The 72,089-nt window shown below is 41.5% G+C and overlaps 2 protein-coding genes across 4 annotated transcripts in view; both read right to left on the bottom strand.

The window, feature by feature from the left end:
* The window catches only part of PHYH (phytanoyl-CoA 2-hydroxylase), a 14,208-nt gene extending 2,946 nt beyond the window's left edge, over nucleotides 1-11,262 (bottom strand). The window contains exons 1-7 of the mRNA XM_087823603.1: nucleotides 11,174-11,262; nucleotides 9,089-9,147; nucleotides 7,544-7,654; nucleotides 6,741-6,909; nucleotides 4,180-4,261; nucleotides 2,240-2,421; nucleotides 214-363 (exon numbers count right to left, since the gene is read on the bottom strand). Of these exons, the coding sequence (XP_087679729.1) occupies nucleotides 214-363; nucleotides 2,240-2,421; nucleotides 4,180-4,261; nucleotides 6,741-6,909; nucleotides 7,544-7,654; nucleotides 9,089-9,147; nucleotides 11,174-11,248 (828 nt within the window). The 5' untranslated portion in view covers nucleotides 11,249-11,262. The remainder of the gene's footprint in view (nucleotides 1-213; nucleotides 364-2,239; nucleotides 2,422-4,179; nucleotides 4,262-6,740; nucleotides 6,910-7,543; nucleotides 7,655-9,088; nucleotides 9,148-11,173) is intronic.
* A 7,018-nt stretch (nucleotides 11,263-18,280) lies between these two features.
* SEPHS1 (selenophosphate synthetase 1) lies at nucleotides 18,281-46,306 on the bottom strand. Of its 3 annotated transcripts, none has more exons than XM_087823594.1 (9): nucleotides 46,220-46,306; nucleotides 43,218-43,483; nucleotides 37,453-37,556; nucleotides 34,973-35,080; nucleotides 33,899-34,053; nucleotides 31,959-32,049; nucleotides 29,889-29,988; nucleotides 23,462-23,674; nucleotides 18,281-20,259 (listed from the first exon to the last, which is right to left on the bottom strand). In XM_087823594.1, exons 2-9 carry the CDS (start codon nucleotides 43,408-43,410, stop codon nucleotides 20,045-20,047), a joined length of 1,179 nt encoding a protein of 392 aa, XP_087679720.1. In that variant the 5' UTR covers nucleotides 43,411-43,483; nucleotides 46,220-46,306; the 3' UTR covers nucleotides 18,281-20,044. The 3 variants fall into 3 exon arrangements, with proteins under 3 accessions (XP_087679720.1, XP_016059401.1, XP_016059402.1); XM_016203915.2 differs by lacking the exon at nucleotides 46,220-46,306 and adding an exon at nucleotides 45,418-45,617; XM_016203916.2 differs by lacking the exon at nucleotides 46,220-46,306 and adding an exon at nucleotides 45,418-45,616 and having other exon boundaries at nucleotides 33,899-34,020.
* Between the last annotated feature and the right edge of the window lie 25,783 nt (nucleotides 46,307-72,089).

Here is a 72,089-nt window from a genome sequence, read left to right as displayed (position 1 = left end):
ATTCGATAGCATCAGGGTTGGGATCCTGAGGTCACCTGGCTTCTTACTGATACGAGTAAAAACAGCATGAGGTAGGCAAATATATTTCCTGGTAATTAAATTGGACTAAAGGCTAGTTTAATTCAAAGTCACAAATCTTTTAAATTTCAATAGAACTTGGCCTTTTTGTGTCTAACATTTAACTCTGGACAGTGCAGTGATGCTAATGCAAACCTTCCGGAATCCTGCAGTTCTGTTCTGACCAGATCCATGGATGAGCAAAGGGTGAAAGAAAACGGTGTCTCCCTTCTCCATCACTAGATGCACCCGGGAGTTATTTTCATCATAGTCCTGGATCCCGTGGAACATTATGTTTACTCCCCCCTAGAACACATAAGAGAAGCCAAGTCTGTATTTGAGGAAGCCAGTAATTACAAATATTATTGATCATCAGGAAAAGCAAAGGTCCTCTAAGTTCTTCTAAAAAAAGGAGATAAATAAATCAGATTCTTTTAAAAAACTATAAATATACAAAAGCTTCTCAGATGTCTGGTTTTAAAAAGTCACCTGTTGATATTAAAATCACACTTTTTTTTTTGACCAAACGAAAACTTTGTAATTTCCACCTACCCTTCTTTACTGAATAATAAATGAAGATCTAGATCAGCTTTGAATTTTTTGCTTAAAGCAGAACTCCTTTCTAGCTCGAATCTTGATCATTCTTTCCTAGCATGATAGTCTCCTCTACAATTTTGCATACTTCACTCTTCTATTACTCAGGAGTATCTCTGGGAAGCTACTCTCCCAAACTAGGGGACAAAAAATACTCAATTTTTCTGAGCTCAGAAACCACTCATGTCACATCCAGAGTAAAGAAGGAAGAACTGCAAATTAAAACATTGCATTTGTTTATAACTATTTCCAAAGTTAGTTATTGCTTTAGGTAATGGTTACGTCTTTATTTAAAACTACAGTGAGAAGTGATTTAAAGTTGACAAGCCTTTATGAGGGGATGGGGATCGGGGTTGCTGTTCTAGGGCAGAGGCAGTGCAGTAACCCCTTCCCCTTCCAAGACTGTCCCAAACCCCTTTTGAGGAATAACTGCTTCCCTGCTGGACTGTGTTAGGACTTCGATCCAGCGCACTTCCTTCCTGGCCAGGGTGGGTATGTGACACAAACTAAGCCAATCTGACCTCCCACTGCTGCCACTCGGTTTCAAATCAGAACAGAGGATGGAAGAGACCAGACACAGTCAGGGTTCAACTGCCCCAACCCCACTCTTCCCACCGAGCAACAACGCGACTTCCTGCCCACCCATCAGGCCTTACCAGCCTTCCAGAGGCTCAGCGTGACCCTGTGGCTCTCCAAAACACTCCCTTTTGCTTGCACCAAACCTTCCCTAAACCTCACCTAAACAGGCAAACCTCATAATTTCAGATTTTATATCAGATTCTAGACTCAGTTTTTTTTTTTACTTAGAGCTAATCATCAGCACAAGAATTCTCACTGAGACAGAAGTCCTTAAAGCCATATCCTCTTTCCTTCCTACAGAATCACATTCATTCTTCCTGCCTCAACAGTTGCTCTTCTCTTTCTGACCATCATCATGTGGTTTCAAGATGTTATTGCCTTATACCTAAAACACTAAAGCCTCCTCTCTGGTTTCTCTGCCTCCGGACCCCTACATCTCCAAGACATCCTGTGCACACCCCAAGATTATCATTCTTGAGGAACCAATCTGATCTCATCACTCATGAGCTCAAATGTATTTAACAGTCCTCCTGTATCAACAGTTGAATCCATAAACAGTAGAACCGCAGGGCAGCCATACAGAGGAATACTGCTCCGTCCTACCCAGAGCCTCCACTGGCCTCTCCAGCTGGAAGGAGATGATCCCTCCCTCTTTTTCACTCCGAGAGCCATCAATCACTGTGTTAAGACTTACTTGCCACTTGGCACAGGCATCTGGTCTTGCAATGTTTATGTCTCACCTTTGCAATTATGCTCTATAATCTGGGATCCTAAAACACCTACCAAAGTTCCCCATGTTGATTGGCTTTCAAACCCTTGTATAAAGTGTAAAAATGAGTATTTTATCTAACATCCTTGAATTTTCCCTGATCCTGTAATTCCAAATCCTAGACCAATGTTTTGCTACGAAAGGAAATGCCATCTCGTTGGTAAAGCTCTTTATGTATACCGATGGGAAATCAAAACAAGGAAAGATTGTGATCAAGACTCAGCTGCTAGGCAGACCTACCTCCCACTGAGGGTAATCATGAGGCTTCAGGGTGCCTTTGTGTGTGCCTGGGAGCACCACCAGGCAGCCATTGTTCCGGTCAATGTGCTCCATGGCTGTCCAAGCACAAACAATGCTATCGCTGGGCCTGAAGGGGAAGTAGTGCAGATCCTGGTGCAGAGGATGGCGGGATGTCTTCTTGCCTGAAATGGAACTTGCTGTTAGAAGATGCTTGAGTCTCAAAATTCTTCTCTTTTGCCTGAAAAACCAGGATAATGACCCACCCCTGCAAAAACCAAACAAATGAAGCAATATTCTAGAAAATCTGCCTCAAGAGATAAGCATCAAAGTGGAATATCGAATCACTACAGGGACTCTAGATCCTATACTTCCTTCTGAGTTTCTGGTAGCCGAGTACTTACACACACTATTTTCTAGCAAGTCATACATATGTCATCATCTCTATTGTGCTTTCTTCCTTTCTAACTCTGGTTTCGGCACAGAGCCTAGTATTCAAAAAAAGGGTTTTTTTTAATAAATATATCTTTATTGATTTCAGAGAGAGGAAAGGAGAGGGAGAGAGAGATAGAAACATCAATGATGAGAGAGTCACTGATCCCGCAACCCAGGCATGTAACCTAACCGGGAATCGAACCCTGATCACCTGGATCCTAGGCTGATGCTCAACCACTGAGCCACGCCCGGCCGGGCAAAAAAAAAGTTTGATTAATTACCCTGAAGAGAGTGGTCAACTTTGAGGTCCTCTGATAGTCTGCAAAAATAATTTAGCTACTAAATAAAAAGGCCTCTAAGAGGTTTTGCTACCAAACTAGAAGCATTTGGTGTGTAATCACTGTGTAGAATCAGAGATACCAGGACCACATTCACATTTCCCCTGGCTTTGCTCTCTGAATCTGATTGCCCAGGCCACCTGATCTCTCCAGGCTAGACAGGGAGAGAGAGACTTGGTGATGTTAAGCTACAGGCCTATCACATAAACCTTTCCTGGCCATTGGGAGGAAGAAAAAGTAGAAAACATTGAAGTGTCTCTAATGGCCAATTTATTACTGCTGGTAGAGCAGAATTTCTCAGCATGGCCCAATAGCCATCTGCATAAGAATACCTAGGGATGGTTAATAAAATACAGATTCCTGGGTTCTACCTTCCAAATCAGTTTCTCATGGAGTGAGGTTTCAGAAGCTATATTTTAGCAAGCACAAGACATTTTAAGAACTGTAGTATGTGATTTATAAAAAGTTTTAATTTTGTTCATAATAATAATGTCTTCAGATCAGGAAGGCAGAATCCACACTATCACGAGTGAGAATGGTTAATAAAGCTTAGAGATGCTGAATAACAGGAGCTTATGTTATATAAACAGTTGTTTATTAACCTGAATTTTTAAGAATCCTGTCATCTGAAAAATCCAGAAATAATAATCCTACAGTTAACATCTGAAATGTAAAAAACAAAATTCAACTGAGTAAATTTAAAGATCTAATTGGCTTTAGTGAATGATTTATGAATTGAGCAGCATCCAATGTAGCAGATAGAAAGCAGTTCTGAGGAGCTGTACCAAATGGAAGGCAGATGGTGGAGGGACAAGAACGATGCTAGAGAAGAGGACTGTTTCAGGCAGGGTCACCTTCATTTAGGGGAAGGCAGGGGGTCTATCAGGCAGATTACCTCACTAGTGCTGACCAGGAAATCCCAGACTGACTGGTTAAGATTTTATTCCTGGGGGGAACTGAAACTGCAATTAGGTTAGGTATTAAGTCTCAGTTTACTTACATGAAGAGCACAGGTGACTCCATTTTAGGCCTATTGTCTCTTTTTTAACAGTACACATTTTTATTTATGCAAAGTTTAGCACTTATACACATGGCTATAATTAGAACATCAACGTTATGTATTTTAATGAAACATTTTTTTCTTCTCCTTAACAAATAAGAGCCTTTTACCAGTATCAGGAGGCTTGTTTATCAGCATGGTATGCATGGCCATAATGTTGGGTCCAGTGAAACACTCCACATATTTCAGAATCTAAAGGAAAGAGGGGGAAAGTTCATGAGACATCAGATGCACAGGCAAGTGGCACAAAGTACAACTATCTTTATGAGAACCAAGATGACAACAGTTTAAAAAAGCCAGTTGGTATCTTACAACATTGCAAACAAAGCCTAAAAAAGTCAGCACTTGGAAATCACTGGAAATTTCTAACAGGCTTTTGGGAGCCTGTTGGAAACTTAACCACTTTTTCTACAAGAGAGAGGGGTGTCTATGAGAGATCGACTAGGAAAGACGAATATGCCCTTCCTTCGGTCAAAGCTGACCACGGCTGCCTGTGAGAAGCCCGCTTCCTCTTCCTTCATGGAGACTGTTCATAGGAAGGGACCATCGCAGGGCCCAGCCCACTTGCAGCTGCTGGGAGGAGCCCAGAGGAAAGGGGAACAGCAGCTCAGAAGGCCCTTCAAAGTCAGGGTGACCATTCACTTAGCTCTTTACTGAGGTCTGTGAACTGGGCAGAGTGACGGGAAACCGAGACACGACAGGGAACTCATAGAATTTATATTATAGTCTGGTGGGGAGAAAGATGCTAAACAAATAGTGACATGGGCGGTTGTGACTGAGACATATGCTCTGAGGAATAACCTGGGAGGAGAGCATGTGACAAGGAGGGCTGAACTAGTCACAGGTTCCGGCAGTGGCGGACGGGCGCTGCCTCCAGCACCTAACCCTCCTTGGGAGGGGGGAAAAGCAGAAAGAACTCCACTACCTGCCTGAACGCCTACTACCTGCAGGGGCTTTATCCATTAGCGCAATTAAGCCTTACAGTAATCCCTGAAAATTAATGTTCCCGTTAATGCATAATCCTTTAAAATGAATGTCTCACATGAGTAAGCCTGAGGCTAATAAGGTGCCCAAGTTGGCAAAGCCAGTTACATGAAAAAGTTGATATTCAAACTCCAATTCTGTCTGACTCCAAAAAATGGTTTCTCACTATTTGATCTCTTGTGTATAAGGAATATTGGTAATATGTGTGTGAAACACTTGAAATGATACAAAAATCCTAGGAGTCAGGCCCAATACTTGATTTTTATAAAGACTGTCATTTTTTCATTTGTTTTTCACTTAGGTCACTATTTTCTAAACCTCAGTCATTTAAGAGCCATCCTCAGCATTTCTGCCATACTTCACAGAATTTTCCAATATAGTTAGCTAATAATTTCTTTGAATCCCTTTACTTAGTCTTATCCTGATTAATAATATTCTTGAAATCATGGTTTAGATGTGCTGGTTATTTTTTCAATACACGTTAAACTAGATAGCTATTAAAATACTGCATACCTTCTAAGATTATTGCACGAAGCACCAGATGCATGGTTCGTACTTTAGAGATGTAGGGAACTTGAAAATCCTGACAATGCCTCACTTACCACAAGCTGTCTCCAAAGTTGAGCTTTTCATCCTTGACCCACCCACACAGCTTCCACGCCCATCACACAACATGAAGTTGAGGTGAATGGATGGTTCTGAAGGGCCACCTCCCTGACAGTCACCACCGCAGGGGGCTGGGCATCATAAACCTGTACAGCCTTTCTTCATGAATCAAATTCTCTAACAGCTCTTGGGTTATAACTTCTAATAAGTACTATATGTAATGTCTTCTTTGAAACCATTCTAAATGAATGGTTCATGAACTGTGCTACGTGTGTGCAACGGAATAATGCGCAGCAGTTTCAAAGTGTAAGTAGATCCAGAGATACTAAGGGAAAGATGTCTAAGACCTACCAGAAATGGAAAAAACAAGGTAACCAGTATGTTCCCATGTTACAAGGTGGGAGTATACAAATATGCTTGCACATACACAAAATAATTCTAGATGAATACATAAAAAAGCTGAGCAGTAAGGCTATGCGTGGGAGACTTTACATTTCATTGTATGCCCCTCTGCACTACTTGGATATTTTCATAAGTATGAATTGCTTTTAAAGAGTAGTGATTTTTTAAAACTAGTTTAAAATTAAAATCGAACTCACAACTCTGCTGCCCAGATTCATAAAACAAAAAGAAAAAAAGAAATGGACTTACAGCAATTTCACCCTTTGATATGCCTGTATCAAGTATAAGAAAGACTCTCTCCTTAACACAGAATTCCTGCCCTTTTCAACCAAAGATAATTAGCAAGTCTAGAGTGGGGTTTCTCGATCTGGGTACTACTGACATTTAGGGCTGAATAACCATTTGTTTTAGGGGGGCTATTCTGTGTATTATAGAATCCTAGACCCCATTAGCAATATCCCTGGCTTCTTTGCCTTAGAAGCCAATAGCACACCATCCCTCCTTGTCCATGTGTGACAACCAAGCATGTCTCCAGGCACTGCAAATGCCATCTCCCATTGAGAACCACTGCTCTAGGGCCACAGCAGAAAGGCGCTAGGTAAAGTAAAAAGAACAGATTTCAGAGGCAAGCGTGCAGATGGGCTATTAGCTTAGAGAGAAAAAATGCAAGGTCTTGAACCTCAGGGAGAGTGCAGTATCTGAAGAGTTCTTCATCTTCTTGGAAATCTTGGACCTTGGTAATCACTTTTTCATTTGGAGCACATTTGGATTGTGCAATGGTCACATCTCTCATTAACATTAATCCAGCTGGTTTTACCTCCTGTCTGCAGATTCTTTCAAACTCAGCCCTAGAAAATTTAAATTAGCAAATGATGTCATTACTGCTGTCTCCAAGTACTTGTCTGGCCCTCTTCTGGGAAAAATACACAGATGGGGGAGAGGGGAAGGGGAGTGTTCTCTCTGCACTAAGTTGGCCTCCAGCCCCAGGTTGAATAATTCTGATGGAAAGGAGAAAATGCCAACTCAGAAGTCCTTGCCTAATGGTGAGGCTGGAATTCACCACCAGGATTCAAATATTTCTTAGCTTAGACCATTTGGAGAAATATACTATGATTTGGTTACATCTGAAGAATAACAGCAAAGACTTCCACAGCACTTACCACATGCCTGGCCTGTTCGAAGTCTTGTCTCAATATTTTTATCTTATTTAGTCCTAATAACAACTCTAGGACATAAATATTGTTATTATCCCCATTTCACAGAGACATGGAAAGGTTCAGTAAATTGCCCCAGGACACACAATTGTTAAGTGTTGGGGCTAAGATAAGGGCAGCCAGTCTGGCTCCAGAGCCCACGTGCCTGACCACTTCCTAAGGAACCAAATCACTGAGCAACGTCTAAAAGTGCACAAGCTAATCTTACTATATTCCCATCACAGGCATAAAACACATATTTCTGTAAAATAACAAATAGTTACTATACCTAAAGCGTTCAATATCAGCATCAGATACCAAATTTTTAATGACAAGAAACCCATTTTCTTCATAAAATTTTCTCTGTTCTAGGCTTAGAACGTTATTATCCCGAGTATACCTAAAGGAGAAAATAAAGCTCAAATAAGTCCAATTTAAAAATCACAATCTAACAGTATGTATCAAGAACCCAAGAAATGGTGATACTCTTTTGCCCAGCATTTCTATTTCAAAGACTTTAAGGAAATAATCTGAAAAAATAAATAAAATTAAAGCTTTAAATCTAAAGCATTAACTACTGTCATGAAGAAATGGAAGAATCAACTAATTATATCATCGCCACTCAATGGGATGTGACTCAGGCATTAAAAATGAACAGTACAACCTGGATGGTGTGGCTCAACAGCTGAGCATCAACCTATGATCCAGGAGATCGTGGTTCGATTTCCGGTCAGGGCACATGCCTGGGTTGTGGGCTGGATCCCCAGCAGGGGGCATGCAGGAGGCAGCTGATCAATGACTCTCTCTCATCATTGATGTTTCTATCTCTCTCTCTCCCTCTTCCTTCCTCCCTCCCTCTGAAATCAATAAAGACATATTTTTTAAAAAATGAACAGCATATAATAGCAGGGACAATGCTTATTATAATAAAATATGATTATACTTATAAAGCTCAGGCACTATTTTTTTAAAAAAAGACTGCAGCCTGGCCAGGTGTGGCTCAGCGGCTGAGCGTCAACCTAGGATCCAGGCGGTCGGGGTTCGATTCCCGGGCAGGGCACATGCCCCGGTTGTGGGCTCGATCAATGACTCTCTCATCATTCATGTTTCTATCCCTCTCTCTCCCCCTTCCTTTCCTCTCTGCGAAATCAATAAAGATATATTAAAAAAAAAGACTGCAAAAATTACAAAAAATTTTTTAACAGTGATTTCCTTTATGTAATGAAATTAGATATGATTTTGAAAGGTTCCTTCTATTTCTCTGATTTTAAATTTTGTTTTGTAATGAATAGGTATGGTTTTGCAGATTGGAAACAAATTCAGTAGATTTTATATTTTTAATTGTCTAGTTCATGCATTCTCCGAAGAACCAAAGTAACAAAATTCAAATAAGTATACAGCAGACATACAAACTCCAATCACCCAGTCCATTCCTCTAGTTGGAATTGTGGCTTTGTAAGAATACTCGAAGGAGATCAAATGTCCTCCTCTTTAATGGTAATTTAAGATAAACCAAAAAATGCTAGCTGATATATCCTATGACCATATGACAGGTGAATTTAAATAAGATATACCATGCCTGAATTTTAAAAACCAGATTGTGCTCTTCCTGATATTTTTCCTCCTTTCTGAATTTTAAAATACAAATAGAAAATTAAAGTCAGTATCTTCAAAGTTTTCCATAATTGTTCTAATTAGAACAAGTCCTAGAAATGGAGGCTTTGCATAATGAATTCTTACCAGGCAACAGGATATATTGTTTTATATCCTAGTTACCACTAGAAAAGCCTATTTATACATTGTATGGTTAAAAATTAAAATTACATCTACTTACTGGAATTGTTGAGGATGGAAACTGGCAGAAGAAATCAGCCCTGAAGTGGGCTGAGCTATCTAGGATGTGAATTAAGGTGAATAAAAATTTAGGTGTCAACCTTTTCTAGAAACAAGTCTGCGCTGGATTAGCTCTCACAAGGGAAGACAGGTCCTAAATGGGTATCAACAAACTGGTTACACACATAACCTCTGACAGTTACATACTGCTGCACTTCATTTCATTTCCAGTCACCCGAGGAGAGGGCTGGAAGCCTCATGAGTTTTGTTATTGGTCCTGCCACTCAGAGCAGGAAAACTAGGCCTAGAGGGCTCAGTAACTGGTCCAAGGTCACTCAACAGAAAAAGGCTGAGCCAAGACTTCACCCACAACCTTTATTTCATAACTTCCATCTATTTTAGTCCACATTACTATTCCTTCCACTTAAACTGCTGAATAAAAATTTAAAGGTTCAATTCTAGAAGTAAGGAGAAACATGCTATTCAAAAGAGGTATTTAATTCCATTGAAGTCCAGTCCAAAATATTAGAAACAGTTTGGATGGTCATTTAAAAACCCTATAAAATAAGCAACGACTTGAAGAAAATTATGATCCACACAGTCAAATATAATTTTAAATATCTTAAAGAACTAGTCATTCTTTCTAATTTTCTTTTTTCTCCAGTAACCACAGATTGATTTAGCATCTATTGTTTCTTTCCTTAATTTTTTTCATATCTTTAGTTTAAAGAATTATTTTCAGAATGTCACCTCTCGTAAACATGTTCTTTTTTAAATGACATCTTATGTCATGGGAACAATGTTATAGTCCAAAGGAAAGGCAGGCCAAAGGTCAGTATTCCAGCGCAAAACAAAACAAAAAAACCAAGATGAAAACATGAAGCTCTGACCTTGACATTATTATAACAAGAACCAGCAGGATCAGAATATCAAATTTTAAAAGTACTAACAGACTGGATGAGGAACCTTAATTCTAGCAATGTCTAGTTTTAATATAGTGGTGGTTCTCTTAATTGAGCATAGGTCAGAAACAGCAAGTGGACCCATCTCCAGGTATTTTGATTTCCTAGGTCTGAGCTGAGCTTGAAAATCTACATTTCTAACAAGCTTCCACGTGGTGTTGACGGTCTGGGGACCGCATTTTGAAAATCACTGCTTTAATTAAATGACCTTGGTCCGGTTTTAATCTCTCCTAGCCTCAAATTTCTCACCTATAAAATGAGATTATGTAATCCCTGGGTTCCCTTCACCATTCTATGGACGAAATTTTAAATTTACAGTGGTTCTGATACATCGCTGCTTGGAACTCAGCTGGAGAGCAATTACTGAAAGTAAAAGAAACAGCTAGATAGTCATTTTATGAGATTTTAGGATCCTATGTACAGCCGGACAGGGGTTAATCAGGTCGTTTAAGGAGCAATCCCAGGCAGAATTTGTAGGGAGCTTCCAAAAGTGCGTCCTGAAAGAGAACACTTAATCTGAGCAGCAGCACAAGTCCAGGAAACAATTTGATTTACGTGTCATGTGCGGTAGTGACATCCTTCTGGACCCGACCCCGCACACACCCATTCCCTCCCGGGCTAACTTCTGACGCCGAAGCCGGAGGCGGACCCAGGGCGCCAGGCCCTTCTCCGGCAGAGTGCCCACTCGCAGGGGTCGCGACGCCGAGCTCTCCAGGGCGCGCGCGGGGCGAGCTCGCGAAGGGCGCGGGCGCGCGGTGTCCCCCGAGGCCCTGCCGCCGCCCCCGCCCCTCCGGCTGCTCCGCGCCCCGCTCCCCGGCGACTGCGCGGTGACGTTTCTAGGTCACGCGCGGCCCAGTTCAGGAAATGACCATGCCTCTGAGAGCAGGCAGCCTGGGTGACAAGTAGGGAAACCGAGGCCTGCGGGGGCCGGTACCGGAGTGACGCCACGTCGCCCACTGCAGCCAGCACTGGCGCCCGAGGATGCGCCGTCTTCCCCTGCCCTGCGCCGGGAGCATCGAAGGGCTGTGACCATCCCCGGGCCCCGGCGCGGAGGAAGGGGACGAACCGACCGCCCTGGAGACCACCACCCTTCCAGCCTGAGCCCCGCGCAGCCCAAAGGATACGACAGCCCCGGCCGAGCGGCAGCCGAGGTGGCCCAGCACGACGCGCAGACGAGCGGCGGCGCGCGTACAATCCATGGCCGCAGCGGGAGGCAGCTGGGCCGGCAGCTGGGCCCCGCCTCTACTTGACTTCTGCGGGCGGCCCCGCCTCCGGCCCTGGGCGGGGCGCGGCGACGCCCCTCGGCCCGGCGAGCGCGCGGGCCTGCGCGGGGCGGCGGCGGGGCGACCGCCTTCCGCGTGCGTAAGGGCTGCGCGGCCGGGTTAAGGTCACCCAACAAGAGCTGGAACCAGGGCGTGGCCCACACTCTTAACTGCACGGTTTCGGATAGTTTATTCCCCGTGGCCATTCCTTCCACTGAGCTTCTGAAAGATTAACAATGCAGATGTTCAGCTCTACACGTAACATGTGCTGTTAAAAGGCATTTAATTTCGGGGGAGTCCAGTCAGAAATATTCGAAACAGTTTGGCTGGTCCTTTTAAAAGAAGGGTGTGAAATAAATGACTCACTGAAATGTCTGATCCACACAGTCCAGGATAATTTTAAATTTCCTAAAGAATTAGAATTTTTAAAAATTTGTTTTTATTCATTTCAGAGAGAGGAAGGGAAAGGGAGAAATAGAAACATCAATTGAGAGACACTGATTAGCTGCCTCCGCACGCCCCCTGCCGGGAGCGAGCTGTGACCTCCTGGTTCATGGGACCAGGCGCAACCAACAGGACCATACAAGCCCGGCTAGAATTCCCCCCCCCCCCCCCCCCCCCCCCGATTCTGCACCGGTGACACCACCACTACCATCAAGACCATGAATGCTTTATCATTATTTTTTGTGTTTATGCTATGAACACAAAATCTCTCTCAGCAAATTTTTGGTATACAATGCGGCATTGTTAGCTGTATTATAGATCTCCAGAACTATTCATCTTGTGTAACTGAAACTTTGTACCCTTGGACCAACACCTCTCTATCTTCTCCTCCCCACAGCCCCTAGCAAACACCATTCCACTCTGCTTCATTGAGTTTGACTCTTAGATTCCATATGTAAGTGGGATCATGTAGTTTTTGTCCTTCTGTGACTAGCTTTTCTCACTTAGCATATACCCCTCAAGGTCCATCCATGTTGTGGCAATTGCAGGATTTCCCTCTTTATTATTATTATTATTATTATTATTATTAATTATTATTATTGATTTTAGAGAGAGAGAAAGGGAGGGGAAAGAGACAGAAAGAGAAACATCGATTTGTTGTTCCACTTATTTATGCATTCATTGGTTGATTCCTGTATGTGTCCTGACCAGGGATCGAATCTGGGGTATTAGGATGATGTTCTAACCACTTACATACCCTGCCAGGGCCCTCTCTCTTTATTAAAGCTGAATAACATTCCATTGTGTGCATATACCACATTTTCTTTACTCATTCATTTGTGGGTAGACATTTAGGTTATTTCCATATCTTGGCTATTATAATAATGCTGTAATGAGCATGAAAGTACAGATATCTCTTTGAGATCCTGATTTCAATTTCTTTGAATAAATACTCAGAAGTAGGATTACTGTGTCATATGGTAGTTCTATATTTAATTTTTTGAGGAACCTTCATACTGTTTTCCATAGTAGCTGTTAGAACTAGAAATTCTTTCTGTAAGATCTCTTTTCCTCCACTGTCTACAGATGATGGACCCAGTATCTCATTGTTTCTTTTTTCTCTCATTTTTTTCATTGTTTCTTTAAAGAGTTACTTCCAGAATGTTCCTCCTCATAAATGTAATCATTTCTTAAATGATGACTTTATACAATATGATGAAACTGCCATAGTCAAGGAGAGAAGCAGTCCAGGACATTGAATTTTTAGCTACTGCCTGTTTTCCAAGGCAGGAAGGAGAAAGGCCCTGAGCAAGGCCTGCCCTGTGGCCTTCACCTCTGGGTTCTTGATTTTTTTTCCATAATTCCTCCCTACCCAGGCTCCCAGATTCCTGTAGGCAAACAGAAGTGCCCTGGGCCTTCTCTCATTAGCTCCTAACCTCATGCCCCCAGACTGGTCATCCCATGGTTGAACCTGACCCTGAACTTGTCTTGGATAAGGAAAAGCACTTAGGTTTATCATAGTGCAAAATGAAGTATCTGTCCTTTGGCAGGTACAGAAAATAGAATCTGCATCTTTCTGCTTCTGAGGAAAACCCTAAAGGTGCTGAGAACAAATAGGCATCTCCTTACTGCCCCCGCCTGATGAAAAGTAGGGACTGCTGGGAGGAGAAAAATAAAGCTAAAAATGTAAATTCAATTTATACCTACCTGAATTATTTAAAGATCCAGACTTTTATCCTCACAGGCCCTGAAAGTTTTGGCCTTCCTGACCAATGAGAAATACAAGCTACCTACACATGTAATTTTAATGCTCCCTTAAAATACTCTCATTTTAGAAGTGTGTGAAAATCCCTGCCCTCCCTACCATAAAGCATTTATACAAAGGATGTGTTTAAGTTTATGATTATTTAAAGAGATGAAGGAAATCCTTGAATACTTCCAATTGTTATCTGCCTTTTTTTAAATTAGAAGGATGTTGGGTTTAAGATTTTTCATTTATGATCCCATGGGGAATTAAAACAGTAATTTCTCCTTAGGTAAAGAGGTAATTTGATGGATTTTGCTAGTTTCTTAAAATAGCAATTTGGATTATTTGGAAATGCCTTAAGTAGTCATCTTTAGTAATAGTGTTAATATAAAATATTTTTAGAATGATTGAAACAGAACATTAGTGGAATGCAAACATTATCACAAGAATGATCTTTTCTTTCTCCTTTAGAATTTGGTATTTATTCATTTCTTACTAAACTTGAAATTTTGAATATTATTTCAAATTTACCTCCTCCCTTCAAGTATTGTGCTTAGTTTGCCTAAATATTGAAAGTAACCTTGAAGACAAATGTTGAAACAATTTTCAAAATCATTTAAGAAGCAGTTTCCTCCAAATATATAAGAAGTTAAAGAAAATGATATTTTTTTAAAGTTTTTTTTTTTTAAATATATCTTTACTGATTTCAGAGAAAGGAAAGGAGAGGGAGAGAGAGGGATAGAAACATCAATGATGAGAGGGCCATTGATCGAGCCCGCAACCGGGCATGTGCCCTGACCGGGAGTCGAACCCCTATTGCCTGGATCCTAGGTCCACGCTCAACCGCTGAGCCACGCCCGGCCGGGCGAAAATGATACTTTAAAATAATAGCCATATTTGAGCAGCTAAGAAAAAGGAGTATGACCTAAGAAAACCTTGGAGGAAATTGCTCAACTGTGGTTCACACTTAAGAAAATGTCATCATGTGAATGAGAAATTATAGTCAATTTCAGATTAAAAAAATGCCATTTCCCACTCTGTCCCATCCCCCTGCAAAATGCCATTCATTTCCTCCTAAGGAGATATGACTGTATGCCAGGTAAGTCCGTAGCAGGTTTAACGTTCATTTAATTCATTCATGCACACTTGCCATCTTCCTGCAACTCTGCCCATTCTCAGCTTTCTCTTCAACTATAGGACCATTCAGCACTCCTCGGAGACCCAGCCCTCCCCTTGGGCATTAACTCCCATCCCCGTCTGGACTGTTCTAGAACCTTGTTCCAGCAATTCTTCTGCCTTTGTTGGTTATCCCCTCCGCCCAATCAACATACAAGCATGCTGTTATTTCCCCTATCTTATACAAGCCCCTTAGCGATTCCACTTCTTCCAATTATCACTCACACATTTTCCATCCTTTTGCAGCAAAACTTGAAAAACAATGTATAAATTCACTATCTCCATTTCTTCTCATTTTCTTTGTAAGTCAGTCAATATTTTACCCTCATCATTTCACTGAAATTGCTCTCCTCAAGTTCACCAGTGGTCACCATGTCACGCATCCAATGGGCCGATTCTCATTTCAAAACTTACTGGACCCAGGGCAGCACGGAAGCCACTTCACTCCGTTTCTTCTCAGCCTCATTTGCTGGTTCTCCCTCATTCACTGGGCTCCTAATTTAGTCCTTTGACATCTCTTTCTACAAACACTACTACTTTCCTCAGAAATCTCCTCTGCTCTCATGACTTTAAGTTTCTTCTGCAAACTGATGATCCCCAAATCTGTACCTGCCCTGTACTAGCCAACACTCCAGATGGTGTGCATCCAGCTGCCTACTTCACATCGTCACTAGGATATCTAACAGACACCTCAAAACAGAATTCCTGATCTTCCCCCCTTAAGATCATGCCCTCCCGTAAAAAAACATTATGTCCACTTCCTAACCCCTGGGAAGGTCACCTTGTTTGGAAAAATGGTCTTGGTAGATATGATTAAATAAGTTAGGGATCTATAGATGAGTTCATCCTGGATTAACTGGGTGAAACAACCCCAATGAAAAGTCTCACGAGGTGACTTTTGACATATCACTAACCCCATTGCCATCCTGTGAAGGAAACAAGAAAAAAACACACACACACACATGCTCTACTCACTACCATTTCTGTAGATCTGAATTAGAATTTCAGAATCTGTCCCACAAAGATCATGGTCTCTTATGAAAATAATTTAAGAAAAACAGGATATAAAAACACATATAATTGAGCTGTATGTTGTAGCTATAAGACAGACTTTCTATAAATTACTTCCAGACAAAGAGATGTACGCTTATTTTCTCCAAGCCCATATCTGGTTGTCAGCCATAATTAAAACAAGTGTGAAGCATCGAGATGATGTATGGTGCAGAGATTTTTATCTTTCAGCCTGAACTAGACATTGAAAGATAGATATGTATGAATCTGAGAGAAGACAAAAGGATAAAATGATCACTTACGAAACTGTCTGGATTGAGAGATGCCAAGAGGACTCGGGTAAATTACCTAGCACCGCATGAAGTCAACCAACAAACCTTAGACACTTAAGGACCTAATTGTGCAGGGCTGTCTACAAAGTACAAGGCAAAATAGAAGGGGGTGCAGGCAAGCATTCGTGGCAGCAGAGGGTTCACAGCTCGTCGGAAAGAGAGGCAGCAAGTAGCTGGCAAGGGCTTAACAATCTACACAAGAATTTTCTCCACAGCCAGAGGAGGGGAGAGAGGTGGAACTAGGGACTCCGCTGGGAAAAGAGGGGTTTCTGCTCTTAAGCTAAATTGCCCAAGAGTGAAGGAAGGGACCTGTCTCCCAGGAAAATTGTGTCCATGGCCCTTCACGTATATCTCAATTTTTCTATTAATCGTATTAACATATTTAAATATATAACAAATATTTAAATTGTTCAATGTTTTGTGGTCAAATATAATACACAAGCATTGTAGAAAAAATTGAAAAAGTAGAAGGAATTTTAACAAATTCACTCATGTTCTTGCTCTCCAGCAGAAAACCATTGTTAAACTTTTGTGTTTTTCTCCATTCATATATAGTTGGAACATACACACATATATATTTTACTAAATTGGTATTTTTTTCACCTTGTATTACAGCATGAGCATTTTACCATCAACAAATATACTCAAACAATTTCCTGGGATTAGTTACAAATTATTTTTCTCCCCACTTTATTGAGGTATAATTGGCAAAATTATGTATATTTAAAGTGTACAAGGGGATAATTTGATATCTGTATATACTGTAAAATGATGACCACAAATTAACTGACACATCATCTCTGTTATCTTTGTTATCTGTGTGTATGTGGTGAGAATGGTTAAGATCCACTCTCTTAGCAAATTTCAAGTGTATGTTATTAGTCACCATGCTGTACCTTCAATCTTCAGAATTTACTTTTACATGAAAGTTTATAGCCTTTGACCAACATTTGCTCATTTCCCCCTCCCCCAGCCCATGGCAACAACCACTCTACTTTCTGGAGTTACAGTAATTTAAAATGTTTTAGTTTTTTCCAACCATTTGACAGTAATCATGAGTACTGATAAGAAAACTCTAGACTTTATCTATTTTAAAGTCCTTGCCGATTAGGCAGGGTTAAAAAGAAAATAATTCCACCCTGGCTGGTGTGGCTCCATTGGTTGGAGAGTATTCCTGTACACCAAGAGGCGGCACAGGTTTGACCCCTGATCAGGGCACATACGCAGGTTGCAGGTTCGAGTACAGGAGGCAACTAATCAAATGGTTTCTCAATCTCTCTCCCCCCCAAAAAGAAAATCAATAAACATATCCTCGCCCAAGGATAAAACATTAAAAAAAAATACTGAGCCAAAAGAAAAGTCCATATTGCTTGCATCATATTTCAGTTTCTTTTCCTGGACTGAATCACAATAAATGCTCAACACAGCAAATAAGCTTAACTTTGATGTTTCTTGGCAAATAACGCCTGTTGTCTGAAGGAATTAACCTACCTCTTCAGGCTGTATTCACTAATTCTGTGCATTCTAACAAACTGTATTTTTGGATGCAACTATCATAGGGTTTAAAGAAAATAAATCACTATACCAAGATGAACACACCTCAATGTGAAGGTTTAAAGTGCTTCCAGGAAGCCAAATAATTGTCTATTAATAGCTCACTTAAAGATATTCTGCATAGGTTTTGCCAAGAACACAAATACTCAGTGGCAATCACCTGATTCTTCAAGGATCTTTCAAGACACTTGGGCTTTTTTGCTTTGCTGGGCCAGATGTCGGTAAACAGAATGGTCAAGATATAAAAGAAAAATTCCTGGAAAAGTGTATTTTAAGAGCAAGTTCACTTTCCTTCCCTCCCTTGCCTCTGCACCACTCCTTTAGTCCTATGGTTCTAACTAGCGCACGGAGCCACTTAGGGTGCTTGAGATTCCCTAGTCCCATGCCCCCCATACTGACTGCCAGTATGGGGTGCGGCCCAAAATTTTGCCTTTGACAAGAATCCCCAAGTGATTCTGGACGTGGAACGCTGAGAAACATCCCTTGAAGACCAGCTCTTCCTCCTTGGATCACATAGCATGGACCTCTTAAGTACCCAACATTTGACCTTTATATATATATATATATATATATATATATATATATGAATATTCACAATGATTTCCTCAAGTACATAATCCTTAGGCCTTGCTCTAGCAGGCCTGCCACCAAGGAAATCATCAGCCTTCAAAACCTGATCTACATTGGAAGTCATTCAGAAAGTCATTCAGATTTACTCATCACTAGTGTATTAAAAAAAAAAAGTTCAACAGTATGTTCATCTCAGAGGTTTCCAACACATTTTATTTTGCAGACCACTGGTTTGTAGCTTTTGAGGACCAACATCTGTATAAATCCCTATAAATGTCCAATTAATTTCAGTCCTGTAGCAGCCTCTCAGGTACCGCACATCATCCTTAAATGGCTTGAGCTTCAGTGACACAGGCCAGACAGGCTGCCCTTGGGCTCCTGAAGCAGGGAAGTGTCCACAGTAAAGCCTCTTCCAGGGCTTTCTTTCCCCAGTGGCGGTTTCCTTTGGCAAGAAGTTGATCGGTTCACATGGTTTTGGGGCCTGTAAGCGGGAAGCATTCAGAAACTTGCAGCGATGTGATGCTTTTTCTCTTATGTAGACACTTGAGGGGTCAGTGTACTTGTGCTTAATGATAGGAATCCCTCCAGATTGCTTAGTAGGTTAAAATATAAGGAAGCCTCTGCTTCTAAGTAACACAGATAAACACCTTTTAGATTGCCTATTTTTTCTAGAACTACAAAATTTAATTCAAGAAAATATAGGTCCCATGAAAGACTTAAAAGTTTTATAAAACTAAAATCTAGTTTCCCCAATAAATTGTACTTTAGCCAAAACCCTCCCAATGCTTCTAAAATAATACTAAAAGGGGCATCTGATTATACAAGAGCAATAAAAAAAATTAAATATTTACTTGAATAACAAGTTTAAGTTCGAGCTGCAATGTTGGCAATGCAGATTTTTAACACATCACAAAAAGCGTGCACAAAAAAGTACTGGCGCAAAGGACAAAGTAATGCTTAGAATTAGGTTAAATAGCTGCTGACTTTAAGAAAACAAGAGGCCTGAAATCACTATACAAAATATAAAATGTATTAAGCACTACCATCCACAGAACAGTCTTTATTATTGATTCTATTTAAAAATTATTTGTGTAATTATATATTGAATTGTAAATGAGTATTATACATGACCCCCAACCCCTTTTAGAAGGCAATTCCTTGCTGCACTATAGAACATCTAATTACATTGCAAAAAGTATCCCATTTTTGCTATTGATAAAAGTTAATGATATTACTGTAAATATTAGGAAGACTACAAAAAAGAAAAAAGAAAGAAAATTTCCTTTTTGCCTTCCAAGTGCTTTCCATGCAGTTAAGCACCTGCCTTGTTTAACTGAATGCATACTGGGAAACATCCTGGGTCAAAGAGATGCTCTTGAATTAGACGACTAGGCTTTACAAATCACTCAAAGGAATCATGCAACCCTCTTCCTACTGGGATACCACTGTGTCACTTACCAATTCCATCTTTCCAGAATACCTTTCAAGACACTTAAAAAAGATCAGACTGATGATAAATATACATGAAATGAAAGACACAAACTGCAATTTGACACTACAACTGGTAATGCCTGTGCTATGTGAAAGCACCTTTAAAAAGAGCCTATGCGGCAAGAGATAAGTGTCTAAAGATTCAAAATGAATCAACAGTATTGGATAACAATGTAATTCTCAACTCAGAAGCTGCCTCAAGATTAGGTGCATCTTCAGTTAATGTAACAGGAAAAAAAGGCAATGGATTTTATCTTATTAACTGCATCCATTAACAAATAAACCTCAGGTCACCAGATGTGTAGACACAATGAGAATTTTGTTGTTGTTTATAGTCTTTAATTGAAATGATGATAAAGGAAATAAATCTATTTAAAAAACAAAACCAAATAGCTATTTCGGTCTAGATTAAGAGGTGGCACCAGGTGTGGGATTCACATTTTGAGTGGCCACCTGTGGTGCGACTTCGATGATCCGGGGTTTGTCTATGATTCTGGCTGTACGGTTGCCCTTCTCTACGATCCCAATAATCCATGCTTGGTGACCTTCACCATATTTGGGAGACTTTATCTCTGCACAGAACCGAGCCGCTTGCTCACGTGGTAAACAGATTAGAAGGCCTCCTGGCAAAGAAAAAATTATCATTAGTTGTGATGCCATGTGAGCAGTTTCTCTGTCACTACCTAAAAAATTCTTGCACAGATCTAAGCTCAACCAAGAACTTCTATCTTCAAGCTGTCCTTTCCATTCAACTAAGAAGCCTGCTCCATTTTGCCTTCACCTATTCCAGATTAAAGTGTAGTTAAGCCATTTCTTGCAAAACTCCTACTATAGTAAAAAACACATATACAGTAACAAACTTTAAACTGTGAAGATGACCTACTTGTGAACCACTGAATGCTGTGTCGAAGTAGGTGTTTGAGGCCTCAATAACATACATGGTATTTTTTCCATACTACTTTGAAAACAAAAGTTCCCCCCACTTCTTCTTTTTTTTTTTTTTTAAATCAATCAAGCACACTTTGTTAGCTAAATCTAAATTTCTCTTGGGACAGGATTCTTTATTTTTGTTAATCCTCACCTGATGATATTTTTTCCATTGCTTTTTCAGAGAGAGGAAGGGAGGGAAGCGGAGAGAGAGATAGAGAGGGAAACATTGATGTGAGAGCGCCACATCCACTGGTTGCCTCCTGCCCGCTCCCGACAAGGGACACAGAGTGAACCCACGACCCAGGTATGTGACCTTGATCAGGAATCTAACCTGACATTTTGGTGCTCAGGCCAACTCTAACCACTGAGATACAGGGCAAGTTTCTTCTTTTCTTTTAATCCTCACCTGAGTATGTTTTTATTGACTTTGAGAGAGAAAGGAATAGAGAGAAACATCGACCAGTTGCCTCCTGTATGCACCCTGACTGGAGATGGAACCTGAAATGTAGGTATGTGCTCTGACCAGGAATTGAACCCACCACCTTTTGGTGTATGGGATGATGCTCCGACCAACTGAGCCACCAAGCCAGGACTGGGCCTTTTTGTTTCTTCAGTTTATTCTGGGTTATCTTTTTCTCCTATGGAACCTCTTCTTCTGGTTTAGGAACAACCTGCTCTTTTTCAGAAAGGTTCACCTCAATGTGGCAGGGAGAGCTCCTGTGTGGGTTAATTCGCCCTTGAGCTCTAAGTTCTGTGCCACATCTTGGGAATTTTGTTTATCTGGATGTTCTCAATGACCAGAGCATCTACACCTAAACCCTTCCGTTCAGCATTACTCTCTGCATTTTTAAGCACATGGAGGAAATATTCAGCACTCTTTTGGGGCCACTGACCCGGTGTCCAGCCCCATTGCTTGGCCTGGCACACCTACCAACTTCACCACTGTAACGATGGAATGGCACATGTTCCTTCTGTAGTGACATCCTCAGATACCTGGCGGCTTTTCAAATACATAAAGCCTTGATGGCCTGGGCAGTTTCACAAGTGTTCTTAAACTGAACATGAAGATTTAAACCTCTTGATCTGCATGATTTTGTGGGGTTTTCTGGAAGAAGTGAATAGTGAACCATTTTCAGAGGTCATCTTAGGCTGCTTATGGGATTTTGCTTCTTTCTTAAAGACAGGATCCTCTACTAAACTGAGAGACCTACCAGAGAACCAGAGCCCTTCTACAGGGCTGAACCACGGCCCTTCTACAGGGCTTTATGGTCATTGCCTCTGGCTGCATCCCAGAACCTTTTGGGGAGCTGGTGTAATTACTGATGACCAGGCCCACCCCAGTCTGACTGAATTGGGTGTCCTAGGGATTGGGTCTAGGTATGCATATTTATTTATTTTTTTAATTTTTAAAAATTGATTTTAAGGAGGAGAGATATAAGAAACATTGATTGGCTGCCTCCCACATCTGCCCTAACCTGGGATCGAACCCACAACCTGAGTATGTGCCCTGACCAGGAATCAAACCTGCCACCTTTTGGTGTAAGGAATGATGCTCCAACCACCTGAGCCACACTGGCAATGGCTAGATATGCATATTTCTTAAATCCCTAGATAACTGGACTCTTTTGCCAGGGCAAGGACATTACCGAGGTATAGTAAGTCCTCGATTTTGTGGACCTCAATTTAAGACTTTGGATTTAATGGACAAAATTTCCGATTTGTATATCATATGTGAAAATTAACACCCTGTTAATTTTAAAATGCTTTTAACCAAGATTTGCTTATAATTAACAGATTTTTTTTTTTGCTATTAATTCACTGTTATTTTTAACAAATTTTAGCAATTAGGTTACGTGTTGGAAAAAACACATTGTAGTAATTTCATCAACATAAAAAACTATTACATATCTGCAACTATAGTCTACATATTGAAATCCAAGAGTCACCACTTGTTGAATGATTACCATGTGATCACACCTCATCCCGAGAGGTAATTGGTTCTGTTGTCATGTGGTGTGACTTTACGCAGTTTTATCGTGTGCCAGGAGATGTTCCCATGTGCGCTAAGCCATGCCCCAGCCATGTGCACTTGTTTACTCTCAGTGACTGGTGAATGCACGCATTCACTAGACCTATATTCAGTATAAATTTAAAATTACTGCAATACGTGTAGAAAACTTTTCTGTTAAACTTTTCGGGCATGATAATTTCAATTACACAAACATGTCTACATAAGTAAAAACAGGTAAAGTAACTAATTTGTCAATTTTTTAACACACACATTTGGAAAACCTACTTTACCATACATAACAGATTTTTGGCTTTAATGAACACCCCTTCACCTGAATTACTCCATTATATCAAGGTTTTACTATATAGAGGAAAGAAAACAGGAAGAAGAGACTGAAAAAAAAGGGGGACTTAAAGGATAAAATACAGGAGTCACGGGGAAAGGAAAAAATGGGTCAAAAGGAAAAACGGCACTTTGAAAACATACTACACTGTTTCATTGTTAAAGCAATTTTAGACTTTTTTCCCAAGGAAAACAACAGCTTGTTCAATGTAACCTATGATTAAGTTATTTTAAATGCTAGGTTTCCAATGAAAATTGAGTAGTGACTTATTTTTCCCGTAATCTTCCTTCCTCCCATTCTATCACCAAACACAGGCAACAATGGGCTGAAATAAGGCTGCGCCGTCCCACAGGCTGGCGGGAGCCGGGGAAGCTGCCGCGCAAAGGGGCTGAGAGCACTGGCTGCTCAGGAGGCCAAGGTTATCAGCACTGACCTCACACAAAACGGGGTCACGCTCATTCACCTAGATTCTTCCTTCTCACGAAACTTTCCGTTAGCCTCACTAGTTTAATCCTCAGATTTGGGCCCAGAATCCTTGTACCTGATGTCTCCGGGCAGGTCCCATGCATGAGGCCGAACATGTTTCCGCAGGCCTTGCTCACAGCAGCCATCTTGGCCAGCACCGGGAGGTTGTGAATCACAAAGGACACCTCGTTCCTCTGCTGCTTGGCCAAGTTCTGCGCATGGCCCAGAATTCCAAAGCCTGTGATGTCTGTGGCAGCGTGGGCGTTGAACGTGTGCATGAGTCCAGCAGCTAAGAGACCAGAAAATAAATTTTTTATTTGGTGTAATAAATGGAGACTTTCTGAAAAAAACACCCCACCTTTCCTCAAGTCAAAATCTTAAATACGCTTTTGATGTCAAAATTCCTAATTGTGAGGGAGATGGCATAGTGAAATAATGAAAATGTAATTTTAAAAAATCAACAAAACCCACAGTGAAACTGTGAAAGTTGGTTTACTTCAATTTCAACCACTTAGAACTATCAGGTGCTTCAATTAACAGTAACTTCCCAATAAACTAAAAAGTTTGCATGGAAGAATTACAATCATAACAAAAGGTAAATATGTCCAAACCATCCTTAAATCAAAGACGAGGACTTTTTTTTAAAAGAATAGTTTACCGATTTTTTAGAGAGAGGAAAGGAGGAGAAACATCGACGCATGAGTGCAACATCAATCAGCTGCCTCCTGCACGCTGCCTACGGGGGATCAAGCCCCAAACCTGGGTATATACCCTGACCCAGAATCAAACTGGCAACTTTTTGGTGCATGGGATGACACCCAACTGAGCCACATCGGCCAGGGCAAAGAACAGGACTTTTAAAGACTGACTTAAATTCTAGGCAATCTCGCTAGAAGGTCAATTTCTAATATTTTAATTAAATAAAGTACTCTTTAGTTTTGGAGTAGTTTTAGGTTTACATAAAATTGAATGGAAAGTGCAGGAAGTTTCCATATGCCCCCTTTCTCCTATTAATATTTACCATTAGTGTGATACATATGCTATGTGATGAGCCAATATTGATACATTAACTAAATTTCATTGTTCACACTGGGGTTCACTTTTTTTTTTTTTTAAATATATCTTTATTGATTTCAGAGAGAGGAAAGGAGGGAGAGAGAGACATAGAAACATCAATGATGAGAGAGTCACTGATCAAGCCCGCAACCCGGGCATGTGCCCTGACCGGGAATCGCACCCCGATAGCCTGGATCCTAGGTCGACGCTCAACCACTGAGCCACGCCCGGCCGGGCAGGGCTTCACTCTTGATGTTGTATAGTCTATAGGTGTTGACAAGCGTATATATAACATGTATCCATCACTACATTATCATAGAGACGTTTCACTGCCCTAAAAATCCTGTGTTCCACCTATTCATCTCACTCCCTTACTCCTGCTAACCACTAACTTGTTACTGTCTCTAGTTTTACCTTTTCCAGAATGTCATATAGTTGGAATTATGGTGCTTGGTCTTTTCAGATTAGCTCCTATCATTTAGTAATATGCATAAGGTTCCTCCAGGTCTTTTCATGTCTCCACAGCTCATTTCTCTTTAGCTGTCAATAATATTCCACTGTCTAGATGTACCACAGTTTATCCATTCACTTACCGAAGGATCTGGCTGCTTCCAAGTTTTAATAATTATAAAGTTGTGACAAACATCTGTGTGCAGATTTCTGAGCAGACAGAAGTTTTCAATTCATATGGGTAAATACCGAGGAGCATAATTGCTGGATAATATGAGTATAGTTTTGTAACAAACCACCAAACTGTTTTCCAAAGTGGCTGCACCATTGTGCATTCCCACCAGCAATGAATGAGTTCCTATTGCTCCACATCGCTGTCAGCATTTGTTATTGTCAGTGTTTTGGTTTTAAGCCTTTCTAGCAGGCTTGTAGTAGTATCTTGTTTTAAACTGCCATTCCCTAATGACATATAATGTGGAGCACCTTTTCATATTTGTCATCTGTATATCTTCTTTAGTAAGGTGTCTGTTTAGGTCTTCTGCATATTTTTAAATTGGGTTGTTTTCTTAAAGTTGAGTTTTAAAGAATTCTTTGTATATTCAGAATACCAGTCCTATGTCAGAATTGTGTTTTGCCAAGATTTTCAAGTCTGTGGCTTGTCTTTTCATCCTTAGTGTCATTCACAGAGGAGATGTTCTTTGTATTAATGAAATCCAACTTCAATTTTTTCTTTTATGGGCAGTACTTTTGGTGTTGAATCTAAAAGGCATCACCAAACCCAAGGTGACCTAATTTTCTTCTGGGTTATCTTCTAGGAGTTCAACAGTTTTGCATTTTACACTTAGGTCTATAATCCATTTTGAGTTAATTTTTATGAAAGGTATAAGGCCTGTGTCTATAATCACTGTTTACCTGTGGATGTCCAGTTGTTTCAGCACCATTTGTTGAAAAGGTTATCCTTTCTCCACTGAATTGTCTTTGCTATTTTGTCAAGAATTAGTTATCTATATTTATGAGGGCCTATTTCTGGACTCTTTAGTCTGTTCCACAGATATATTTTTCTCTTCTTTCACCAATATCACTGTCTTGATGACTGTAGTTTTAGCAGCCAGTGATGTTTATTACTGAGGTTTACTACATCAAGGGCGTAGCAAAAAATTGCAAATATGTAATTCAATCATTATCCCTGCACTTATTAAATGTGACTCTTCTATAATGAGTTTTTTAAAAAATGTATTTGGTTTTCCCTAAAATACAGCCTATATAAGAACAGTAAAATATGTGGTTGATGCCTTTTATTTTCAGAACAAGCTGGTGCCCTAGGTGACCAACTTCCAAAGGTAACCAAAAACATTTTAATCACTATGATGTCACTGATTTTTAGATACTTGATGTACTTTAACTGACTGTGGTCACTCTTCTTTTCAATACTTACATTGTCTTCCCCCCCCTCCCCCATTTGACTGGTGGGAGCCTCTTCGAGTTATGTGAAGTGACATGATCCCACTAGCTGCTGATAGTTCCATTACTTTTAGGCACAGGATGTTCCAGGCTTATCTTTTGTATTTCCTGTCCCACAGTTGGAATAAGCCATTTCCCCAAGAAGTCCTGGCATTTTTTAGTGGAAAATGATAATTTTCAGATCAGAATCTTGGCACTAGGAGTTCATTACTAATAGGTTATCACTGCTTTAGGCCTTTTCATTAGGCTTGAAAATAAGCATTTTTAGAGGGAAAAAATGCTGAGTTTATACTGATAACTCCAAATTAAAGATTAGTTTTTACTTAGCTTCTTTCATATAATTCTTCTCTATGTGGTTTGCCATTAAGTTGATAGACATTAGGCAACTTTAAAAAAATTGGTTTAGATTTGTAAGATGTGCTCTTTTTTATTAAAAATTTTAAACTATAGAAAATGACATAAAACATTCAAAAGTCAAACTTATAAAACAATACATTTTCAGAGTCTGCTTCCTCCCTGTTCTGTTCCCTCTTACATGTAACAATTTTTACTAGTGATGTTTCCATTGCTTCTTTTTGAAAATATAAAACACCTATTATTTCATATTCATATGAACACAGAAAATGAAGCACACTGTACACGATTCTGCCCTTGCTTTTTTCCTTTACTCATATCCGAGATAGCTCCCTAGTACTAAAGACCTCTCACCCCTTTTCATAACTACATGTGTGTATACAGACTAGATAATTCATCCACCTATCCATGGACCCAGATTGTTTCCTTCTTTTGCAATTATTAACAGTGCTTCAATGAATGGCCTTATACACGTCACTTCATATTTTGGCCACTGTAGCTTTATGACAGATTTACAGAAGTGGGACTGCTCGGTCAAATAAATGTATGCATAATTTTTGCTAGATATGACCAAATATTCCTCCACAAGCATTCTGCCATACTATATCCCTACCTACAATGTATAAAAAATAAGAATGAGCCTGGCAGGGAGTGGCTCAGCAGATGAGCATCGACCTAGGATCCAGGAGATTGGGGTTCGATTCCCGGTCAGGGCACATGCCCGGTTTGTGGGCTAGGCAGCCGATCAAGGACTCTCTCATCATTGATGTTTCTATCTCTTTCTCTCCCCCTCCTTTCCTCTCTCTGAAATTAATAAAGATATATTTAAAAAAAAGAAAAAAAAGAATGAGGAATCATAAATGCTCAAATATAAGCAAAATAATAATCCACACAGGTAAAAATAAATCCACTACCAATTACTAGGCTATTGTTAAACTACTTAATTTGAAGGACAAAAAAGGAAAAAAGCTCCTCAAGCAGTTTAAGAGGCACAGGAACAGAACACAAATGAAAAGCCTTGGCTTTAAGCGATGAGACATCTGAGGATAAAGAAATAATTACTATTCAACTTTGGAATATAGCCAAAAAACTATTCCTGGAATACAGGGAAAATATTTGTGGAAAAGTTTGATCTCAAAATCAAGAGGCAAGAGGTAAATTAATTATGGTGTATCTCTCTGACAAAACATCTAGCCATTAAAAATTATGTGTACAAGAATTACATAATATAGAAAAGAGAATATAGTAACATTAAATGACTAAAAGCAGATTCCAAATACATATAAAATGTATGATAACCACAGGTTTAAAATATCAACAATAGAACAACAGAAAAAAATCCTGGAAGAATACATAAAAATATTAATAGAAGCTATTTTTGGGTGCTGCAACTATGGACAATGTTTTTTCTCTTTTTTCATTTTCTAAAAACTTTTCATAATCAACATAATTTTTTTACAGTAGAAAAAATATATACAATAAACAGGAAAATATATTAAGGAATTTTTAAAAATGTAGCATACCATTGTAAACTGTTGTACAACCACTCTGGGAAACAATCAGCACCATCTAGAAAAGCTGAGGCGGTACAGACATCTTAGGCATGTGCGCCAGAAGCCTTGACCAAGGAAGTTCTCAGCAGCAACCCAAATGCCCAACAGCAGTAGGCCAGATAAGTAAGTCACAGAGTAGAAATTATACAGTGGAGAAAATGAAGGAAATACAACTACATGCACCATGGATGATGCTCAGGAACATTAAACAGTGAACAAAACAGCAAGAAAAACAGATACAGGTATGAGTTAATGAAACAAAAAATGTAAAACTGATTTATTGCTTAAGAATATAAGTCTAGCCCGGCTGGCACTGGCTCAGTGGTTGAGCATTGACCCTATGACCCAGATCATGGTTTGAGTCCCGGTCAGGGCACATGCCCGGGGTTGGGGGCTCAATCCCTGGCTGGGCTCTGTGCAGATTAATTTAGAAGCAAACCAGCCTAAAAAAATTTTTTTTTAAATGTTTTATTGAGCCTGGTCGGGCGTGGCTCAGTGGTTGAGCGTCGACCTAGGATCCAGCGATTGGGGTTCAATTCCCGGTCAGGGCACATGCCCGGGTTGCGGGCTCGATCCCCAGCAGGGGGCGTGCAGGAGGGAGCCAATCAATGACTCTCTCATCATTGATGTTCTCTCTCTCCCTCTCCTTTCCTCTCTGTGAAATAAATAAAGACATATTAAAAAAAAAAAGTTTTATTGTGCCTGGCCAGTGTTGCTCAGTGGTTGAACATCAACCCATGAACCAGGTCATCAGTTCGATTCCCAGTCAGGGCAGGTGCCTAGGTTTCAGGCTCAATTCCCAGTAGTGAGAGTGCAGGAGGCAGCCAATCAATGTTTCTCTCTCTCTCCCCTTTCCTAAAATCAATAAAAACATATTAAAAATGAATGAATGAATGAATGAATGAATAAATAAAATGTTTTACTGATTTTTTAGGGAGAGAAAGGGAGAGGGAGATAGGAACATCAATGAGAGAGAAACATCAATCAGCTGCCTCCTCCATGCCCACTACTGGGGATCGAGCCTGAAACCCAGGCATGTGCTCTGACCATCAAACCGGTGACCTCCTGGTGCATGGGTTGACACTCAACCACTGAGCCACACTAGCTGAGTGCAAATCAGCTTTTAGAATGCAAGCGCCAAGACGGCAGGGACTTATGTCTGTTTGTTCACTGCAGTCTCCCCAGCACTTGGAAGAGTGAAGGACACACTACAGGTGCTCATTAAATATAAACTGAATTAAGTGAATTTTGTATACCATGTGCTAGTCACTCTTTTTGGTACTTCACTGACATTTTTTCTTTTTAATAATCCTATAAATAGGGTCTTTTCCCCCCCTTCAGCTGAAAGGAAATACATATAAGAAATATATGCATATTCCATTCTCAAACCCAAATCTATCTAAAACCAGGGACCAATAGAGGAGGGTCTGCAGCAATTGGTCAAATCTGCCCATGGCCTGTTCCTCCAGCTAAGAATGGTCATTCTTTTACATGTTTAAAGTGTTGTGGAGGGAAAAAAACAACACAAATGAGACTGTATGTGTCCTGCAAAGCCTAAAATATTTCCCATCTTGACCCTGTTCTGAAGACTCGCCGACCGGTACAACAGACTGCCTCCTGCCCCAATACCTGTTCTGTTGAGCCTTGCCATGTTCATCATTGCCTCCTGGTATGCCAATTCCACATCTTCTTGAGTGACCACTAGTTTAATTTTATTCCATTTTTCAGGCTAATGTAGGAACATACATGACGAAAAAAAGAGGGGAAAATGTGATTAATCTTTACTTCTAACCACTGAAAGAAAAAGCCTGTTTTTCTTTAGTCATCCTATAGGGAATTTTATTTTTCTAATTTTGTACACAAAATTAAGTTTTCTAACTTCTTTCTCCTGTAACTATTATTTTAGGTGTTCATTAGACGTATCACTGTGGTGTCTTGTATGTTCTCAACGCACATTTCTGTAGTCAAATACTGTAGTGCAACTTACTAGCTACATAAAAGCAGCAAGACACATGGCTGCAGTGCACACACATAAAAGGTATGCTAACACCAGGCAGCTTCTCTGTGGTAGGATGTAGGCCGCGCATGAATAGTTTTGAATGTCCTTGGGTTCGCCTCTCCATCTCTCCTATAAAGCTGATGGCTTTGTTTCATATAATTATAATGTTATTGACTTTACCTGAATTCTGGATCAAGGCTTCTTATGGACAAATGAATGCAAAAGCAACTTAAACTGCATGAGCACTGAGGGTAGCCGTGGTGACCACACAGGATATCATAAAAGAAAAAGCTGCTTCCCTTTTTCCTCAGTTGATTTTCAAAGCAGTTATGCGTTCTTGATAGACTGTCACCATGATCATTAATGGCTACCATTCATGCATGCATACATTTATTTTTTAATGATAGCCAATAACTACCACTCAATGCAATAAAAAAATCTATGTGTTCCTCCCTTATCCCATTACTCCCCAACTCTTCCCGAGAGGTCACAACTACTCCGAATTTTATACTTGTCATTCCCCTGCCTCTCAAAAAATAGTATTCTCATACATATAGATGCCTAAACAATATGCTCTTTGGTTGCTTCTGACTTTTATGAAAAGGGTATTGTGCTGTTACACAGTCTTTGGAATTTGATTTTCCCAATTCTGAGCATTTAAAAAAAATGGTACAAAAGCAAAGGAGGTGTCAGGTTGGGGGTGAGGTGGCGAGAAGGATTCCAAACCCCTCATCTTTGATGCCCCTTTGCCTCACCTGCTTCCAACTCCCTTGCTGAATTACTCAGATCTGAGCAGCTGGATTGCAAAGCAACTCTGTAGATTACTGCCCTATAATGGCCTCTAATCAGGTTTACAGATGATCATACTTGATGGGAAATCTCCCCATCATCACTGGATGAGAAGGGAAAAATAACTAGGCTGTGGCAGCCTTAGAGATTTTCTGTTATATCAACCCAGCATATACTAGGTTATAAATAACATAAAAATTATTTTTCTTTTTTAACTGTTTATCAGGAATGATAGTTTCAGATGACAGTTGCAGAAATTAAAAGCATGTGATATATGTGAGATATACCACAAATCATATTAATTTATGAATTGTTATGACAGTGGGGAAAATCTTAAATGAATTATGATTATAGCTCAGTGGAAAAGTGACTCAGGATAAATATCTATATATTCTAGATGCTCCCACTACAAGATAATTATTTATCAAAATGTTCTGAGCTACTAATTAGTTTGAAAAGAGAAAACATACAAACAAAAACCAATAACCTCATGACTAAGATAATTTAAATTGTCAATAACCCTGGTCTTACTTATATCCCAAGCATCAAACTTTCTACACATTCTCTTCCGTGTTATTTTTAGTGATGTTTGAGATATGAAAGACAAAGCTATCTCAGCAAGAAATAAACAAACTCACTGCCTCGCAAATTCTCTTTATAGAGCTTCTTTGAAGCCCCAAGCTGGGGCTTACCTCCTTTAAGCATGCAGTACCTGAAACTCTGATTTAATAAAAGAATATGTACAATTCCTAGTATTTCTATAAAGGCATGACTGATATTAAACTCCCTGGTAGTGAAACTAAAGGAATTCCTTTTTAGAAGACAAGCTGATGACATTTAGAACTACACCTGAAACATGTTAAAACTTCTATTCAGCTCCCCCCAACCCCCCTTCAGGCAGGATCACTCACAATATCCAGCCACTGGTGCACTGCCACAGCCACTTGTGTCCCCAGGGGCTTGGTCAGAACGAGCACGTCCCCAGGCACTGCGTTATCTGGCCTGAAAAAAAGAACAAGGGTATGGTATGGTCAAATTAACCAAGGAGGTAAACTCATCACCAGTTAAATAGGAGAAAGAAAAGGCTGTTAAAAACATTGCATGTGCAAACACTTACATTTAAGTTACTAATATCATGTGTTATAGCCTTGCAACTTGCTACTGAGGTTTCTACTACTGGGACAAAAACACTGAAAGAGAATAGAAGAACCTACCAATTACCTACTAGATCCAGCCCTCCAATAAAATGCAGACAGAAGCAAATCACCTAAGCCTTCAGAGGCAAAGGCCTGTCAGGCCCTGATTCGGCCATGCTCATGTGCAATTTTCAATACAGACCCTCCATGCTTCTGAGGCAACAAGACTTCTAAAACAAAGATTGTTTCTCAGACTGTGGGATTTGGCTCAAATCTGTGCGTATAAAGTTTTGGTGATTTCAGCATCAAAGTTTCAAACTCAGACCAACCAATAATAAGTTTCATACTTGGCACTCAGATCACTGAAGACTGGTACAAATGGTTGCTTCCAGGAAGGGAAACTGGTGATGAGGCGTGAATGAAGGACTAGTAGAGCCCTTTATACCTTCTGAATTCTGAGCCATGTGAACACAGTGCTATCAGTACCTCTTCACAAAATCAGAAAAACAAATGGAGTTTATACTTCCTTCAGAAAATAGAACAGGGTGGCTTTTCTTAACAAGACATGTAACATGGAAAGTGGTAACTTGTGTTAAGAGAGAACTTCTTAAAAAATCTAGAAATAGCTAAAAACCACATTAAAAGGTGCTCAATATCATTAGCCACCAGGGAAATGCAAATCAAACCAAACCACAGTGAGGTATCACCTCAAATCACTAGGATGACTATTATAAAAGTAAAATAAGATGTGTAGACATTGGAACCCTGCTACATTGCTATTGGGAACCAGTTTGATGGTTCCTCAAGTTAAACAGGTGCCACATGACCTAGTAATTCTTAGGCATATATACCCAAGAGAATCAAAATGTATATCCACATAAAAACTTCTACGCGCATGTTCATAGCAACATCATTCATAATAGGTGGAAATAACCCAACAATCTATCATCTATGAATAAAATGTGGTATGTCCACATAATGGAACATTATTCAGCCATAAAAACAAATGAAGTACTGATACATGCTACACAACATGGATGAAACTTGAAAGCATTATGTCTAAAGACGCCAGACATAAAACACCATATATTGTATGATTCCACCTTTATGAAATTCCTAGGATAGGCAAATACAGATGGAAAGTAGATTAGTGGTTCCCAGAGGATGGAGGGAGGAGGGAATTGGGAGCGACTGCTTATGGATACAGGACTTCTTTTTTTGGGGGTGGTGGTGACTGAAATATTCTGGAATTGGATAGTGGTGATGGTTGCACAATCTTATGAACACAAAAAACCCAATGACGTCTATATTATATAAAATTTTGTTATGTAAATTTGTTATGTAAAATTTTTATTATACTTCAATAAACAATATTTAAAAATTTAAAAACAAAGTGCTGATACATGCTACAAAGTGGATGAACCTTAAAAATAATACTATGTAAAGTAAAAGACGCCAGGATGGGGAGTGACAGCTAAGGGGGATGGGGTTTCTTGTTGGGGTGATGAAAATGTTCTAAAACCGACTCTGGTGTTGGTTGCAAAACCGTGACTATTACCAAAGACGTATATACTTTGAACTATATTTTTTAAATTCAACTACATGTATATACTTTAAATAGGTGAATTTTATATTATGCAAGTTATATGTCAATGAATCTATCTTAAGAAAAGAAAGAGAACCAGGCCAGGTGACATGGAACAAAAACAACTTACATGATGAATTCATTGGGCTGGCAGACAGTTGTAGCCACTCCTCCCAAAACAATCCAGGGGTTTAACACTGTTTGGCCGCCCGTTACAGACGTTCCTGCCTCCTCTGCTGCATCTTTAAAACCCTGTATAATTAGGGGCATCACTTTATCCCTTTCCTAGGGTTTAAAAGGACACAAATTAAGTCACATAATTCAGTTCAAAACCAAGAAAAGAGAGTCTTCACTTGTAGTTATAAAGAGGATCATAAAACCCTAAAGGATGTCCTAAAGTTCACACTGTATAGGGAGTAAGAAAGTGGAAGGGAATAGTTTACACTAGCCATTTTATCAAAAGCTGGAATATATTATAGGTTATAATGTGAATGAATCCCGGACAACAGAGAAATAAAAACTGGAATGTGACTGGGTGCACAGGGCTACCCGAAATCTGAGCCAACTCTTTTAAACAGTCCTTAAGGACTCCAAAACTCACTTAATATGCACCCACCGCCCTCTCTCAGAGGGCTGTGCGCAAGCAATGGCCCACGTGCACATTTATGAGGGCAGAAAAGGGCCTACTGAAAACTCATTTCTATGAGGCAGGGAAAACTTCTTTTGGGGGACAAAAACATGTACCTTGGGAATTCATGTCTGAGTCAGAAAACAGGTACAGATAGCAAGGCTATAGATACTGCCAGGTAAGCATGGGAACATACGTGACACCCCAGACCCATCACTGTCTTACATCAATGCCCAACCAGCAACCAAAGGGAAGGGGCCTGCCCTGGGTCTGTAAGGCTGGCCCAGTCCACAGGCTTGGCATGGAGGTGCTATTACTGTGGCCTAGGCTTTAAAACAAACCCAAATGTCTTGGCTTCAATCTACCCAGAAGAAAGGGAAGCAGGTGGCAGAAATGAAAATATGAATAGATCAGACTATTTTAATTCACTAATAACTGCCAAAAAGTGGAGAACAAGATGAAATACCAAAGCCATGCAGCCTGGGCTCCTCACTTTACAGATATGAAAAGGTCTGACCAGCCAAGTGAAGTGATCAAGACAACAGACAGTAAGCAGCTGGCCCATCTCCTACTTACCCTGTCGGTCATTTTATTACTGATTCCAAGGAGCATCAGCATATTGTCACATTCTGTGACCCCCATTGCGTAGAGGTCACTGAGGACATTGGCACATGCTATTCTGCCCTAGAAGAGAGCGGAGACATGAGAAAGGACAAGAGGGGGACGGGGACTTTCCATGTTTAGAAACACAGTGAGCCTGCAGAGTACTTCCCAAGAGAACCTAGGGACTTTCCAGGGATGGCAGATGCTGGGATGGGGTCCTATTTCTGTGATTTGCAGACTGGTTACCTTTCCTTGATCACAGAACTAGGACATTCCCTCTTTCCAAGTCATTCCTGTTCCAACCTTTTCTTTTTCAGACAGATCAAACAATTTCCATGTTCTTTCTCATTCTAAGTATCAGAAGCCTGTAGTTTATTTAGATCAGGGGTGGGGAACCTTTTTCTGCCAAGGGCTATTTGGATATTTATAACCATCATTCACAGGCCATACACAATTATCAACTTAAAAATTAGCTATGAAAAAAGCTCCCAGATTTATTGAATTTCAAATCCCACCTGCAGCTGCCTTGGCAGGGCAGACCAAATGATTTCCAGGGCCTGATTTAGATGGAGAACAAGGAATGGGAAGATGTCAGGGGGAGCAAAGTTAGAGCCATGGTCTGGGAGGGAAGAGCTATGGAGTGAAAACAAGTATCCTAAAGCATACTTGGAAATGGCCACTTATCCCAAACATTGTAAAAAGAAGGTGGACTTGACTGATTATAGAGAAGATGGTTTCTATACCCTTGGATGGAGAAATTTTTGTAGCTTCTTTTGAAGGCTATACAAGAGAAACAGAAAAATAATTTTGATTGAAAAACAAGATAATAGAATAAAACACATCTAAGCCTAACGTCAAACTGATTTCTAAAGAAAAAGATAAGCTATTGGATTTTAAAATAGGATTCAACAGAAATGTCATAATAAAGAATTTATTGACACCAGAAAATTTTTAAACGTACCATTAAAATTTACCATTAGCTGAACAATAAAGGAGAAAATGGCAAATGTTTATTCTGGCGTAAGGATAATCAAACTCCCAAGTATTGTCATTATCAGTAGTGTTTTTTTGCTTGTTTAGGTTTTTTTGATGATTTTCTGGAAGATTGGCAGTGAGCTTAATAGCCTTCTGTGACTCAGTTTGAACAGTAACTGAGGCAGCAAGTGGTTTGCAACTTGGGTGCCAAGTGCTGGTTAGGGCTACAGCAATTTTCTGCCCCTCTGTTCTGGATTCTCTCTCAGATGCTTTTTAAAAAAAAAAAAAAGTCTTGATTGATTTGAGAGAGGGAGAGAGTCGTCACTGATTGGCTGCCTCCTGCACGCCCCCCAGCAGGGTTCACACCCACAACCCGGGCACGTGACCCAACAAGGAATCAAACCACAATCTCCTGGATCATAGGTCAATGCTCAAACGCTGAACCTAGGCAGCCGGGCTCTCGGATTCTTTTTAATAAATATATTTTTATTGATTTCAGAGAGAGGAAGGGAGAAGGAGAGAGAGAGAGGAACGTCAATAATGAGAGAGTCATCATTGATCAGCTACCTCCTGCACATCCTCAACCAGGGATTGAGCCTGCAACCCGGGCATGTGCCCTGACCAGGAACCGAATCGCAATCTCCTGGATCCTAGGTCAACGCTCAACCACTGAGCCATGCCTGGCCAGCCTCAGATGCTTTTAAGAGATGCTGGACAAAGGATGAATTCCGGTTCTAGCTATCCTTGCCACCTGGTCAGGTGCAACACCTGAGGGGTGGCATACCTCAGTCTCTCATGAATACTACTCTAGAGGAGAGAAAAGATGGAGGGGAAATAGGTTTCTATTAACCTGTGTGCTTGTTACTGGCACCTGAGAGGTAAACACCTCCCCCTCTCCCCCATTTAGCTGCCTCATGGCCCCAGTTTCTATGCATGCAGCTTGAGCCCAGTGCCCTTAGCACACAGGAACTTAAATCCAGACGTTCAGACACATCTTCTACAGTGAGTATGTAACACAGCTGGAGGTGAAGGGAGTGCCCAGAATCAGAATAAATGGTCAAGAAGTTAAATTGTGTTAAGCTCTGTTCTGGAAGGAAACACATAGGATTAGACCTATTTTACAGGTTATCATAACACCTCTAGCCCGAAACACAGGAGTGAGGGGTTTATAAACATCAAGGAAAAAAAAAAAGCTACAAATATGTCAGTCAACAGACACTGTCAGTAGACAGTATATGTTCTTGCACAAAAGCAGGAGAGGGATTTCTGCCTAATTGCTCATGTGCAGTACCAAGTGCGAGCAGGAAATAGATCAAATGGCTGCAACTGCAGGAGTCAGGTCAGTGGTGGAATGAGAACGATTTCGATATAACAAAAAATAAGAAAACCCACCACACCACACATACAAAACTCCAGCCACATCCCAAAACCAAGTTAACAGAAGTTCCAGATGTAAAAACACATTAGGTCAAACTTACCATCATGTAAGGGTCATCAACAATAGGATAAATGTAATCTGTGGTTTGCACCAAGGAAAGACCGCCATGTCTCAAAGGAATGACACAAGTATCCATCCCAATGCCTGCAAAGATGGAAGTCATCATCACCCACAAATCAACAGGAATTGATTTCATCTTATGCCATCAGTGTTCCAAATAGGATTGTTCTGTATGAGATACTTATGGAAAGCTGCATGCTGCCAATACAGCAATGTGTTTCCTATCAAGAAGCATAACTGAAGTAAATGTAAAACATAACTAGCTGAAGATAGAAAATAAGAGTAAAATTTGTTAGTCATGAAGACTCAAGTTCAATATGGTATAATTTTAGCCCTCAACATGGTGCCCTGAACAGACACTTTCCTGTGCCTGGTACCATATAAAATTTCTTTAAAAATGAGAATAGCATAAATGGAACTTGGGTTGTTTCATCTATAGTTGATTTGAGTTTCTCTTTAGGCATTATTGTTTTCCCAAAAGAAAATTTGTAAAATATTTTACACACATAAAATGGTATCCACATTTTAGTCAAAAATGAAATAAATTAGAAAAAAGAAGATAAAGCAAGAACAGGAATTCATCATTTCCCACCAAGCAAGTACATAAACACTGTGGCACCTAAAAGCATTTTTTAAGAGGAAATCCTAAAATTCCATGTTATTCCCCTTGAGAAAACATGTCACTTCTCCTAACTTACAATATGAAGGAGAAAAATGTGCTAAGTAAGCCTGCTGGAAATATTTCAACTTACTAAAATTGTTGCTAAACATTTAGAATAAAATATATACAATAGGCTAATTAGATATAATTGTATTTTCCTGAAATTAGTTTAGAAACAATCAAGACCAGTTCCTGTAAGTTATATTTCTTTAAGAACCACCTGTAATGCAGGCATTTTACAAATTCAGACTAGCTTTCCCACCAAGTAGGCTCAATAGAGTACTTTTCTACACCTGTCTCAAAAGATGCCACCTGCCCTCTGACTTCACCTGTGCAGTCCATCAGCCAACAGCAGAGAAAAAGGCAGGCTGAAGTACAAAAGAAGCAAGGGGATGCCACCCTCTCAACTCAGAATTCCAAAGGAAACAAGAATAAATCATAATGAAATTACATGAAACAAGGACTTGTATACCGTTCATATTTTGCATAAGTAAAATGCTGAAGTACAACTATTTCAGCACCACCACAGCAACATACCTAACAGAGCTGGGGGCAGAGGGGCACCTTTCCCCCCCCAAGTCTTGGTCCATTATTACTAATGCAAAAATAAAATCAAGTTTAATAAAAAGTTATGAACTCTGTGAAGACAGGCTGATTTTTTTTTTTTTTTTTTTAACTACAACAGATTGGCAAACTCTTGGAAGATCCAGTTAGGGAGCAGAGTTTATTTTTTTTTAACCCTCAGCCGAGGATATTTTTCTCATTGCTTTTCAAAGCGTGCGGAAGGGAGAAAGAGAAATATCCATGTGAGAGAGACACATCAACTGGTTGCCTCTACATGTGCCCGGAGCCTGCAACATGCCCTTGGTAGGAATAGAACCAGGAACTCTTCAGCCCAAGGGCTGATGTACTAACCACTGAGGAAACTAGCTGGGGCTGAGTTTAGTTTTAGAATGGCACGACTCACAAATCTGTGACAATGGAACCCACTTTACCAGTGATCAGTTTTCCTGTGTATTAGACAAGAATGTGTGCAATGACTCATTTAAACTGTGTATATGTGCAGACTCTCAGAAATTTTACTTAACAATTGTTCTTCAGCACTTAAGTGGAAATAGAGCAAGAACCACATTTAACTCATATTAATTCTCCCTAAATTGATCATTCTAACTGGTTATTCCGACTGTATGACTATTCACTTTGGAAATGAGTGAAATACAGGGGTTTTTTTAGGTTTCCATATAAACTCTACGACCCCAGAGACAAACTAAAAATAGTCACTGAACGTTAAGCTTTAAATGTTTCTGACTTCAGTAATCTTAAATTTGAATTACATATATTTGATTTCTAAAATATTTAATTTCTATTTATACCTAGCATCAGAGCATCTTAACTGATGACCCTTGAGCATGTTCTGATGGCTAAATAGAAGATCACATTATTCCCATTTCCTCTTTCACAAGCCACTAACTACATCTGGTCACAGTGCATGGGAAATGTGTCTATTCCAAATAGAGATGCATAGTAAATGTAAAATATATCCCAGATTTTACACTTAGTAACAAAACCCCCATATCTCATGTTTTATATTAATTAAGTGTTGAAATAATATTTTATATGGTTAAATGAAATATATTAGAGTTAATTTCACCTAATTCTATTTTTTTTAATGTGACTACTAGAAAATTTAATTTACACACGTGGCTTACATATTTCTTTTGGAAAGCAATGGTCCACAGTGATTGGTTTACAAATCACCTAATAAATTTAAGGAAGGGAGGGAGGGAGGGCGAGCCTGAGATGGGTCATGGGCCTGAAAAAACTAGGGTATCAAGGTTAAAGAGAGAGGGACAATCCAGGTAGAGGGCAAGTGGGAATAAAGGGAAATGCTAGGAGTGGAGGAAGCCTCAAGTACCAACCTGAGCAGCGCACGTTCAATTATCAGTGGAAAATGGGGAATTCTAGAAGGTTTTCAGCAAGACTGAAACCATTCATCAAGAAAACCCAAATTATCATACCATCACCACTGCCAGGAATGAATACTTGACAGCTCTTAAGTACCACGCAACAGATGTACCAGGTTCTTAAACAGACTTATTTTAACATTTCTTTAGTTAGAATACATCTAATATGTGTGCATTTAACAATAGTTATGGCTTGTCCTTCAATTAACAGCATCTTAGAATCCAGGAAATATGGAACTTTTAGGAAAAAAATTAAAAACAGATAAGCACATCTGTGTGGATAAATTATACACATACATATATATACACATATGTATTACATATGTGTGTACATATACACATGGTGCATATATACACATAAATAATTTCTGGTACATTAATTTACAAGGTGCAGTATTATCCTATTGTATAGATGAGGAAGCTGAGGCATCAGGAGGGTTAAAAATGTGCACAGAGCAACATTAGTGACTAGTAAGTGACTGTCAGGGTATGAATCTAGATTTGACTCCAAAGCAAACTTCTACCATCAAGATATACCACTTCTGTTTGGCTGGCACAGCTCAGTGGTTGAGCATTGACCCTATGAACCAGGTCACAGTTTGATTCCTGGTCAGGGCACATGCCCAGGGTTGAGGGCTTGATCCCCAGTGCGGGGCATACAGGAGGCGGCCAATCAATGACTCATCATTGGTGTTTCTCTCTTTCTCCCCCTCTCCTTTCCTCTCTCTGTGATCTATAAAAAAGTATCTTAAAAAAAAAGATATACCACTTCTGTACGCAGTTTTAATACTATGCTTCCTTTAGCATCTGTTTGCTTGTAACCCGGGGTCCATAGCTACCCCTACCAAATGCCATAAAGGCAAATTTTGTGAGTGTGCATTTTTCTGGGAAAGGGCCACAGCTTTCATTTACTTCTCAAAACCCATATGTAACCAGAGTCCATAGCCTTTGTGTCCTTATATCTGCTTTTCCCTGCCTCTTCCCTTGCTACTGCTAAAGGATTATAGGTGCTGTAGCTACTCTGCCCACTTTGAACACATTTGGATTTAGAAACCAGATGACAGAGGGCAGAGCAACTGGAAGATGTGAATTCCAGGTCTTGACACTGGCCAAGCATCATGGGGCTGCTGAAAGGAGCAAATGATGCTACCCATTATCAAAGCACTTAATGGTGCATGGCATGCCCAAGTGCTCAATAAGGTCAACAGAGTGAAGTTATAAAAATGAATTTTTACTTTATCCATAAGGTTTTTATTGCAGTTTTTGCCCCATTCAGTAGCTTATTTTTCCTGACGAAATTATCTAAGAGCTTTTTCAGTATACAGATGCTTCTCAACTTATGATGGGGCTACATCCCAATAAACCCATTGTAAGTTGAAAATATCCGAAGTTAAAAATGCATTTAACACACCTAACCTACCAAACACCGTAGCTTAGTCTAGCCTACCTTAAACATGCTCAAAACACTTACATTAGCTACAGCTGGGCAAAATCATCTAACACAATGAATACACTGTAGAGTATCAGTTGTGTCCCTGTGTGATCTTCTGGCTGGCCGGGACTACGGCTCATTGGCCAGCATCACAAGAGAGTATCAATACTGTATATCCCTTGCCTGGTTTTGAAAAGACTGGAATTCAAAATTCCAAGCAGGGTTTCTACTGAGTGTGTATTGCTTTTGTACTCTCATAAAGCCAAAAACTCATGAACTGAACCATCATAAATCAGAAACTGTATTCTTATTTCTTGTCAAGTAAGTTGTCATCCCATCCAACTCATTCATGCGGCATTTCTGCACTCAGACGTCAGCTAGATGAGGGCGTTTCAAACTGAGCTCCTGAGAGTCCCGAGGCCCCTAACGTGTGGGGTGTGAGCTTTCCTCTCTCCTAATCAAAGTACCTCTGCTCTTATCTGTTTTGTATATCAGGGAAGAAAGGAGTACCCTGGGTTGAATCCAATGTTGTATTCACAATAAGATAATGAGCGAAAATGAAATAAAAACCTTACATAAGAAAACTAGTCAGCCCGGGCCAGTGTGGCTCAGTTGGTTGGGCGCTGTCCCCTGCACCACAAGGTTGCCAGTTCAGTTCCCAGTCAGGGCACGTGCTGGGGTTGGGTTGTGAGCTCAATCCCTGGTAGGCAGGGTACAGGAGGCAGCTGATTAATGTTTCCCTCTCACATGGATGTTTCTCTCCCTCCTCTAAAAATCAGTAAAAAGATTTAAAGTGCAGGAAGAACACTGCACAAATATCTCTCTTAACATAAGACTTCATCTTACTTGGCCTTTCAGCAGCTTAAAAAAAAAATTAAAAAGAAAGCTGATCAAGTCAAGCACCATAACTACAAAACATCCAGATTCCTGGAATACACACCAAAGATTTAAATGGCAAAGTGATCACAGTCTTGCATCACTGTACTGACAAACTACACAACAAAAGTTAGCAAACAATACCCCAATAGCTTAGAATTTCTTTCTTGAGATCTATGTTTGGAAAAAGGCAAACCACTGATGACATTGGGAATTCAGTAAAGAAAACAGCATGGCTCTCAATTCCAGGTGACATCTGGGGTAAAGTACAGATTCAGGCCAGTCTTTTCACCTTCTATGTCTGGGAGAGATTCTTTTCCCTCCTGCCCACAGGAACTTTTCAAGCAATGCATGTTGAGGAGAGAAATACCCAAGTCCTCCCCCACCCCAACCCAGTCACTGCTCTCAGTGCACTGTACACTGGTGCATAAGCACCTCCTTTCCTAAGGCAATGAAGAGAATGCAAGCATTTTAAGGGAAAGTTTGGGATAAAGGTATAAAGGAGTGTCTGCTTAATCCTCAGCTAACCAGAAAAATCAATTTAATAAAAAATGCTTTGACTATAATATGTCTCAATTGTGTACTTATAGTTTATAAGTGGTTAGGTCACATTTCTTGATGATTCTCAAGAATTTCCTCCTCCAAATAAATTATAATAATGTAAGTTACCACTGCTTTATTCTTTGCACCTTTCTTAGAAATTTTTTTTTAAAGGCAACATGGAAGGAGAGAAGTCTGGTTTTTGATGCTGACTATACTGCAGCCAAGATGCTTTACTCAGGGAAATGTAAGAGAAATAATGGTTCACATACCAAGCCTTGGCATAACTGCTCCCAGAAACTGCTCATCTTCTTGGAAGTGGTTCTCTTGTAAGGATTCCAGCAATTTCTGCAAAACATCTTGAGGCACTTTGCAGCCAGTGCCCTTCAGTTCAGTGAATCTGGTTAACCGGAAGCTCTTGTCCAATTCATAACTTTCCGGGTTAAAGGACTCCCGTGTAGACATGGTTCTTGGGCACACACACCTCACAGATGGGCTCCTCCCCTCTCTCAGTCCACTGGTTTCTTTACAGATCCACCTGAGTACCACCAAAACACAAAGACACCATTAAAAGATTTCTCACTTGTATCTGCAAATAATCAAGTGAGTACATGAAAGTGAAAAATGTGAAAAGGATGGAAATCAATAAAACCAAGGGAAATGATTATCTGAGGCCATAACAGTTCAGTCACACTGATGCATAAGTCAAATAAGTGATTTTAAAAAGTGACCACACCATCACAGGCATCTTCTACATAAGACCTAATGTTTGTGTTGTTATAATTGTGGCTCCGAGGGGCAGCAAGACCTCCTCTGAAGAAGGAACTATGGGCCAGGTGGCTTACATGACACAGTGTCATCTTGAAAAGTAAGTCACAAAGGTTCTTCTAGTAGGAAGTATTATGAGAAAACACCAGTCACTTCATCTGTCAACCCATAAGCACTGTGATTTAGAAATTAGACATTCTGCTAAAGTGACTTTTCTGGAAAACTTTTCTGATATCTTTGCTATATCACATAGAAAAATAAAATACCTACTAGATACTTTGCAGGAAAAGGACATTGATGAAATTCTTCATGATGCTAAACTCAATTTAAAAAAATGTTTTTATTGAGCTAGAAGTACAAAACACAATCCAAAACTAATAGGTAGTCTCACTAAAGAACACAACTTGAAAACTGGAATGGCTGTTTAACACAGCAAGGTGCATTTTCTTCAAGAGAGCGGTGTAAAGTTCTGTTTTAACGCAGTGCTAGTTCCTAGAAAGCAAACATCTGCCCAACAAACTAGTACACACACATCATTGACAAAATATGCCACTGCATATTTTCACTGCAGAGCTCAAATGATAAATTAAGCTGCACTAAATCACCAGCATTATGATACTTGGTACCACTGGAAATTTCTGGAACAAGCACTTCTGAGTTTGAAACCTTTGCAGCTAAACCAAAAACTCACATGTGCTCCCAGGGTTTACAAACCTCCATATTGATATTTTATTGGGCATAGAATTACAGACACCCAAAGTTATAGGGTGAGTTTCCCTTATAAAATGTATGATCAAGAACATAATTCCCATTTATAGAGTTTTCAATCCCCTGGGAAGGACATCACATTGAAAATAAATCTCACAAAGCCCAAGTTTAGGCAGTAATCCAAACCATCTTTACAAAAACATGTTTGGAGTGAGCAATGATTTTGGTTTGAAAGCTACAACTGTGCAATGTTCCAAGAAAACCTGTCTATAAGGAGGGCAACAGGAAAGCAAAAAGCAAGTGACCAAGGTGGAATTTTGAAGCCATTTGAGAGTTAGAAAAGTCCAACAGCATGATGACTTGGAAGATTTTGGAACAAAAACAAGTCCTTTCCTCTCAAAATGCCTCACATTGAACACAGCCTCACTCCCACCAAGAATTAAAAAAACAAACTCACGAGGCATCCAGTTATTTTCCTCCTCTAATTCCTATTAAAAAAAAAAAAAAAAAAGGCAGGGAGAAGAATTTGCAATTTTGGGAACTTCCTTTTAAACATCATTTACATCTTCCCAGATTTTTAAAGGGAACAAAGTTTAAAACACCTTAAGTCCGGAGGGCACTCATGAGTTTTAAAGTTCCAAATGGAACTAGGGACAGGAGTCACACGGACATCTGAACCTTAAAGAGACAAATTCTTACATTTTGGGGAGGGGAAGAGGAAGGGGGGCTGCTTAGGAAAATGAGCAATTAATGGAAGGAAGGAGGGGAAGAGGGAATGTGCACACGTCCATAATTAGAGGCACTCAACTCCAACCCAAAAGCCTCTTGTTTACACCTTTAAAACAATAACATGAATATTTAAAGATCGGTTAACCCTTTACTTCCCGGCCACGTTTAAATTTCTTCTAACTAGATGGCAAAGCGGGTTGCACGGCTGGGGGACCACAGTTAAGCGGGGGTAGGAGAGCGTGCATCCCCGGCCCGAAACCTACCTACCTCCAAGCCCCTAAGCCCAGGACACCAACAATGGAGGGGATACGGCGACCTGGGCGCAGCGACCAAGCACTCGCCGTGAAGCACACATCGAAGCCGCCGGGACACGCAACTCCGGGACACCTTAAATCTCAGGCTGTTGCCTTTAAAGGCCAACCGGGCCGGGGCTCCTTGAGGGGCGCGGCGGGCTGGCCGCGGCCGGGGAAGGCAGCGCGGTGCGGCTGGCTGGGCCATGCCCGCACGCCCGTCTTCTCGTCCCCCCAACGGCGGCGACGGCAGAAACGGCGCGGGGCCCACTGGCCACGGCGGGGCGAGTGGGGCGGGACCCCGGCCAGCTGGCAGGCCCGGCCGGGCGCCCAGGCTCAGGCCGCGGCCGCGGGCCGGAGGGCGCACGCGGGGGGCGGGGAGGCGCCGCGCCAGGGGACCGGGCTAGGTTCTCCCGCCGCGCGCGCGCGCGCGGGCCGCCGCCGCCGCACAAAAATGTCGGCGGGCGAAAAAATTAACCCCTGCGTCGCCGCCGCTGCCCTCCCCCTCCACTCCTCCCCCGCCCTCTCTCCCTCCCTCCTTCCCCGGCCCCGCGCGGCGGCAGCGGCGGCGGCGCAGGCGGTGCTTCTTTTTTAAAGCGGCCCCACCAAGCCTGGCTCGGCCCCTCTGCAGGCAGCGCTCGCGCGCGCCGGTCGTGCGCGGCTCCCTGCAGCCCGGGCGGCCCGGAGGGGGATCCGCACGGCTGCCCGGGGCCTGCAGACGAATATTCCCCTTTAAGCCTGGTGTCGCGCCCCCCCCCCTCCCCGAGCCCGGCGCTTACCGGTTCGCTTTGCGCCCTCCGCCTCCACCCGAAAACGGGCCGCCGCCGCTCCCACAATGCACCGGGCGCGCCGGGCTCCCTTAAGCGTCGCCTGAATAAAAATGCCGCTCCCGGCGGCGGCGCGGAGGGCGGGAGAGCCCGGGCCGCGCTGGGCGCCGCGAGGGCTCGGCCGGGCTCCGCGGGCCCCTGCGGAGAACGGGGCCGCCGCGCTCAGCCGTGCGCCGCGCCAAGGGGCCTTTAAGTGCCGTCCACCTCCCTTTAAGAGGCGGTGGGCCACGGCCGGAGCGGCTCCGTGGCTGCGTGCAGCCGGGGAAAGGGGCGGGGGCGCCGTGCAGGCCCGAGCGCGGCAATGATTGGTCTCGGGGGAGGGGTGGGGGGTTGCAAAGCCGAGGAGCGGTGGCATCCGTTGCCTGATGCAAAAAGGGTTGATTTCAAAAGTTGCGACTTGCATTGGCAGCAGCCTATGGCGCCCAGGCCACCTACTTTTCCTCGACCCGCTGGAAGGGCCCGGAATGTTTTCCAAAACCTGGCCGGGCTCCGCCGCGCCGCGCTGTGTGGGACGCTGGACCTGCCCGCGCGCACGTCGTGTGGCGCTGGAAGACAATGACCATGGGAGCAATTTGAAAAAGTGGGAGCAGAGGAGAAGCGCCTCTTCTAAGACTAAGGGCTTAAAATCACAAACGGCGTGGCGTGTTCGATGACTAACGACTTCATCGGCTCTCCCTTCTATTGTTTATCCTGGCTCAGGAGTTAATATCAGCCTTAGTGAATATGTAAGCGTCCTGCAAAGTTTATTGAAGGTTTAAGGTGCTTCGTAGGATGTCAGAGCTTCAGGTTCCCCAGTTACGTTGTTTACTCTTCACACATCCAAGTAAACATGGCAGGCTAACACTGTGTGTGTTTAAATTAACAGCGATGGGAGAGCTTCAGCTTGTGAAGTTGACTTTTCTTTTTCAGGATTTCAGCTTCCTAATGCATTGCTGATTAAAACCAAACACTGTTTTCAGACTATTTCTTTTAGGGTGTCCCTTAGAACCAAGAAGTGTAGAGGACCAGACTTCTAGAGTGGTTCAGCATTTTCCAAATGTATTTGGGGGCAGGAATGTTTTGGGTAACAGAAAGGTGCTGAAAGGTACTTTAGGTTGCAAGTCAGGTTTGCAGGCTATGCAGATGCCCTTTTCATTCTTAAAATTTCTGCTCCAGGGTTTTCATCTAGGTGAGGATGCAGAAGTGATGCAATCCGGAAGACTGGCTGATGCAGGTATCAACATAAGAAACAGGCTCCTCTCTTTTGTGTCCTTTCTCTGGGTTCTTTGATGTGATTTGTAGGACTTGTGTATAAATGACATAACTCTGTGGTTGACAAACCTGGATCACCTGTGAAGTCTCAGTTATACACAACCCCCAGGCAACACTCCAGATCTCCAGATCAGGAGAGGAGAATAAAGATATTTCTTCCCCTGATCCCCTGCCTTTTAAAATTGATTTTGTGAGGTATTGTGGGGTTTTAGTTTTGTTTGGCTTTTAGCAAAAAATGTCACAACTAGAAAAAAAGGAGTTTGGGGATTAGAGTAGGTGATGGAAGCAACAGAGGTGATTAGGGCCCTGTGTGAAGATGCATGTGTCATGCTGAGGAGTTTGGTTTTTTGTTTTGTTTTGTTTTAAATATATCTTTATTGATTTCAGAGAGAGGAAAGGAGAGGGAGAGACAGAGATAGAAACATCAATGATGAGAGTCACTGATCGGCTAGCCCGCAGCCCAGGCATGTGCCCTGACCAGGAATCGAACCCCGATCGCCTGGATCCTAGGTCGACGCTCAACCGGTGAGCCAAGCCCGGCCGGGCAGGAGTTTGGTTTTTATGCCGAAGTCAGCAGAGTTTATCAGATTTCTTTTTTAGTAATTTAGTTTGTAAAAGGCTATGTCACATTTGGGAGGATGCCCTCTCCCAGAGGGAAAAATGGGGCCACATCTCTAATGAGGAGGTAATTGTACTTACCAGTCAAGCATGGAGTTCATGGTATTTGAACTGAAGCAGCAGGAACGTAGAAACGGGAGGCGATTTGAAGGGATTTCATGTGTGGTTGGAGGAAAGAGCATAAGATGACCCTTAGAGTTCTATAGTTTTGGGGGAATGGGTGGTTATTAATGCTACTAATTGAAACAGGAACTATTGGAAGGCAAACACGTTTTGGGGTGAGTTCAGCTTTGGAAATGTTAAATTTCAGGTGCCTGCCAGATAGTCTAGGCTGAAGGCAATTGGTAAAAACAAGGTTTGTCTTCCGGGGTGAGTGTGGGCTCTGTATTTGAGATGCAAATGTGGGTGCTATTAGCATGTAAAGGGATTGGAGCCTGGGAAGAGATGAGATTAACCAGTAGTGAGAGTTTGGGGTGGGGGAAAGTGAGAGACCTTGGACAGAGCCCAGCGCGGATTTCTAACTGAAGCTGATCCTGCTGTGTTGGAGGCTAGCATCCTCAGAACATGCTCATTCCTCCTCCAGCTTCCTGGAAGGAGTGCTCAGCAGCTCCAGAACCACTGAGTCGATTCTCCTGAGCAGAGGCTGTAGACTTGACTTGGCCACAAATGCCTTTATTCATGTGGAGCCAGTCTTCAATTTGGGGGTCAGACAGTACACCAGATCCCTCCTCCCTCCCTTCCATTACCCTAAATGCAAGCTTCTCTCTGTCCTTTCCTCAGTCAGCCTTCAGGTCAACTGGACTTTTCTGGAAGCCCAAAAATCCTTGAGTATGTATTCCTAATGTTCATTATTTCCCCAAAGTCTGTACCACACTTTACTGTCCTCAATAGCAGATGCACCTCAAGAAGAAAATGGATGGCCTCAGAGGAAACCCTCCAGCTTTCCCACCCTGGCCCTTGCCCAGCCCTCTCTGATCATCAGGGCCAATGTCATGGAAGGAAGACTACCTGTTTGTTTAAGTCAGGTGTCTGCTGTGCTCCAGTGGCCACCCCTCTAACAATAGCTAACTCTTCTTGTGGACTTACGATGCACCCCAGTGTACAGTGTTTTATGAATGCCACCTCAGAATCGTCCCAAAAGCCTCAGAATAGTATTTTATCATAATAGGATGATGTCCTAAACCCAAGATTACTGTCTCTCTTTGGGTCCCTCCAAGGCACATCTTGAGATGAGGATTTGGAGGAAGAGAGCTTATTTGGAAGGTGATCTCAGGAAGCACAAGTCAAGAATTGGACGGAATGAGACAGGGAGGGAGAAAGCCAGAAAGAATGTAAATGAGTGGGTTTTCAGTGTGGGCAGCAGGGCTCAGTCGGCTCTGAGAAACTGTATAGAACCACCCCTAATAGGCAGAATAATGCTCCCCCCCCCCCCCCCAGATGTCTATGTCCCAATCCCTGGAACCTGTGAACATGTTATGTTACAAGGTAAAGAGGAATTCAAGTTGCACATGGAATTAAGTTTGCTAACTATTTAATTAAAGGAGATTATCCCAGAATATCTGGGAGGGCCCAATGTAATCACAAGGGTCCTTCATTGTGGAAGATGGAGTTGAAAGAACCAGAGAGATAGCTGTGTGAGAAGGATTCAGCCTGATGTTGCTGGCTATAAAGATGGAATAAGGAGCCACAAATCAAGGAAAACAGGAGCCTTCTGGAAGCTGGAAAAAGTAAGGAAACAAGATTTTCCTCTAGAGTTTCCAGAAAGGAATGCACCCTGCTGACACCTTGAGCTTAGCCCAGTGAGATCCATGTCAGTCTTCAGATCCACAGAACTGTCAGATCATTAATGTGCGTTGTTTCAAACTCTTGTTACCACAGGGTTTGTGGTAATTTGTCACAGCAGCAATAGAAAACGTATACACTCTCTTAAAATTGTACCATTGGCAGACAAGGAGGTGGAGGTGTTTATCCATTTGTTACCAGGGAGATGACAAGACCTTGGTTTTTGTCTTCTTGAGGGAAAGATTTCAATCAAGAGGCCAAGTATAAAAGTAAGAATTTATTGACCGCAGCAGAAATATACTTAGGGCAGTGAAACAAGGAAGGTGCATAGAAGAAGTAACAGAGGAGCTTAGGCTGGGCTACTTTGGCTCATTGAGAAGTCAGAGAGAGAGAGAAGGGGGCCTTGGAGACAGGTTCAGGGGGTAAGCCTGAGACAATCTGCTGCTACCTATTGCTCCCCTGGTTGCAAGTCTCGTGGGGTCCCTTAGATGAAAGAAGGGGGAAGGAGATGGCACTGGCGTGCTTCCCTGTGGCGGGGGGGGGGGGGGGGGGGGGGGGGGGGGCACTGCTTCCTTTGTCCTTAGTGTATTTATCTTTCTCTTGCAGGTGGAAATTGTAGGGGAGGATCTGATAGAATATTCATCAGTTTTCCAGGTGTGCTCTTGCAGGGTTGTTGTCTCCACTGATTGGTCTGTGGTAAAAGGTCATTAGTTAATGTAGCTGGCTCTGAGGCAGCCATGGTGTCACTTGTCTGGTTTTGCAGCTTTCTGGGCCTGGAGCTGAAATACATCTGAGGCCTAGATGTTATCTTTAGGGAGGAAAAGGTCAGGGGCCTCTAAACCTCATAACTAGCTATATGAAAAGTCAGGGGATCCAAACTGAATGACGAACAATATGCTAGGGGAGGAAAGGTTACCCTGAGGGTGAGGTTCTAGTTTTCCCAGTTTTGTCCCTTGCTAGGCATCCAGGGCTTTTTGTCCTGGTGAGTTTCTGTACCTGGTCCATCATCTTTGCTCTGCTCATGTCTGCCAAACTACCTATATAACACATTAACTCATCCTTCAATCGCTAAGGGGTGCCCCTGGGGGCAGTGAGTCCCTGTCTTTCACTGGCCTAGGGGAGACTTAGACTTACTGGCCCAGAGAAGCAGCCCTGAGTACCAAGAAGGCAGGTGATTGAAGTGGGATGCTGTCAGTGGGCTGGAAACTTCCTGAAGCTTCAGGTGAACTCGTAGATGGGCCAGGCATCCATAGTATCAACAGCCTCCGCCACAGCACCCAGCTGTAAGCAGTCAAGCCAGGATTTAAACTGGGCTAAGTCTACTTGGAGCCCAAGTGCCTAATCCAGAGGACCTCCTTGCAGCATTTAAGGCCATTAAGTGTCCCTCTTTGTGAAATTCTCTGGGTTAGATGTTAGCTCTTCTCTCATTCTCCCTCTAACCTTTAGGCTACTGCTTAATCTTTTTTGATGTGCCCTCTTTCAGTCTCTTTCACTCCCATTCACACACGCCAGCACTGAGTCAGGTTTGTCTTAGACTTTCTCATGTTCTTCCTGGAGCCATGCTGTCCAATAAATACAGTATTCACTCCCCATGGGTGGCTACCAAATGCTTAGAATGTCTGAACTGAGACATTCAGTGGAATCTCAGTGGAAAAAATGCACTGGATTATGAAGACTTAAAATGAAAAAAGAAAGTAAATTATCTCAATAACTTTTATATTGATTCATCTTGAAATACAAAATTTTAGATATTTTGGGTTATATAAAATATATTATTGATTTCATCTGTGTCTTTTTGCTTTTTTTAACATGGCCACTTGAATATTTATAATGACCTAGGTGGCTCACCTTATATTTCTACTGGGCAGTACTGCTTTTAGAGACACCCCAAGCCCCACACCCAGGCATTCAGGCACTTACATGAGTGTTCCACAAACACTTCAAATTCAGCATGTTCCAGACAAAATAATCATTTTCCTTTCAACTCTGCCCTGCTCCCCAATCGACTTTCCCTCCATTTACTGTCTTGGTGCATAGACAGTTCTCCACTGCAATGCACATGCTAGAACCCTGGAGTTTATCCCCAACTCCTCCCTTTTTACAGTCTTTACTATTATCAGTCAATTCTACCTCCTGCATGTTTTTATATCCATACCTTCCCCTTCACTTCCATTGTTCCTGTCTTTGTTCATTGTCTTATCGCTCACCTCAATTATTGTGGAAGTATCCTAGCTTGTGGTCTGTTAGTTGTGATGTGTACTTGTTTCTGTTCAGCCCAAAGTGATGAACTGCCAGAATATTTATCAAAGGAAACCCTGATCATGTTCTTTTGCTGCTTAAAATCTTTATGTGGCTTCCATTGCCTCTGGATCTGTTTCTCAAAATACTGTACTCACTTATGGGTGTGCATAGATGACTTTAGGGAGTACATGAAAGAACATTTTATTTTGATACTTATGTGTTCATTTCAACACACATTGTAAAGATAAAACTAACATGTAAGACCTGTGGTTTAATTAATATTATTCTTTAGGAGAAAAAGTGAGTCAAAATTTTATTGTATTTATTTAATCCTCACCCGAGGATATTTTTTCCATTGCTTTTCAGAGAGAGAGAGAAGGAGGTGGAGAGAGAGAGAAACATCAATGTAAGAGAAACACATCAATTGGTTGCCTCCTGCAGATCCTCCAACTGGGACTGGGGATCGAGCCTGCAATCAAGGTAAATTATAAGTAAATCTATTCAAGATTCCAATCAAGAGTTTTCTCTCCAGCCCTGGCTGGTGTGGCTAGGTTGGTTGGGTGTCATCCTGTGCACCAGAAGGTCACCAGTTCCATTCCTTGTGAGGGCACATGCCTGGGTTGCAGGTTTGATCCCGGGAGTGTGGGGTATGTGCAGGAGGCAGCCAATCAATGTTTTGCTGTCATATTGATGTTTTTTTCCTCTCTCTCCTTCTCTTTTCCTCTCCCTCTAAAAATCAATAATAAAAATAAAAATAAACAGAGTTTTTTTTAAAAAACGATTCTTCTCTCCAAAGAATTCTTTGACTGCTCCAGGGGCAAACAACCACCCCATCTGTGGTAGCCAGAATAATGGCTCCCAAAGACATCCACATCCTAATCACCTGTGAAAGTGTTACCTTACTTGGCAAAAGGGACTTTACTGATGTGATGAGGTATATATGAAAGGGTAGCTGTCTACTGGACCAGCATTGAGACCACAAAGATGCCTGAGATCTTACTCTTTAACCTCCTCTCAGAGGCAGCAGCCCAGAATGCTCGCTCAGTTCCATTAGGATGACACCTTCCCAGACACCTCCCTCTACCGTCTTCCTCCATCTCAGCCCAGGCCAGAACTAGGATTCTCTAGGGTCTAGGCCATCTCTTGCTTCCCAGCAGGTTACAAGAGTGTTCATTACCTACTACCCCATCACCTGCAGGCCTTAATTTGCAGCTCTGGGATTGTCTTCTACAGGGCTTAGGGCCACGAGGTAAGTGTCCGAACCCTACTGAAAGGTTTAAATGGGGCAGGAAGTTCATATCCAGAACTAGGAGGGCCAGAGGTAATAGGTTTAGAGCCTGGGAAGGCCAGGGGATGGGAAGGCAAGATGGGACCTTGGTAGGTCAGGTAGGAAAGCTATGAGGCCTGAACTATAACACGAGGTGGAGCCTGTGCCTAGAACCCCTTGTCTATGCTGTGGCAGCCAGCATTGTCCTGGTGGGCAGATTCTGAAAAGGAACAAGACCCCTAAGGCAATTTTAGGCTGCATCTGGGTCATTTGGTGCATTCTATTTTCCTCCTAGGCCCCTGTCTAAATTTATTCTTGTAACCATACATCTATTCTAAGGACTAAGGGTACAGATCCCTGTCTGTAAGAGAAACTGTTTTCATGCTGTGAAATTTCCAGGTGATCCATATTCCAATAAAAATGGAAACAGCTGCCCTGGCTGGTGGCTCAGTTGGTTGCAGTGTACTCCCATGCACTAAAAAGGTGTGGGTTCGATTCTTAAGGCACATACAGAGGTTGTGGGTTCAATCCCCGGTTGGGGCATGTACAGGAGGTAACCAATTGATGCTTCTGTCTCACATCAATGTTTCTCTCACTCTCTCGCTCCCTTCTTCTCTCTAAAAGTCAATAAAAACATATCCTCAGGTAAGGATTTTTGAAAAATGGAAATGGCTAGCAGGGCTAATAATTTTTTGTTGTTGTTGAACAACATTAACATGCTTTCTCCCTATTTCTAAGTATCATTTCTTTCATGCCACCAATGTTGCCTAAAAGTTGGGGTAACAACAAGCCTTATCTTTGATCAGCTACAGTTTATAGGTACTGTGCTCAGTATTTGGGCCCTGAGAACAGGTCAAAACCCCAGCCAATGAAAGGGAATTGCTGTAATACCAAGTGCTAGGTTAAGGTCTTAGGGATTTGGGGGGGGGGGCGGGAGACTCTATGAACTTTCTGAAGTTATATGCAAAATTGTGTCTACTTGTACATTTCTGGGAAGAGAGTTCCTGTGTTTCACTAGCTCCTCAAAGGGGGTCTATGACCCCAAAAGTGAGTGATACAGTGGCAAATGCTGTGTCAGAACAGAATTTGAATTTGGAGGAGAAATTTGAAATACAGGGAGTACATTATTATTCCATTAATTTATTAATGCTTTAGTAATTTCAGTAATCATTCATTTTCATTAGTGGTGTGTCACAATCTTCAATAAAAACCATAGTTTTTAGCAAGGAAAAAAAGGTCAAAAGAAACTCAAGTCATGCCATTGGCACTTTTGTGTTTGATTTTGGAAAGGGTGAATTTGTTATCAGTGGGGAGAGGTCCTCATCTCCACCGGTTGCTAATAGGAGTGGACTTCTTGCAATATCCTGAGAAAAGGAATTATTTGAGACTCTCACTGGAGGATGAGATATTGTGGAAAGCTTTATTTGTGTGGAATCAAACCCCTGAGTTTCCTAGGCCCCATTTCCCCCAGTCCTGCCACAGAAGAAGTCCCATTTTGCTTTTGGCAGAGCTAAAATCAAAGCCAGTGTCCAGAGTCTCCGTTCCATGCTGGGTCACAGTCTAATTCAGCATCAAGCTAGCTTAGTTTGTGTTCCCAGCTGAAGTCCATTAGTTCATTGCATGTGGGGTCCATGTGGCCACATGGTTACGGAGGGAACATGGGTAAATGCAAGGAAGCAGGAGTAAAACCAAAGGAACCAGAGAGCCAAGAGAGAGAGCTGCTTTGTCTAGGGGATTATGCATTCCCAAATTTTCACAGTATGGCCCGGCCTACTCTGTGGTTCCCTAGGCTTGAGTGACAGACACTTTCCCCGTGTCACCCTGACTCATTGCATATGTGCCCATCTTCCCCTTTGTTGGACCCATCTTTCCCTTTGTTGGACCCCTTCCCCCAGTGCCCTGCAGGGAATAGACTGGTGGTTTCCCCAGGGAATGCAGAATTGCAGCTTCCTGGTGAAGCTGCCCAAATGACATGCCTGTAATGTCTGGCCTCCCTTTTGCTCCTTTTCTGTTATTAATAACTAGCTAATTATAATGGTATCAAATTGATTTTTCTAAATGAAGGACAGTCATTGGAGTGTTAAGAAGTCCCCTGCAGCCCTGGACGGTGTGGCTGAGTTAGTTGAGCATTATCCCAGGTACTGAGGTGTCACCAGTTACTCATCAGGGAACGTGCCCCGGTTTGGGGGTTGATCCCCAGTAGGGGGCATGCAGGAGGAAGCCAATTGATGTTTCTCTCTCATCTATGTTTCCATCTCTCCCTCTCCCTCTCTCTCTAAAAAATCAATAAAAATATATATATTTAAAAAGAAGTCCCCTACAGGTCTCTCCAAGGGTATACCTCCTCCCCACCAAACCTAGGCTTCCTCCGAGACCTGCTTCTTGCAGCATCCCCCAAGTGTGGCTCAGAGGTTGGGCTCAGATTGGTGGCAGGATGAAATGTTCAAACTCAGTCAAAACACTAACGCCAGCCCGGTACTGGCACAAGAAGAGGTATATAGATCAACGGAACAGAACAGAGAACCCAGAAGTTGACGCAAGCCATTGTGCTCAATTAATATTTGACAAAGGAGGCAAGAGCATACAATGGAGTAAAGACAGTCTCTTCAATAAATGGTGTTAGGGTAATTGGACAGGTACATGCAAAAAAATGAAACTAGATCACCAACTTACACCATACACAAGAATAAACTTGAATAAAAGAGCCCTAGGTGGTTTTGTTCAATGGTTAGAGCACTGGTCTGTGGACTGAAGGGTCTCCCGTTCAATTCCAGTCAAGGGCACATACCTTGGTTGCAGGTTCGATCCCTGGCCCCATTTGGGGCATGTGTGGGAGGCAACCAATCAATGTAGCTCTTTCACACTGATGTCTCCCCCCCTTCCCCTTCCACTCTCTGAAAAGCAATGGGGGAAAAATATCCTCTGCTGAGGATTAAAAAAAGTAAATAAAATAATTTTAAAAAATGGGTAAGGCTTAAATGTAAGTTGTGAAACCATAAAAATCCTAGAAGAAAACATAGGCAGCAAAATGTCAGACATCTCATGTAGCAGAATTTTCACTGATACAATACCTAGGGTAAGAGAAACAAGGGAAAAAATAAAGAAATGGGACTATGTTGAAATAAAAAGCTTCTGCTTCAGCATCAAAATGAAAAAACCCACTGTATGGGAGAACATTTGCCAATGATACATCTGATAAGGGGTTAATTTCCAAAATCTGTAAAGTACTTATGCAACTGAACAAAAGGAAGACAATCCAATTAAAAAATGGGCAAAGGACCTAAATAGACACTTCTCCAAAGAGGACATACAAATGGCCAAGAGACATAAAAAAATGTTCAATGACACTAATTAGCAGAGAGATGAAAATTAAAATGACAATGAGGTACCACCTCACACCTGTCAGAATGGCTACCACCAACAAATCAACAAGTGCTGACGAGGACATGGAGAAAAGGGAACCCAAGTTCACTGCTGCGGGGAATGCAGACTGGTGAAGCCACTATGGAAAACGGTGGAGTTTCCTCAAAAAATTTAAAATGTAGCTGCCATTTGACCCAGTGATTCCACTTCTAGGAATATATCCTAAGAATCCAGAAATACCAACCAGAAAGAATATATTGACTCCTATGTTCACAGCAGCACAACTTACAGTAGCTAAGATCTGGAAACTGTCTAAGTGCCTATCAGTAGATGAGTGGATTTAAAAAGCTGTGGTACATTTACCTGATGGAATACTATGCAGCTGTAAAAAAGAAGGATCTCTTACCCTTTGAGACAGCATGGAGGGACCTGGAGATTAACATGCTAAGTGAAATAAGCCAGTCAGAAAAAGACAAGGATCACATGATCTCACTTTGTGTGAAATCTAATGAACAAAATAAAGAACAAAACGGATCCAGAAACACTGAAGCATACAACAGACTGAGGATTCTTGGAAGAGGTTAACTTATATGCATATATGCATAGCCCATGGACAGAGAGTTCGAGGAAGGCCTGGGATGGGGTGGGAGTAGGGTGGAGGGGGTCAATGGGGGGAAAAGTATTACACCTATAATACTTTCAACAATAAAGATAAATAAATACTAATGAAAAAGCACTAACGCCAAGTGGTCATCTATACTGATAAAGATGGACAGAAACACTCCCCCATGTGGTCAGTATAGGGGATACTCTCCATTGAAATACAATTATGGGCCACTGACCAAAATTCTGTCTCTGCACCTCTCAAAATGTAGCCACATTCCACACGACCCCACCATACTGTAGTGTTTTCCCCAGAGTCCTATTTTTTTAACCACAAAAGTGATCAATTTGGTGCTATAAAATGATTTCATTGTTTGCACCCAGAGAGTTTCAAAGTCTACAAAATTAGCATTTCACTTTCTTTTTGATACATGAAAAATAGTACTAGGGAAAAACCTGGTTTCTTTTTAAAAAATATATCTTTATGGATTTCAGAAAGAGGAAAGGAGAGGGAGAGAGATAGAAACATCAATGATGAGAGTCATTGATCAGCTGCCTTCTGCATGCCCCCTGATGGGGATCAAGCCCACAGCCTGGGCATGTGCTCGGACCAGAAATCAAACCTCAATTTCCTGGATCATAGGTCAATACTCAACCGCTGAGCCACTCCGGCTGGGCTCTGGTTTATTTTCATATTGCATTTTTGCATCCCTTGCTCTTCTTGTCTCCACTGATTAAAACGAGTGAAGTCTTGCACATATTTTTTTAAAATACAGACTACCCCCTCTCAAATCCTGAGACCATGATATCCGTCCACTCCTGATTATTTATCCAGTTCACTCAAACATTCCATGTCCCCCGATCTTAAGGAAAGCTGCTGTTGCCTTCTAGCCAGAGATCCTATCTCAACCATTTCCAGCTTCCTGTCCTTCAGGGATTCTGCAATATAATAAATGAGAGTCTTGAGTACCCTTGGTTCAGGTACATTCTTCACATTTTTCTGAATTACATGTAATTGGCTCTCTGCCCCCCAGTGTTTAAGACCCTCTGCATATGGCCACATTGTAATGAATCATGATTGTTAGAAGCCAAATTCTCCCTAGTATTTGGTGGTGGGAGGAGAAAAGATAGAGGCAGGACTGAGGAACAGAGAGATGCAGAAAAGACAGTCTGAGAAAACGTATGTGTAGCTGTATCAGGCTTAGTGTCTATTTCTTGCTCTAAGAATTTGTTAAATAAAATTGGATCCAGAACTAAGCCCTAAGTTAACTAGAGTTTATTGTTCTCCAGGCAAAGGAGCAGCTATTTATTCAGTCTTTGTTCTCAATTCTCAATCCCTTTGCCCCAAAATATATCATATTCCTTAATTACCTCCTCTGATCAGACGCCACTTAGAAAAGGATGATAAGTTGAGTTCATCCTATGCAGCAGTGCTGTCCTTGTCTGGCACTGATTCTGCATTAGCAATATGCTCGGCATATGCCAAAAACAGTTCAGGAGTGGATTTGGCCTCAGTGTCCAGACTCGAAACCAGAGAGACAGGATACACGATGAAGAATAAGAAATAATGGCAGAGGCAAAAACGGGGTTGGTTTAAACTCTCTCAGAGTACCCACATCTGGAACACAGGACATATCTGGTCTTGTTCAGGCTTGGTCCTTCTTGGCTCAAGTTTCTCTGCCTACAGCCAATCCTCTGTCCTTCGGACTCTGTTTTCGTCAAAGAGAGTGAGCAGGAATGTTTCCATTTCCATGCTTGGCAGGCGGCTGCAAGCAACACATGGGTGCTTGGGCTAGATGAGCATTAAGATCCTTTTCTTCCTGGAGATTCTGGGAATAACTTGAGGGAAGAGGCACCCTGACAATTTGTTGGTGGCAATTTTCTCTGCTTGGTCTGTCCTCCAGTTGGTTCTGCTTTTCTGAATATTGCTCACATCCATTCACTTTGGGCCTCCACCCGTTCCTCCTAAGTTCACATTTCATTTTCCTGAATGGCTTGCAGTGGTCTCTGCTATGGACTGAATGTTTGTGACCCCCTAAAATTCATGTGTTGAAACCTAAGTCCCCAGTGTGAGGGTATTAGAAGATGGAACTTTAGGGACGTAATTAGGTTCAGCTGAGGTTTTAAAGGTGCAGCCCCATGATGGGATGAGTGCCCCTATCAAAAAGGAAGAGAGACCAGAGCTCTCTCGCCCTCTGCCATGTGAGGATGCAGCAAGAAGGTAACCATCTGCAAGTTAAGAAGAGGGCTTTTACCAGACACCAAATCTGCCAGCTTCTTGGTGTTGGACTTCTAGCCTCCAGAACTGAGAACAAATAAACAGGTAAACAAGTAAATATTTGTTTAAGCCACTGGTCTATGATATTTTATTATAGCAGCCTGAACTAAGACAGTCTCTAATTTCTCTACTTCCAGTCTTGTCCCAACCCTCTTACACATATGTGTGTCTACACATATTCCCCAACTTCCATCCTGAATACACCCCAGCTTGCCTGCAAACTTGGAGGGCCCCCCAATGCCTATGGAGTCAAGGCCCACATCTTTTAACCCAAGTGAAGTACTAATTAGCCCACTATTATTAGTGCCCAATGTCAAGATTCCAAGACCCCACCTGGCTGACAAAAGAAAATCCTGCCCTTTGCAGTGCCTCCTTCTCTGAAGTTCCTGCACATGTCCAACGTGCTTACATATCCTTCAGATCAAGCTTAGTTACCACACTGTGTCCCGTTACACAGCCAGTGCCAGTTACTCTTGCCCTCACTCTTAGATGTGAAAAGTGAATGTCAGCGACTCATCGAGGTCAAGGACAGCCAATGCATCTTCCATTCTTTGAGCTTTAAGTAAAAAAATTAGAAATGCCAAAAATTACAAATAGAAATGAGATAATTAAAGTGTATATATTAGTAAATTAATTTCACACCCAAATATCAGTGCAGTATAATTGTGCTAGTTATGGGACAACTAGAGGTTTTATAGAGGACAAGTAAATATTTACACTCATAAAAGAAAGTATAAGAGTTTATGTCCTCAGAGCAACAAGGATTTCTTAAAAACGATGCAAAAAAGCACAAATCAGAAAGGAAATTATTAATTGGTTGGGTTATATTGAAACTTCTGTGTAATAAAACAACATTTATTTATTTAAATATACTTTATTGATTTCCGAGAGAGGAAAGGAGAGGGAGGGAGAAAGATAGAACCATCAATGATGAGAGAGTCATTGATTGGCTGCCTCCTGCAGGCCCCCAACTGGGGATCGATCCCGCAACCCGGGCATGTGCCCTGACCGGGAATCGAACCCCGATCGCCTGGATCTTAGGTTGATGCTCAACCGCTGAGCCACACCCAGCCAGGCTAAAACAACATTTAAACCAAGTTAAAAGACAAGCCACAGCCCTGGCCGGTGTGGCTTAATGGTTAGAACATCAGCCTGAGCACCAAAGAGTCATGGGTTTGATTCCTGGTCAAAGGCACGTACCTGGGTTGCAGGTTCGATCCTCAGTCCTGGTTGGGGTGCATGTGGAAAGCAACCAATGAATGTGCCTCTCTCATATTGATGTTTCTCTCCTCCACCCCTTCCACTCTCTCTAAAAAAAAAAAAAAAAAAAATCAGTGGAAAAATAAAACAAAAAGACAAGCCACAGACTGGAAGTAGATATTTGTAACTCATAATCAACAAACATTCTCTAGAATATGTAAAAAAACTACAAATCTATAAAACCAATCCAGTAGAAAATATGGGAAAGATCTGAACAGGAAATTCTCAAAAGAAGACATCTGAGTTGCTTATAAATAAAGGAAAGGATATTCAACCTACCAGTAATTGGGAGAATGCAAATTAAAATGAGAGGTCATTTCTATCCACCAGGTTGGCCAAAATAAAAAGTTCAGTGAGACCAAATGTCAGGAACGTGGAGAAATTGAGGCTTTCGTGTTTCAGGAACAGAAAGTATTTTGTATAAATTTTTAGTTTATTGATTAATTTTTAGCGCGAGAAACATTGACTTGCTGCCTCCCCCATCCACTGGTTGATTTCTGTATGTGCCCTGACTGGGAATTGAACCCTCAACCTTGGTGTATGGGGTCGATGCTTGGCCAGGGCCAGAAAGTATTTTGGTTGCTCTCTAGTAAAGTTGAAGATGCGTTTGTTCTCACTTATTCCTCTTCTAAATGGATGTGTCCAGAGAGACATATACAGGAATATTTGTAATAGACAAAAATTGGAATACCATCTAGCACTTGAAATGATAAAAGCTAAATGCATCAATGTGGAGAAATCCAAAAACATTATGTTAAAGGATTATTGCTTAATGAGTATGGAGTTTTAATTCAGGATGATGAAAAAGTTCTGGAGTTGCATGGTGGTGATGGTTATGCAAAAATGAATGTACTTAATGCCACTAAACCATACACTTAAAAATGGTTAATGTGGTAAATTTTATGTATATTTTACCACAATAAACCCATACTGAACAGAGTAAGTGCACCATATAGTGCATTGTATGATGCATTCATGACATTTACATTAAATAATACTCCTGCACACTGAATATCTATTACATTAAATAATACTCCTGCACACTGAATATCTATTACAGAATATGTGTGTATATACACATACACACATATGATAAATGTAAAAAAGACAAGAATGAGAAGGAATCACACCAAATGCAAGACATGCTGACTTCTGGGAGGGAGAGGAGGAATGTCTGAGGTGGGGTCCTGCTTGAACTCTGACATTTTCTTGTTTAAAAAAAAAAAAAATAAACTAAGAAAATTCATTAAAATGTTAAAACAAAGTGGGTGTTTGCTACACTAGTCTGAAGGTGGGAACAATCTCCTGTGAATGTATGTAATACGGGACTTTATCTGTCACCTACTATCTGGTGTGCAGTTGTTTATAAACATCTTATCCATATGTTTCTGGAGAGGCTCTTAGTCTCAGGTATTTTGTGAGATGCTGGGTACTCCGTGAGGAACAGAAGAGGCATGGCTTCTACTCTTAGCATTTTCCTCCCAGGGATGTTCTTGTACAATGGTTTTCAAAGGGTGTCCCTGGACCAGCAGCATCAGTCATCAGCCTCACCCAGGAACTTAAACTTAGTGGAAATGCAAATTTTGGGGCCCCACCCCAGACCTGTTAACTTAGACATTGTGGGGTTGGGTTGGGCAATCTGCTGTGACAAGCCCTCCAGATGATTCAGGTACACACGCAAATTTGGGAACCACTGCTCTGTACAATGAAGGGAATGCTGCCTCCTTTCTACACCTAATCCCAGGTGGCTTGGAGAAGGGTGTCCCTCAAAATTTGCCTGTATCTTGAAGTGTCCAGAGGGGAAGAGAATGCTCTTTAGAATCCTGTGCCCAGCCCTTTCGTCAGGGTTGCACATGCCACCTCAATGAGCCCTGTTGTGCTGCATGTTGCCCTGGGGCGCTTGGAACCCCTCTCTCTTATGCACAGCCTTGGGGCTCTGCCTAGTTTACCAAGTTGGACTCAGTCTTTATGGACCCTCCCTCAATCCTGCCCACCTAGATCATGTCTGGTGTATGTCCCAACTCCAGTAACAGTCTTTTTTCTTTTTTTTAAATTGTTGACACTCTTACAGATGTTCCTCATTTCCATCCCCTTTGCCCACCTACACCCAGCCCCCACTACCCTTCCCCTGGCCTTCACAACTCTGTTGTCTGTGTCCATGGGCTATGCATATATGTTCTTTGGCTAATGCCTTCAACTTCTTGCATCCAGTGTCCCCTACTCCCCTCTCCTCTGACCTCTGTCAATCTGTTCCATGTATCCATGCCTCTGGTTCTATTTTGTTCATTAGTTTATTTTGTTCATTAGATTCCACATATAAGTGAGATTGGCTTATTTCATTTAGCATAGTAATCTCCAGGCCCATCCATGCTGTCGCAAAGTGTAAGAGAGGAACAGGCAGACTACAGCTCTCATGGAAAAGTGGGATACAGCTGGATACCTGGGTATGGGGTGTCTGCTCCACTGGCCCACAGACACCCCACCCCAGTTCCTACTTAGTTAAGATATCATACTACCTTCCTCATTTGGCTTTTAAGGCCCTCAGTAACCTGACCCTGTCTGTCTTTCTCCCCTAAAAGCGCCTTAGGCTCTGGAAAAAATAGCACTTCTCTTTACTCAGAAGATACTCACCCTTTTCCTATCTCACAGACTTGTATTTTATCTTACTTGGATTTCTTCTCTGGAATAGTTTCCATATATGACAGCCCCCTCCATCAAATCCCAACATATATAACTTATTTCAGATCAGTTTCAAACTCCATTTCCTCCTCTAGGGAGAGGCAATTCGTTCTTTGTGTTTCTTTGTGTCTGTGGCTTTATCAGTGCTATAACCTGCCATTTATCTCACATTCCATCTTGTGTTTCAGTTGTTTATGTTTATGTCTTAATAGGTCATAAACCTCCAATTCAAACATCTTAGTCAAGATGATTCCTTTAATAATACCGAGCATATTTTCAAATTCAAGTGATATAAACAAATGAATTACTTAAAAATGTCTAAGACCTGACTTCTGTTCTTAAATCACTGGAGGTGTAGGGGTTGAGATAGACACCTATGAAGGTGACAGCAGCTATTGTCAAGCTAAGGATAGGGTGACGTGGTGGTCGCCTGGAGGAGGGAGGGGCGGATTTTGCTTGTGAAGAGGTGGAGGGGTGGAGGTGGAGGAGTTTTTGGAGAAGGTGATACTGGAAGCTGTTGGATTAAGGAAATCTCATAACAAGGAAGCATCTCAGAATGCTGAGACAGCAAAAACAGGCCTATTTTTGGGGGAGGGGCAGGGGAGGCAGAAATGCATATAAGCGCAAAGAAGAGAAATAAGTACAGTTTCACAGAAAATAGGGGAAGTGTATGTTTCTATAAGAATGGAGTTATAAATGCCAAAATTAAGTAGAGAGGTGCCCTGACAAAGGGTCATCATTACAACAAGATTTGTTGTGGGAACTAATCCTGAGAACAAAGATAACATCTGTGCCTTGCAGGATCTCCTACAGACATTTAAAGCACCTCTTAGAATGTAATGCGTGGTTGCTATTTGAATTTCTCTATTTGTATGATTGAGAATGGTGTTTTTCAATCTGAGGATTGCAGATATGTTTAAGAGGCACCCCGCCCCGCCCCCCCCCCGCCCCCCCCCCCCCTTAAAAGGGCCCGTGTATTAATCAAGTTGAGAAGCACTGCATTAATTTTCCTGCCTGTGGGTTTTGTGCAGAGTCTCACTCTGGCCAGTAGGAGACAGCAAAACCTAATGCTCGAGTCAGGATCCTCACCAGAGTCAGGTCTGGCCCAGGAAAGGAGGAGACGCTCATCAGTTCTGTGCCTGTTTCCTTCTCTTTATCCTGAAAAAAGGTAAGAATCAACTAATAGCCAAACATCTTCAAACATTAACTTCTGTGAGGGTGCCAGGCATCACTGCAGAAATCATAGCTGAACAGAACACCACTCCCTGACTGGGCTGCGCTCTGACTGAGCCCTAGAATCTGAACAGCCCAAAGCTTTCTCCAGGTGAGTCTGGTTCCCATTTCTGCAAATAGAAGCTCTAGTCTGTAAATTCACATGAGACATAAAATATAAAGTTCAGCAAAGATGCCTGGTCGATCTCCAGTATGACTGTAACTGTAATAAACATCACAGCAAACTTCCACCTGTAGGTATGAAAAAATGGAAAAGCTAGAATTTTTCTGGCAGTTTCCATTTCTTTATTATGACCTCAATGCTTTAAAATTGTTTAAAATAACTATCGACTCTTCTGAATACATTATAGCAGTCATTTATCTAATGCAAACACTGCATGTTACTATCAGCTTTACCTGGAATATTTTGTCTCTCCACTTGCCAGAGGCAACAGAGCAAGTGAAGTAGACCAGCCCCTCCCTCCAGTTGTGTGACCTCAAGGAGGTGGTCCAACCTCCCCTATGTTCCCAGCACCTCTGAAATAGGACTGGTCATAACAGTACTTGGTAAGCTTGTTGGTGAGGATGAAATGAATGCCTGGTGCACAGTGGACAATGAATAAATATTTGGTGTATTATCAGCAGCTGGATGTTTGGTCTCTAACCTGGAATATGACCTAGGGTATTGGATTAGATACCTTCCGAATGTCAATTCTGTGATTCTGAGAGATTTGGTGAAATGATAAAATGTACTTTCATTTTGTTTTTGCTAAAACTACTCATACATTGAATACCTCCATGGAAGTTTCTCCTGCTGATCTTGACCATGTTAAAGCTGTCAGAATAATGACGAACATCCTTGAAGGGCCTCAGCTGCTTTGTTTCCATAAATTAGTTTCTTTGGGAGGCATACTTCTCAGTAGAGCACTGAAACTACTGGCAGTCACTAAACAGACTCCAAGCAGCTTGAAGGAATTAATGGACTTGATTCTGAGTTTGGACCCCACAAAGGAGGTACAGTGTATAACTAGAACAAGATGTTATGTGAAAAATGGTTGTGTGGTTGTATGTGTTTGGAAACCAGGCCCACGACAGTCTATTCTCATTCATAAGGTGCTCTTGTGTACTAAAGCTCAGTGTAGCTCTGCCCCATAGAAATAGAATGCGAGCTACAGATGCAATTTTAAATTTTCTAGCAGCCACATTAAAGCAAAAAAAAGGAACAGATGAAATTTTTAATACTTTATTGAGCCCAATATACCCCAAATGGTATCATTTCAACATGTAACCAGTATTTAAAAATTATTTAAAACATATACTAAATCTTTGAAATACTGTGTACATCTCAGTTTGGATTAGCCACATCTCAAGTGCTCAGTTTATTGGACGGCTGGGGCTCAGAGAATCTGTACCTTAGAGGGGACCCCCAGTGGAACCTGAAAAGTCATGAAAAAGTTACAGGGGAAATATTGAAAAAGAATAGAAGGTGAATGTAGGTTCATTTAAAGGCCAAGATCTCAGAAGAGCTTGTCCAGGAAAAGGCTTAAATGACGATGTTAGGATTAAAAACTTGTAAGTTAATGACTACTCTCAGCATTTCTCTAAAACTCTAGGCAGAGATCAGCAGAGGCCCCTGTTGTGGAGGCCAGGCGCTGGTATTGTCCTGTTTTTATTTGCTGCTTTGAATTCTAGTTTCATCTTGTGTTTATCTGCTTCTGGGTGACTATAGGTTGGGGCTGTGAAGTGTTGGACAATTTTTTTTTTTAAATTTGAAAATCAGGTATATTAACAGCAACTATTTCTCAAACTCTTTAGCAAGAGACCATTTTTGCTGCTGTCTCATCCCAATTCTCTGGTGCCCAAATGTTGATGGTGTCTGGATGCTGATATTCTATTAACTCCCTGTCCTGTCCTGACTCCCTCAACTAGGTCTCCTCCTTGGGCCAGCTTTCTTTCCCCACACAAAAAGTTACACATTTGAAATATTTGGGTGCTTCTAACCTCAGAAATACTTCTCCTCACATACCTCTGTAAAAACTTTATATGATCAGCATATTAATCCATGTGGCTCTTTATCAGTGCTGCATAAATGTACCACGAACCTAAATCATAAGTCTAAGACCCTCACTCAGCCTTTCTCTAGTGGTTGCTCCAGATGGTTGTGTAGGAAGGAAGGTGGCAGAAGTTAAATCAGACTAGGAGTCTTTCAGGAGAATGCCCAGCCTACCTCAAAAGTCTTCTGAAGGATGTTAGCTTTTCCCTCTCAAGTATATTGCTTGGTCCAAAGTCTGTTAATGATTTAAAAGGCAGACCCTCCTCTAGGGTTACCTAATGGATATCTCCTTTTGTTATGAAAGAAGTTGTGTAATTACTCGGGCAGGTTCAGACACCTGATCCAAGGTGGATCTCCTGAGGATATTCCTTAAGCACTAACTTCCCAACTCACCTTTTCCAGTGAACAGTGCCATGTAACTAAGCCCGCTACTAGATTGCCCCCCTTGGAAGGCAACAGGCATCTGCCTGGCTCAGAGGGACCTGTTTTATGTAAACTTGCACAGCTTACTCCATCATCTTAAGACTTGTGTGTACATCCAGGCTTTGAGTTGGGACCACATGCTTTCAATAAATTTTTTGGCAAGTAAGCACTTTCTGAAAGCCAGGATTTCTCATTATGCTTTCCTTTTCTTAGTTGTGAAAAAATATATATACATATTTTGTTGATTGCACTTTTTGAAAGTTATTTGTCTATTTTTTGGTGACTGAAACAAATTTTAAGGCAAAGAACGTTGACTTTCCCTCCTGTGGTTGAGGTTATTTTCCTTCTACAGTGGGATAAGAAAGGTGGGCAGTTAAATGGCCTGTAAATGGAATGATGAGAGTAGTTTAGGGCAAGATGCCCCAATCCTCCTGTCTGGGCCTTTCTGCACTGCCAACCTGGGGCTCCTGTGACTTCATGCTGTTTCAACCTTACTCTCTCTTCCCGGTTAACAATTGCTCTCAGAAGCTGATAAAGGTAATTTATACCTTAGGATTTTTTTTAGATATAATGCATATATCATAAAATTCACCCCTTTAAAGTGTTTATTTTTAATTTTTAATTTATCTTTATTGTTGAAAGTATTACAGATATCCCCCCTTTTATCCCCATTGATCCCCTGTACCCCACATCCACCCCCCCACACACACACTATTGTCTGTGTCCTTGGGTTATGCATATATGCATATAAATTCTTTGATTAATCTCTCCCCACACACTCCCCCACCCTCGCCTTCCCACTGAGATTCATGTCCCATGCTTCTATGTCTCTGGACCTATTTTGTTCCTCAGTCTATTTTGTTTATTAGATTCCACATATGAGTGAGATCATGTAAAACTGAATCAGGAAGAATCAGAAAACCTGAATAGGCCAATAACAACTGATAAAATCAAAGCAGCAATAAAAAAACCTCCCAGCAAACAAAAGCCCTGGTCTGATGGCTTCACGGGGGAGCTTTCTAATTCTTCAGGTTGTAGGGTTAGATAGTTTACTAAAAATTTTTCTTGCTTTTTGAGATAGGCCTGCAGTGCTATGAATTTCCCTCTTAGGACTGGTTTTGCCATGTCCCATAGATTTTGGGTGGCTGTGTGTCATTTTCATTTGTTTCCAATAAGTTTTTTATTTCTTTCTTGATATCATTGGTAACTCACTCATTGTTTAATAACATGCTATTTAGCCTCCATGTATTTGAATGGTTTTGAGTGTTTTTATTGTGGTTGATTTCTAATTTCATGTCCTTGTGATCTGAGATGCTTGATATGATTTCAGTCTTCTTGAACTTGTAGAGACTTGTTTTGTGTCCTAACATATGGTCTACCTTTGAGAATGACCCATGTGCACTTGAGAGGAATATATATTCTGCAGTTTTGGGGTGAAATGTTCTGTAAATATCAATTAAATCCATCTGATCTAGTGTGCCATTTAGAGTCACTGTTTCTGTGTTGACTTTTTGTCTGGAAGATCTATCCACTGAAGTCAGTAGGGTGTTAAAGTTCACGACTATGACTATATTGCTGTTGATCTCTCCCTTAAAGTCCTTAAAGTTATTATTGATAGATCCTTATTGCCATTTTAATTCTTTATGCCTATGTTTCTCTCTCTATTTCCTCTTGTTATTACAGCAGTCCCTTTAACATTTCTTGCAATGCTTCTATTTCTATTTCTAATTACAGCAATCCCTTTAGCAATTCCTGCAATGCTGGTTTCGTGGTGATAAACTCCTTTAGCCTTTTTTTTTTTTGTCTGGGAAGCTCTTTATTTCACCATCTATTTTGAATGATAGCCTTGCTGGGTATAGTCGTCTTGGTTTCAGATCCTTGTTTTGCATTACCTTGAATACTTCATGCCATTCCCTTCTGGCCTGTAGAGTTGCTGATGAGAAATCAGCTGACAACCTATGGGAGCTACCTTGTAGGTAACAGATTCCTTTTTCTCTTGCTGCCTTTAAGATCCTCTCTCTGTCTTGAATTTTTGGGACTTTAATTATGATGTGTCTGAGCATGGGCCTCTTTAGATTCTTCTTGCCTGGGACTCTCTCTGCTTCCTGAACTTGTGTGACTTTTTCTTTGACCATGTTATGGAAGTTTTCTGCCATTATTTCTTCAAACAGATTCTCTAACCCTTGCTTACTTTCTACATCTCCTAGCACTCTTATGATGTGAATATTGTTATGTTTCATGTTGTTCCACAGCTCCCTTAAACTGTCCTCCTGTTTTTTAATTGCTTTTTCCTTTTGGATCTCTGATTGATTTTTTCTACCCTGTCTTCTTTTTTTTTTTCTTTTTCTTTTTTTTTTTCTCTACCCTGTCTTCTAATTCGCTGATCCAGTTCTCAGCTTCCTCTAATCTGCTGTTTATCCTTCCAATGCATTCTTTATTTTTATGTCATTCTTAATTTCCCTCATAGTTTCCATATCTTTTCTCATGCTATTGAGCATCCTTACAATCAGTATTCTGAGCTCTGTATCTGATAGATTGCTTATCTCCATTTCATTTAGATCTTTCTCTGGAGGCTTCTCTTGTTCTTTTATTTGGGGATTTTTTTTTTTTTTTGTCTCCCAATTTTGGCTGCCTATTTGGGTTTGTTTCTATGTATTAGGTAGGCCTGCTAGGACTCAGTCTTTTTGGATGGTGCAGGCCAAAGTCAGACACTGTTTATGACTGTCTTTGAGTACCCTGTTTGGAGCTATCAACAACCCACAGCTTGAGGTCCCCTCTGTTGGGGCTGGGTGTGTTTGGACAGGACCAAGATGTACACTAAAGTCTGCTTTCCAAGGCCAGGGTCCAGAAGAAGATCAGGCAAAAACTCAAAGCACTCTGAAGTCTGCCTCTGCCTGCACGTTGATTAATCTGATTCTCTTAATGAGCCTCAGGCTATAGAAACTCCATGGGTAGGGCAAGAGGTTTTCCAGCAGAGTTAGGCAATTGCTTTCCCCTCATGCAAAAGCTGTTTGGAAGGTAAATGTCTGTTTCTGCAGTATGGGGGAATTACTCGGCACAGTAATCCAGAGGGGCACCCTCTGAGCTCTGTCTCCTGAGCCTACAACCCTAGATTCTCCTCACACAGCTCCAGTCCACTCTGCCCCCCCTCTGATGGAGCCCAAGGTGAGTGGCTGCACATGAAACTGTGTGTTGGCTCTTTAAGAGTGTGCCTGCATTTCTAGCCATCTCTCCCTGGCAGACAGAAACCCACTGCTTTTCACAGCCAGATGTTATGTGGGCACCTTTCTCAGTTCTAGTGCTCTGTGCTGGGAAGCCCAACCTAGGGTTTAGGCCCCAGAGTCCTCAGTGGGAACCCCCCACAGCTGAGATATCCCTCTGGACCTTCGGCTGCTGCCTGTGGGAGCCCAGCCAGCCCTCACGTGCCTCTGTACTTCCTACCAGTCTCTATGCAGTCTCCACTTTTCTTACTTGGGTATGAGGGTGCTCTCCAGCTTGTCTTCAGTTGCAGTTGATTATTCAGGTTGGCTTTTCTATATTTTAGTTGTAACTTCAGTTTGGTCCTGGGAGATTGTCAGTGTAGCTTCCACTCAGTCCGCTGCCATCTTGTCTCCTAAAGTGCTTTTTTAGTATATTCCAAAATTGTGCAACCATTACCACTATCTAATTCCAGAACATTTTCATCACCCAAATATAAACTTTGTATCCACTAGTAGTTACTCTCCATTCCCCTCACCCTCAGCACCATCTACTTTATGTCTGTAGAGCTTTGCCTATTCTGGACACTTCCTGTAAAAGGAATAATATGATATGTGACTGTTGTGTCTGTCTTCTTTCACTTAGAATAATGTTTTCAAGGTTCATCCATGTTGTAGCGTGAATCAGTACTCAGTCCTTTTTATGGCTAATAAGTATTCCATTGTCTGGATGTACCTCATTTTGTTCATTCATTCATCAGTTGATGGACATTTGTGTTGTTTCCACCTTTTGGCTGTTATGAATAATGCTATTGTCAACATTCCTGTACAGGTTTTTGTGTGGACATGTTTTCATTTCTTTTGGTTATGTACTTTGGAGTGTAATTTCTAGGTCATATGGTAACTCTATGTTTAACTTTTTGAGAAACTGCCAGACTGTTTTCCAAAGTGGCTACACCATTTTACATTCCCACCAACAATGTATGAGGATGCCAATTCCTCCACATTCTCATCAACACTGGTTAATGTCTGTCTTTTTGGTTATGCCCATTCTAGTAGATGTGAAGTTGTATCTTGTTATGGTTTTGGTTTGCATTTCCCTAATGACTAATGGTGTTGAGCATTTTTAATGTGTTTATTGGCCATTTGTATATCTCCTTTGGAGAAATGTCTCTTCAAATCCTCTATTTTTCAATTGGGTTTTGTCTTTCATCATTGAGTTGTAAGAGTTCTTTATGTATTCTGGATACTAGACCCTTATCAGATGTATGATTTCCATATTCTGTGGATTTTTTTTTTTTTTTTTAATTCTCACCCGAGGATATTTTTTTCATTGCTTTTCAGAGAGAGTGGAAGGGAGAGAGGCAGAAACTTTGATGTGGGAGAGACACATCAATTGGTTGCCTCGTGCACATGCCCTGACCAGGACCTGGGATCAAGCCTGCAACTGAGTTATGTGCCCTTGGATGGAATCAAACCCGTGACCAGTCAGTCCAAGGGCTGATACTCTAACCACTAAGCCAAACCAGCTAGGGCCTGTGGATCATCTTTTTACTTTCTCAATAGCTTTTTTGAAGCACAAAAGTTTTTAATTT

Source organism: Miniopterus natalensis, chromosome 1 (genome assembly GCF_054644295.1).
Source record: "Miniopterus natalensis isolate mMinNat1 chromosome 1, mMinNat1.hap1, whole genome shotgun sequence".
Classification (NCBI taxonomy): Eukaryota; Metazoa; Chordata; class Mammalia; order Chiroptera; family Miniopteridae; genus Miniopterus; species Miniopterus natalensis.
This window is presented reverse-complemented; position numbering and strand designations above follow the sequence as displayed.

What these genes read in the sequence shown, in the direction of transcription:
- SEPHS1 (XM_087823594.1), bottom strand. Translation starts at nt 43,410, where the DNA reads ATGTCTACACGGGAGTCCTTTAACCCGGAAAGTTATGAATTGGACAAG. An exon ending in AGCAGTTATGCCAAGGCTTG is followed by an intron (nt 37,557 to 43,217) that starts GTATGTGAACCA and finishes CCATCTTTGCAG; the next exon opens with GCATTGGGATGGATACTTGT. An exon ending in GTAATAAAATGACCGACAGG is followed by an intron (nt 34,054 to 34,972) that starts GTAAGTAGGAGA and finishes TTTAAACCCTAG; the next exon opens with GAAAGGGATAAAGTGATGCC.